The sequence below is a fragment of the Cottoperca gobio genome, chromosome 4, assembly GCF_900634415.1.
Source record: "Cottoperca gobio chromosome 4, fCotGob3.1, whole genome shotgun sequence".
Lineage (NCBI taxonomy): Eukaryota > Metazoa > Chordata > Actinopteri > Perciformes > Bovichtidae > Cottoperca > Cottoperca gobio.
In genome coordinates this window covers 11,021,717-11,093,805 of record NC_041358.1, presented here as the reverse complement: position 1 = coordinate 11,093,805, position 72,089 = coordinate 11,021,717, and positions in this window count along the sequence as shown.

Genomic DNA, 72,089 nt, shown 5'->3' with positions numbered 1-72,089 from the left:
GTCCATCGTGCCCAGGGGCCCCCCGGGCACTCCTCACCCCAAAACACAGCACCCTCCCTGGGATGAAACCTGGCCGCGCACCCCCTCTCCACTCCCTGGAGCCTCCGTGGAGCCACCGGCTTCGACTCGTCTTACAGGGCGTCGATTCAGCCTGAAATCAAACCCTGGTGAGAGAACACAGGACCTGGACGGACAGACGGATAGATGGATGGACAGACAGTGAGGTGGATACGTGGCGAGCAGATGAACAAACGCATCCAGGCCAGGTTGAGGGAACAAGAAGACGTCCACAGGGACATGCAGAGATGAATAGAGGCTGGAAGTGTGTCATTTTCCTGCGGGAGGTGGGGAACGTATTCCAGTAGCCCTCCCAAACTTGATCAGGCCTGATGTTTCAACTGTATTTAGCGTTTGACCAAAAAACCCTGAAATCTGTTATGAAACACAGCTGTGGGAAGAGGAGAGTGGAACTGGAGACTCCTCTATTTACCAGCTGTTGTTTCAGTGAACGCACACACACACACACACACACACACACACACACACACACACACACACACACACACACAAAAGCAATTCCAGGGTGAAGCCAAGCCTGTAAACCTTTCCAGAAAAGCACATATGGGAAATAGGGAAGGGGCGATCACATACACATACAACTAAAATGTGAGCCCATGCTGTGTTAAAAATAAATAAATAAAGCGTTACATTAGGGTTGCACCCTCCTGTAAATAATTACTAACATAAAAAAATTCTGCTATATTGCGATATGAAAAAATACAGGAATTTTCCCCAGATGACGACAAAGTAGCAGTTTTTGGTGGACATCAACCTATAGCCCAATAATTTACACTACTTCTGGTTGTGGTCGTCGACTAGCCGGGCCTGCTTTGATGAATTGATCAAGAATGCGAAAAAAGTTTCAGGATGACATCTTTGAGTTCATTTACTTGACATTGCACATCCTGCGATGTGACTATTGCACATGCACACATTGTGATGTCTATGCTGAAACAATATATTTTGAAGCCCGAATATAAATGATGCTCATATCATGAGCTACTAGAATACAATTTGCAGCACTCGACAACCATAACACATACAAAGAAATCCTGCCACAAGTTAACATTTACATACCATATGTATGATTTTCAGATGATATTTGACCCTCACACACATTTTCCCCTTGAGCTGCACTAAGATGAATGCAGAGTGAAAGTTTTATTACCTTGTTGCCGGTGAAACAACCCACAGTGGTCAGCTGCCATAATGTCATCAATTGTAGCTTTGGGCTTCGTTGTGAAACCAAAACTAATGAGGAGATATTTGCAAAACGAATTAATCAACAGCTTTACTAACTCATCTCCACATATGCACTCATATTCAGAGGGTCTCTTTTGGGTGCGATGAACACCTGTAATCAGATACTGGCCTGAGAAACGTTGTTCCACACAATATCTGAATCTACTTATGTTTGATGCAGTGCACAATTTATGGCCACCAACTTTCTCTTTTAGTTCGTTTTAGTTCAACCTCAATGGTGAAAATTGTTGTCATGGTTGTAAAGTTCAAGAATTTGTTTTTAATGTGTTCTTCATTTACATGTAGCCTTCTTTTTTTCTGTGCTTCTATCCTTTTCTTTTCCTCTCTTCTCTCGCTCTCGCTCTCTCTTTCTCTTCTCTCCTCTTTCCACTCATTTCTTCTCTACATTTCAAGGATTCCACCCAGAAGTTACCATGGAGGAAAATAAACTTTGAAGCTCTGCAACCTCCAGGCACGAAGGAGAGTGAGAGAGAAAGGGGGGAGGGGGGGTAGACAGCAAGAAATGCAGGTAGATGAAGAGGGAGTGAGGAAGGGACTTGTTACTGAAATGTTTCCATGCAACTATCAAGTGAATTTTACGCAAACTTTTGAAAAGTCCCAGAAAGTAAAATGTGGATTAGGCGCGCTTCCATCAGCTGAAGTTGAAGTTCGATGAGAATAAATCAGTAAGAAGATAGAACTTAGAAACAGAGAGGGACACACTTTATTTATTTATTTTCCTAAACCGAGCACTAAAATAACTTGTCCGCCTCTCCATCTGTGTACGTAGCTTTAGCTGAAATCTTCCAGCTCTTGCTGCAGTATTGGGTTTCCTGACATTAGCGGCCCCCGTGGCGGCTCCGAGGCTGCTGCTCTTTGAAGCTTCGGTGGTGCTGCTCCGGCTCATTTGGTAACAGGTTGGGAATGGGCCGCTGGCGGAAAATGAGACCCCGGTCGCCTTGGAAACAGGTCCCCCACCCACCTTCACAACGTGGTTTGGAGGGAACTTGCTGTGACATTTAGCCGGTTTCTCACCGGAGAGCCAGCGACACATGGAGGGTTAACAGGTAAAGAAAGCAGATTAAACAGAGAGAGAGACTCACTGAGGATGTGTCTAATGATGTCAGCACAAAGGTGTGTGCTCTTGTGTGTGTGTACTTGTGTATGTGTGCATTTGGTGGTAAATGCCACAACAAATTATCTTGTACTCTCCTGGTTTACTTAAACGCTGACTAATTGATAAAATGTGATTAATCTAAAGTGTAACTGAAGGTTTTCCTACACAGAGATAAGTGGAAAAGCAGCGCCCGCTGGCTTTACGTTGGAAAGTCTTCAAGGTATTCTGTTACTCTCCCAACAAGGAAAACAGCCCAGAATTAGGCCCCAGGCCCATTTTGGGTCCCGACCTGTAGTTTAGGAAACCTGGTTTTGGACAATTGGTTTTGGTGTAATGAGTTTGTCTTCACGGTGATACCCGGTCATTACCGTGTCACGGCGGTGGAAGTTAAAGGGGCTAAATGTTACAGAGTGTTTAACACAACAGGTTTCTGAGAACTGACCAGCCAGCAGCAGGTGTCAGTTTACTATAGCTGCGAGCCGAAAGGCACAACAGCATCCTGGGAAGTGTAGTAAACATAATTTCTGTAAACTACACAAGGCATTTAATTACACCAATCTTATCATAATTCACGAGTAAAAACTGTGGAATAACGTGCGTAACCCAAATTAACAACTAGTGTCATCATCTTCATTTTCAATATTTTAAATTTGCACAATGTGTCTGTGAAAATGTGTTTTTACAATCAGAACACCATTTTCTTTTTAAATACTTTACAATGACTTACTGAAATGTTCTGTATTTTGTAATTTGTGTTGTATCTTTCTCTTCATTTTATATTAATTAATTAATTATTCAACAAGAGGACCTTGCTGATGGTGAACACGTTTCTTCTCTAAGAACAGGTTGTGGCTGCATTGGGGAAATAATTCTGTGAAAAATTAATTGATAGTAAAGTGCTCTTTTATATAAAATATATATACAATCTAAATATTTTGGTGAATTCTAAAAGCAAAAATGATGAGCCTTACTCACATTGGACATATAGTACTCATTTGTCATTACATTACTGAGTACTGCAGCTTTGTTGATGCCCTTGTAAGTCTACATCAGCTGGGGGTGAAGTACTTTAGTGTTTAGTGCTCAAGGACTATGTCCTTCAGTAAAATTAAGTTTTTCTGCAGTTTAACAAGTTAATTATAGCCATAACTAATTATCAGCTGGTTGTGTCATTCAGATAAGTAAAATTGTAAGCAGGCCATGGGAATGATCAGAATTTATTTTTTATGTTTTATACAGCAAACAGCTTTTCCCAGCATTAATCAAGCTGAGAGCAAGCATATGCAAAGTAGTTTGCATTTCAGTCTATATGCCCCGACTGCCCCCTCCCTCTTCATGCGTCTCTTCATCATTCATAATCCTACTCTCTTCCTCTCTTTTTTACACCTGTTTTACCTCGTCCCTGTACATCCTTCCCTCTATCTGCTGCTGATTAAGAACACAACCTGTTGTTGTCGCCACTCTTTCTTGATTACCTACTGCCATTACTTTTTTTATCCCTTCATCTTCCTCCTCCTCATCTCCATCTCTTTTTGGCCTAGCTGCTCGCTCAACCACACAGTGTGTGTGTGTGTGTGTGTGTGTGTGTGTGTGTGTGTGTGTGTGTGTGTGTGTGTGTGTGTGTGTGTGTGTGTGTGTGTGTGTGTGGCGGCCTAACGAGTTTGATAGCTGTCACCTGATCTCGGTGATGAGGGTTGCTGTAGTAGCGAGAGGAGCGGGAGCGCGAGGAGAGTTAGGTTTCTCCGCTGTAATTAGTTTCCCCAGCCTCTAATTATACCAGACGGAATTACAAGCCTGATTGACTGTCATTTAAGCATTTTAATTCATGAAATTACCCTTTTTCTCTTTAAAAAAAATAGGGAGAGTTGTTGTTTTGACAGGCGGGCGTGTTGGGATGGTATTCTCAGAGTGTGGACCATACCCATACATACTGGCAGTTTTGACAGAGGTAAACAAACTTTGTCAGAGGAAAGCAAAGAGACTTACTGTATAACAGTGAGTTACAGTGAATTGAAGGGATTTGATAAACATACTCAGGCACAGAGTGGATCCATGACAGTCCAGAGACTAATCTATATTAGACTTTCTTTAACAAAAACTTTGAAAAAAAACATTATTATGAGTAAAAACTTTAGATACTAGATGTAATTCTTCCTCCTCTCCTCTTAACCCTGTATGCCATGTTGTTTTAACCCTCATCTTTAATTCATCCCGCCCAAGCAGCCTGCACTCAGAGCAGATTAGAGACGCAGAGAGGCGACACAAGAGAGTCATTTGGTTTCTCTTCTCTTTATAATCTTGTTTTTCCTCTTTCCTCATTCAACACGAGAGGTTTCAATAAGCCTCTGGACACTTTATACTTCTTCTCTCCAGCTTTTACTGTTTACACAATTCCCCATTTATGAATTATTTAGAATTTTCTTAATGAAAATCATTTAGTCTCCTACTGTATGTTTCTATTTCAACATGTTAAACTGGCGTCAAACTGCACAATTCGTCTCATATTTTCTATAAGAGAGCAATTTCAAAGGCTCACTGCTTTTTTAAGTATCTGCTCAATCACTCAGTTTGAAGTTTCTCGCCTCTGGATGGAAAGTTAGAGAACAATAGTCTAAAACGGTGATAAACTATTTTACTTCTCATAGCATCGAAAACTTTTAAATGCTCCCGATAAATCAACTGATGATCAATCTTTAATATGACAATTGGTGGGTGGTAAAAGTGATACTGTTTTAACCATCGAGGATTGGGTTGGATGTAGATTGTACTAAATGTACTCCATGTTTTGTGTAATACTGTCACTTGATGTATATTTGAACAGACCTTGGCATATTTTAATGTTTCGTACGTTTATATTGTTTTATGTAAGACAAAGTTCACCTAAATTTTACCAAAAATGTCTCGTTTTTTTGTCACCTTACACCTCAAACACACACACACACACACACACACACACACACACACACACACTTGACAATTTTGCTACTATAATGCACAGTTTGCGGTTTAGGTTGGGTTTGTATGGTTGATTATTTCTCAATGTAGTGCGGTGCCGTTTGGCTCTCATAACAGGCCGGGTGGGTGCGAGGAATCGGAGTAGCAAAGCTGCACTCTTCATCATGATCTGTGAAGTAAGTTGAACTAAAATTACAAAAAATATATTTTTTGACGGAGTATATTGACTGAAATTTGGCTAAGAAATATTAAAATGGCAACAGTTTCATTGATTAAAACCAGACTCACAAAAGTTAGTTTTCTTTGACTAAGATACAACTAAAATGCTGATGATTTCCATGTGATCTCGTTCTATCCAGAGAATCCAGCTGCCATAAGGTTTACATTGGAGTGACTTGAAAGCCCGTTGTGTCCCATACAGATGCTAAAGGTTGCCTTGTGGTCAGTATCTGACACCGAGGGCAATGACAACACGTCTGTGTTTGACGCCCTGGGATGAGACCGGGCTGTGGTAATAGAACAGGCCAACATAGAAAATGACAATATTGACACTCATTTCAGCCACATTTGGATCTGTTTGTAACTTTCTTTTGGCAAATCTGGTAGCACATTTAAAACTGGAAAGCTCATGACAGCCCAAAACATGTCTTGGTGTAAAATGTCAAAGGTTTCCATGAGTAACGTTATACATCCTCCATCGCTTCTTCTGCTCTGTGAAGCTTGATGAAGCTGGAATATTGGCTAACGGACTTTGCTCTCATATTGTGCATCTGATATCCAACCAAAACAAACATACACACACACACACACGCATCTGAAATTTGATCCCGTTCCTCATATCAGGTGTGATTCCCGTCAACATGCTGAAGTGATAAATGAGTCAGCACCTTGTTTGTCTGCCAGTGTTTCCACACTGAACATTTAGATCAGATGCAGGACACAAGAAAAACATTACAGTTATGATATAAACAATATAATTCTTTGTCTCCGTTTTTGTTTTTTTGTTTCCTTTTACAGCAAATATCTCTCTTTATTGAAGGTCACCTCATAAAGTGTTCTCTCTAAAGAAACAAAAGGAAGGAAAGTTTAGCAAAGCCTTGCCACAATATTGAGGAAAATGATTATACAAATCTTTCATTTTTTTTCTCTCGATGCTCAAACTCAACTCATATCTCAAATCAAGACAACGTCCTGCATTTTCTTTAGTGTGTCATATACATGTACGTGTGTCTTTAGCCTTTGCGTTGCTGCTCATACTGCTGTAGTGACCTGAGAACTCCCTGATCTCATTAATAATCCGTCTGACTAAACTGAGCGTGCTCAGTAGGCCCCCCCACCCTTTCTCGTTCCTTTCCCCTTATTGTATTCTGTCTTTTCCTCTTCTGTTTTTCTTTTGTCCCTGTTTCTTCTGGTCTATATTCCCCCCCCCTCCTTCCTCATCATCCTGTCTTTCTTCTGTCTCCGCATCCCCTGCTCTTCTTCTCTGTACATCTCTCTCTCTCTCTCTCTCTCTCTCTCTCTCTCTCTCTCTCTCTCTCTCTCTCTCTCTCTCTCTCTCTCTCTCTCCCCTATCTCTTTCTCAGTCTGTCTCTCGTTCACTCTCCCTGCAGACTTCTGCCTCTGATAGAGCAGCAGCCCCTCAACCGATTAACTCTGCAATCCCTTAATAACAATCTCATTCCCTCTATCCCTCCCTCCCTCTCTCTGAAGCCCTCCCAGTTCATTTGACCACTTTATTCCAACCTCCCATTCATGAGGCTCAGATCACACAAGGGGCTGTAATGACAGCACATTTATTAATTAATTGCATGTGTAATTGCTAAAATTAAGTTTTCGAAACTTGGTAATGATGTGAGGAATTACAGGGATGGAAGGAAGGGACGAGCTTTGAAGACAAGCCCCCTGAAGTTCTTTTGGGGATGGAGGATGGGGGGAGGCGTGGATGGATGGATAGAAAGGGAGAGATAGAAAAAGAAAGGGAGGGAGAGGGAGGGGTGGGAGAGGAGAGGAGTAATCCAGGAGGAGAGCCGCACTGTAGGGCTGATCAGAGCCGAGAGTTTTGTCTCTGGGCTAATCTTCTCTTCTGAAGTGGTGTCATGGCCGTCACTCGGCTTCTTCTCGTCACTCCGTCGGTCTGTCCGTCGCGCTGCAGCAAATTCCCCCATTGATTCAGACTGGGCCACTTTAATTAACTTCCTCCCTGAGATAATGGCTAGCTCAGAGGAATCTGCTCGCCGCGTAAAAACTCTGAGAAAAACTTTTCCCTACGTCTCCAGGATGGCTAAGGCGGCCCCTTCAGTGGCGGCGTAATTTATTTCTTTTTATTGTCAAGACTTTGTCCGAAAAATGAGATTTGAGCATGAGGAGTGAATTGTTTATTGTCTAGGGTATTCGGGAGCAGATGTGGGTTCTGGGTCTCTCTGTGTGGAGACGATAGGAAAAGACTCCATTATGTGTCGAGTGTGTAATTTCACTGGATGGACGCTCGGATGGGAAAAACGTCCTTGGAGGGATAAACGGTTTATCAGACATGTGAACTGTCGAGAAGGAGAGCGAGAGAGAGACGGAGAAAAAAAGGGAAAGTGGAAGAAAGGAGGTGTCAATAGTGCAGTTTGTATATTCATACCTCTGAAAGAAGTAAATTGGTGGAAAACAGAGTCTATATGTTTTGCACACCACTGGCCTTTCAGTTATTTATTACCTCGTCCCTTATTTCATGTTAGAATGATGCAGAATTGGATGGAAGGGACAGATAACAAAACATAACAAAAACTAAATCATTCACTTGTTGCATGAAGCCAGTTTAAGTACATGCGCTCAAGCTCTTTTCTTTTCTTGGGAATTTTGTCAGTGGCAGTCAGAAAAAATCTATCTCTATAATCTATATTTCTCTGAGTGTATGAAGTAAGAGAGAGTGTCAACGTGTATGTCTAGACATGCTTTGCAGCAAGTAGGTACTGAAATGATTTAATAGGATTAGAGCCTGTGGCTATAGCGCCATCATTTACAGCATGAGCAGGAATACACAGATCAGTGCATTGTCAAAGAATCACAATTTAATTATGATTGTGGTTTGTATAGTGCAGCCTGGTACAAATCCTCTTTCTTAAACTCCTTTCTGACATTTTCATTTAACTTTAATTGGTTCTATCAGCACTTTAAATTTAACAAAGTGGTATTTTAGCAGACCAGTGCCAGTGAAGAAGCATGTTCTTGCGGTAGCATGGTTGTTTTTTTGCACCACATTTTCATAGAGGTCATTAGTGCAGAGACAAGGACATGAGCCATCAATCCCCTCCCTCAAACTTTGCTCATTGTCTTCATCAAAACAACGGTTCGTAAACTCTCACAAAACACGTGCAGTATAATCCAAGTGTCATTTATCTAGTCGCATTGCTCACTACTTCACAAATACATGCATTGTTGCTAAAACTTTACTATTTAAAACACTTCAGACTCGCATGGAAGAGTAGCGCACCTTCGCTAGCAGGAGGCTGTTAATAGTTTTAAATTGTTGTTGAGTTTTTGTAAACTGATGTTATTCATATATTAATATATATATATATATATATATATATATATATATATATATATATTTATTAAAGTTTTGTGTTTAGTATTTTTCGTTCACTGCGGAGGCATGCGAGAAAGGTTTCTTTATTGGCCGTCAGGGCCAGCAAGGCCTTCTCTGCTGGCCATCATCAGAATATACATTTAATTTTGATATATGTTTTCCACAAATATGTATTAAATTATTCCCCATAGTCTATTCTCTTCATTTCATAGCTTTCCTCTGGGTTGTGCTGCTTCCAGCCTCAGATCGAGATTTGGAGGGCTGGCCTTTATGTTAGAGCTTTTATCCAATCATATTTCAGCCATAATGTGTTGCCAGGGTCCAAGAGATCTGCCCTTAGGCCTTCAGAATCAACAGTGCGGGCGCCTGTAGCTTAAAGTGAACGGAAACAAAACTGTGGCGATTTCTACAAGCTGGTTTTTTTCAACCCACAATGGCTGAAGGAGGAGAAGAGATCGAATTTGGTCGCAAATATATTTACAACAACATTTTCAAGACAAACTTTTCAAGAAAAGCTAGATATCGTGAGAAGAGAACGGCCAACCCCGACGCTAGCGAGACTATCACAGCCGGGAAAAGGGTTTGTCCGCCACTTTGAAATCACTAACTACGAGCGGTACCCCCGGCTCACAGCCTCCGAGAGGCACTGCACATTGTACTGCTGGGAATACCTGCTATTTACAACTAAATGTTTCGGAAATATTAATATAACTCTATTGTTAGGGTGATGCAACGCCCGGTTGTACTGCGTTTCTGTCTAAATGTATAGTTTCTAGAGCCATGGCGTCATAATGATGGTATTAAGAGGTGGAATAATTCAGGTAGGACTGTGTAGGACATCACTGTAGGCCTAGGTGTGAAATGCACGACCCGCCACTGCAGTATACAAATGGTCATTTTATGGGTGACGTTTTCTTTAATTTGCACTTTGCGCCGCATGTCCAGCATCCATTATCACGCAATTAATCTCTAAAAATGATTCGATGCATTCTTGTGTTCAACCAATGTGATATTTGTCTCTCAGAGACTGAGACATAATAGTATTTCCTTTCACTTTGTGGTGTTGTCTGAGCTGCAGTTTTTCTATTAGCTTCTTTCTTAATGAACAGACACGGTTGCAGATATGAGGCCAAGATCTCCAGCAGGTGATGAGAGAGGCCGGCCTGTAATTGAAGACTCAAGGGGTTCAACCCTTCAACTGTTCCCGACCCTGCTGACCTGCAGATTAGATTACACTGAACTACATGAACATTTCTCACTGAGCCACTCTACTGTCACTTAAGAAAGAGTTTGAAGTAACAGTAGAATCAATGATTAATAGTTTTAATGCAGAGCTGTGTTGATGTTCCACTTTAAAGTGTGTAGTTTAAAGTTGGTCTGCCACCTGTTTAGCATTGCACTCCATTATCGGTCTCACAAGGAATAGTTTACAAAAAAAGATCAAAACTGATATCGTAAAATCTTTTTGATTCCACGCATTCTTCTTCCTTGTCAAAACCTGGCGCCCACACTACCATAAGGGTGGGCGGTATACTGGTTTCATCAACGTCACCAGTGTCAAGACCTTTTACACTGTCATTACTATGATAAGCACACACACACGTTTTGGTTTAAGCGCACACACACGATCTTCTCGCCACAACACCCGATGAACTACGTTACAGCCACACAGGTTATACTGTCTATGGTTACGTACAGGCTGTCGCCGACCTTTCCCCGTGTGTGACCGGCAGCTACCTCGCTGTTCTGCTGCGGTTCGCTCTCGATTTCGACTGCTGACAGATAGTGATAGGTGTGTGTTATGCGACGTGGTGGTTAAATATAGCCACTAGCCTTGAGCCGCTAGCCTCAAGCAGAGATGAGAAGTGGGCTAAAGAGATCTTATAAACTCACTTCTTTCTAACTCCTCATCCCCATATTTATTTCAATATCAAACTTGCAAGTCTTTCACCGCAAGAGGGTTCAAGTCATAAACATCAATGCACATGAATATATTCTTATCTGTCTGTAGTCATCTCACTGAGGTGTTTCTGGTTTGTTGCCTAAATTGTCCAGCAGGCCATGAAATGACCTTTGAGACAGACAGGTCTGTATGAGGTTAATAATAGCCGCTCAGTGTCGTTTTACTAGTGAGAGCAGGTCTGAAAGGTCTGCAAATCCAAAACGACGGAACATCTTCTCATCTCCTCTACCTGTCTGCGTCCACTGAGAGGCACAAAGAGGGGGGGCCGCTAATCCATGTTGGTGTGGAGGGAGGAGGGGGAAGGTAAACCCAGCCAGCCAGCCAGCCACTCCGATGTGAGGGCTTGTGATAGCGGAGACACTTGATCACATTTATCTGCAGTTTACACCTTCCTGTCTTGATCTCTGAGCTATACAGGGGATCGCCTTTCCTACTCAAAGAAAGCAAGCAAGCAAGCAAGCGACGGTTGGGGGTGGGAGGCGGAGGGGTGGATGGATGGAGGGAGAGAAAAGAGGCCAGGGCCGTCTGTGTGAATGCTGGTTGGGATTGTAAAGCGAGCTGAGCGATGACAGCTAAATGCGCTAATTTTCTACTGGGACTCTGGCTTTGTCTCACAGGGAGGGCTCGGGCACGGAGCTGTGACATCTAGGGACCGATTCTTAAATTTGGTGACCAAATTTTGGTGCAAAACATTTGATGTCTAGATTTGTAGCCATTGTTTGGCAAGATTGAAGAATCATATTAAGGCCTTCATGTGTTCATCAGTTCATATTCTGAAAACTTTGTATTAAAGATTTAATCCGGCGACTCACTGCTCAGGGTATTTGCGCGCATGTGGTATGCGCTCTAACCACTCGGCATAAGTTGACATACATTTGACCTGTGTGTGTACAGAGGTCAGTTTCTGTATCGTGTGTGTGAAGTTTTAGTGTTATTTGTTCTAACTTGTTTTCTTACTGTCCTTGAGAACGAGCAGAGAGAAGAGCTTTTTAAAATCAAACGTGACCATGTTCTAATTTGTTTTGTTTTTTGTCGTTTTCCATGTGAACTGCGTGGAAGTTATTTGATCCGACCATGATTTGTCTAGAAAACATTTGATTTCCACCACAAGCTCATTAGAAGGTGACCCCTGTTTTATTCAGGAAACTGATTGTATAAAATGAATGTGATGAATAAATCTCCTGAGAGTGACACAAAGTGTGCTGTAATTTGGTGAATGTTTTTTAAAATCGCTTCCTTTTTTCCTTAATGGTGCCCTTTCCTTTAACTTTGAATGCAATATCCATTGATGGGTTTTATTTGTATGGACTAAATGTTCATTACTGTAGCTGAAAATACAGATGTGACCACAAATAAGCATTTAAAAAAACAGAAACACTTTCATTTAGCTGTGAGTCAACTCACCACTGAAATGTGGATTTGTAGGTGCAATCTACAAAAGCAGAAAAGAAGTGACACAACAAATGATCACCAAGCAGGGAGCACAGCAACAACACATTATAGGGATGTACACTCAGTGTATGTATAGACATACAACTATATGCAGATAAACACAGTTGTCGTAGCTGACATTAAGCTGAGTGCAACAACAGAATAAGTTCTCCAAACATTAATGTGAACCTATAAATGCATCACAGACAATGTTAGGTAAAGAAAAGGCCTTCTCCAATACTTTCTTTTAAGACTTTTGTTGTTGGGAAACGTTGTTTTGTACAGTTTCTCTTACTGTTTCGGCTCTTTTTCCTGACATTTACTGTTACAATCCTCAGGCATAATGCCTCTGAGCCGGGAAACATACTGAAGAGATAGGACAAATGAATGTTATGTAAAAGAGAAGCTGGTTATTTTAGAACAACAAGTCCCAATATTAAAAACAACATAAGAGCATTCCAAAAAAATACAAATTGACAATATGGGTGTTTTCTGATCTGATTAATATATATAGCTCTCATGTTGGCGGTTGGTATTAGGGGGTGCAGTCCGTAGTCTCTGGGGTCAAAGTCAGGACTTCAATTGTTTTTATGGGATTTTTCCTTGTTGGAAGTAGGAAATACTAAATGTACAATAGTATTGCTGGATATAGAAGCTACTGATCTTATTCACTATGATTATATGATATATGAGGAAAATAAATGAGGAAAAAGTGGAATGTGTTATGAAATGTTTTAGATCATGAATGCAAACTTTCATCAGGCAGTGAGGCAGTGTACATTTGAGGCTATACGTGTAGGTGGAAGAATGGGACACACACACACACACACACACAAACACACACACTCACAAACACACACACACACACACACACACACACACACACAAACACACACACTCACAAACACACACACACACACACACACACACACACACACACACACACACACACACACACACACACACTCCAGCATGAAAGCTCTACAATGTAAAGGAGCAATAAACAGTGATAATCCCCCTGGATTCTTCATGGGAACAGTCTCCTGTTGTTTAGTTGTAATTATCCTTTAATATGGACTCTGATGTCGTCTCTGCTTTCGCCTGCGCTGTCTCACACACACACACACACACACACACACACAGTCACACATGCATACAGTACCGACGTACACACAGCTTCTCTCTCTCGTGCACACACACACACACACACACACACACACACTAACACACACGCACACGCACGCGCACACACACAACGTTGCTCTGTGCATCATTACACTCACTGTATTGCCTTACACAGGTAGAAACCTGAAGACTGTGTTAAGCTGTTTAAGACTCTTTTAGCTTCATTAAGACAGAGAGAGCTCAGTCAGACAAAGTAGCTTTCACTGAAGCCCACGGTCATGGATAATTTAACACGGACCAAATGTCAAGTGATTTTTCAACTTTTACTTTGATTGTAATCCATTCTTTTCCTCCTCAGATACATTCTGGTCTGTTCTGCTCTATTTTCTTCTCTTACACAGTCTTAACACAAATGTGCTGACGGAGAAATGTTCTCTTGTCTGGGAGCCAATGTCAATCATCTTGCCTGTTTGTGGAAATCACACCTGAGCCAAAAAGCGCTCTGCAAGTGGTTTCACATGTCTCTATTACGCCCAGGGAGAGCCTGATTTATCTTCAGAAGCCGCTCGGAGGAGCATCAGAAATTAAAAGTGAGAGAAATGATCTGACAGGAATACTCCTCGTGACGAGACAGAAGTTGAAAAATGTTCTGTTGGTGCGGTTGCTTTAATGTGGTTTTACAAGCACACCAGAGATGAAAGCGGTTTTGGACTCATCTTAAAATATGAATTTCATGATCTCAGCATACAATTTCCAATATTGCTTAAGCCAGAATGCTTCCATGGCCTCATGCTATTATTCCATATTTTATATGGCCTTCTTTATATGCTATTATTCCTGCCTTAGCCTTATTTTTAGTCATATTTCCTCAATGGCTGCGCCCTGTGGTGCAAAGTAAAACAACACAACTCTCTGAAATATACTGTAACATTATCCATTTATAACATTTCTTATTCTTTTCAGATTTTCTAAGAGAATTGTCATATTCTGAGACTTTTTGTTAAAACACTTGAACCATAATTTTCAAGAAATTAAATCATCAGAAGACTTGATATTTATGCTGCTCTCTTAACGGTCTATCAACTGCTTCTTTAGCTACTGAATAAAAATAAAAGAAAGATTAAGTAGCATCTACTTCAGCAGGACTGGCTATGTTTAAGCTATGTTTTGACAGTAGTCCGCCACCAGGGGGCACTGCAACTTCATGGCCGACCATGGAGCGAGAGAGGAAGGCCTGTGGAGAGAGTGCAGTGAGAGTTTGTGACAAAGAGAGAAAGTGTGACAGAGGAAAAATACATGGGGAAAGTAGTTGGGAGGACAGAGATGATGGGAAAGTGATATAAATAAAGCTGTGTGATAGACATAAAGAGAGAGGGAGATAGATGAATAAACAGAGGGGGTTGTGGGTAGTTAGGAGTTAACGCTGAGTCTTTAGAGTTGATCAGGGGAGGTCAGGTCACTTTCTACAGTCTCTCAGCTTCATGGAGGGACGCTGTAGTTGTCTGTTGATGTCAGTCTAAAATAATTACTGCTCTGAGGCCTCAAATCTTGTCCGACCCTTTTTAGGTAACAAGCATCACACCACCATCCAATGTCTTTCTCCACTATCAGTGAGGAAAAGTAGTTTAGGTGGACAAAGATGTTGACATTTTTTGTCTTTGATTCTGACCCAACAAATCTTTGTTTTCTCTCAGTTTCGTTTATATATTAACAAAAATAAAGATTTTTAATGGACTCTAGTACCTACATTGGTCACTAATGATATTCAGCATGTCCTTGTCTTGACTCGAACTTCACCTGTAGGTCACTGTCTCCTAACTCTTTCACTAAAACCTGTTTAACATCTCATTTAGGACAAACTGCTCACAGCAGCAACAATGACTTACAAAGGGTGAAACAGCACAATAACCTGAAAAAGCTAGAACAGCAACCTTACAACCAAACAGTGAGGGGGGGTCAAAGGTCAGATCCACAGAGACCAGACAACAAACGTCAACACTTTCCTGTAGGACAAGAATGCATGATCAACAAGTTAAAAGTAAAGAAGTGACAGTTAGAAGTAAGAGAGAGTTTAATTCGGGACTGAAGTCTGGCCACACTGTTCCCTAATACAGCTGAATATTAAAGGTCTATTGAGTTTTTGTGAACACATTACTCAAAACAATTCCAAGATAATAGAATATTTTTTCTGATCCTGATTCTGACAATTTTGCATTATGATCGCACATGTCTGCCAAAATGATAGGGGTATTCCATTAATTGTACAGTTCTACAGTTCAGTTTACTAATCAACATGTGAAAACAGTTTTATAATGTTAGCTCGGCATGGTATGTGAATTAAAATGTATAGCAGAAAGCCTGTATTACAAACAGGAAGTATGGGGAGGCAGGTGGCTATAATGAAAGACACTATTGAGTTGCATTATGAGAAATGTAGGATCCTGTTTTTATTTAAATTCATATTAGAGATGGAAACTCAAGTTATTCTTTGTTTTGACCATCCTTTTTTAAAATATTTTTCTTGTGATTTCTCCAACTTTATAGCAGTGAAGTACTAAATCAGAGGAGCTACTCCCTTAAGTTATTTAATACAGAATAAATAAAACCAAACGTAAGGTAGTGATAGTGCCAACACGCAGATTAAGTTTACAAAACGTGCCAAAGAAATGAGTCATGGCCGCTGAATACTCTGTTGTTAAGTAGCACACTATCACCTATACTATAACATCAATAAAATTATATTTTTCTTTTAAAACTGTGTTAATTTTCACAATATTGTGGCACAGACGACCAGGAAAAAAGTACGAGTTGAAGGCAAGACTAAGTGGAGGAAGGAAAGAAGAAAGAGACAGAAAGCAGAACGGAGACAGAGCGAGAGAGCGAGTCAAAAGCCTGGAAGTGTTTCCTGAGCTCTTGTATATGTGTGTGTGTGTGTGTGTGTGTGTGTGTGTGTGTGAGTGTGTGTGTGTGTGTGTGTGTGTGTGTGTGTGTGTGCGTGTGTCTGTGTGTGTGTGTCCAGAGGTCCTAGAAGTGGGAAAAAAACATCAGTGACCGCAGTGATGTCATTAAGAAGGGTGGCAAGAGAGGAGCAATTAACAATCACAAACACACACACACGCACGCGCACACACACACACACACACACACACAGGAGTGCGGTGTGGGACAAAACAGAGCTGTAAAAAAAGGGCCAGCTTGCGGCCAGTCAGTCCGTTACCCATAATGCCTTGGGTCTGGATGGTTGTCACTAGGTTCCGGTCGGCGTGGCAACAAAGCTTATTAATCTGCTGATGGAGGGCCAGCTGCAGAGGTGGCAGAAACACACAGACACACACACACACACACACACACACACACACACATTCGTGCACAAACGAACACACACAGACACACAATCACATAAACACACATCCAAAATAAGCACAAGTGACTATTTGTTGCGATTCAATCTTAGCATTCACACAAGTTCTCTGACACACACACACACACACACACACACACATTCTTGCGCTCTTGTTCACCTCTGCATCACTGTTGGTTTTGAGTCAAACCTCTGAAGGTCAACACTCAGTGTGACACTTAATCATTTCACTACACACACTATCACAACATGCATCACTCGCTCACCTTTCCTTTTCGATTTTTTTTTATTGCTCAACATTACAAATATAGAGAGAAAGAAAGTCTGAAAGTGTGTTTGTGTGGTGCGTGTGTGTGTGTGTGTGTGTGTGTGTGTGTGTTAGCGGTGTGTGTTTCTTAGTTTTTCTCCAACTTTAATGCTGTTCCCCCAGCATATCCTTGCTGGTTGCCTAGAGACAGGGATTTGAGCGAGGCCCCTTGGTTCATTCCCACACAGTCCTCTGGTCTGTGTGTGTGTGTGTGTGTGTGTGTGTGTGTGTGTGTGTGTGTGTGTGTGTGTGTGTGTGTGTGTGTGTGTGTGTGTGTGTGCATGTGCATGTGCGTGTGCATGTGCGCACGCATGTTGAAAGGATATTTCTCTCCTTTGCCTTTTGATTCATTCTCAGTGTGAAGCAGCTCCCTGTGGAGACAGTATGGGTGGGCAAGAGAGGAGAAGAGGTGGATGAGGAGGTAAAGAGGAAGAAGAGAAGAGGAAAGAGGATAGGAGGAAAGAAGTGACACCAAAGCAGAAGGCTAAATAAGGCAGGATGGAAAGAGTGGAAGAAGGGAAGGAGAAAAAAAAAGGAGAGGAGCTGGGCAGTATGTCGTATGGAGGGAGGAAAGGAGGAGGGAAGGAGAGCTGCTGGTCACACATCAAGGCCTGGAAACAAAGAAGCCAAGAACTCTCCCTCCTCTCCTTCCTCCATCCCTCCATCCCTTCATCCCCACAAACACAAGTTTCTCTTCTCACAGGAAGAGAGTGAGTCCAATGCTTCAACCGCCTGACAGAGAGAGGAAGGGGGGGCGAAAATGTGTGCATGGTCTGGTTTGTTTGGAGCTTGTCTAAGCATCAAGGTGTGAATACAAGATCATATTCAATGACTTCATAAAGGCCCCCCATCCTCAGTATGACCTATGAGTTACAACCTTGGTGCAGACTGAAGAGCGCTAAGTTTTACCTTCAAACTCCAGTACAGCTATCAGCCACCGAGGGAGAGTTCACTTGAAATCAGTGAAAGCCGCTCAGTCAGCATACAGTATGTATTATATTAAGTGTGAAAGAAGCTTTGAAAACTTATAAATGGTGAAATGCAGTAATCAGTGGCTGAGATTTGACTTCATAAAACAGTAAAGGAAAATAATAAGAAATTGTTTTTTTGTGGTGTTATAAAAAATAATAGAAATGGAAATCCCCTTAAGCTATACGTTCAATTTAAACATCGGCAACGCGTCGCCATCTTGTTTTATTGCAACTAGAAGTAACAATGAGAGGGCGGAGCTAAGTACAACCGAACGCTGAACAAGACATTTTTAGGCGTCCAAAATGCTACCATTAACTTTCATGATCTGAAAACACACTGTGAAACACGGACAACACCTAAATTGCACAACACCGATTCGCGTCAATTACAAGATAGCCACGCCCTAAATCATACCCGGCATTATCGTCTATTATGCTCTAAATGTGACCATAATTTACTAAATGAAAATAATGCTGTTTTGTAGAATAATTGGAACTAAAGATTTAGACCATAAATTATAAATTATATTATACTGAATAAATTAAGTGAGAAGTACGGTCATTTTCTCATAGACTTCTATATAATCCGACTGCTTGAAACAAGCAAGAGCAAAAAACTGTTGCCACAAAGTTGGACACTCACTATTGCCTAAAACATTATTGTAAATGTGGATGATTGTATGCTGCATTATTAGGATTTTTATTAGGATTTTCCCTTCAGCTAACTTGGAACTACAGAGAACTACCCAAAACTATAAAAACAGCCTTAGACCAAAAGTATTTGAATCAGTTGTCCACAGAATTTTGGTCAAATAGTGTTTTTCCACGAGTTCTAGTCACATTATTTATTAATTTGCTGTACAACTAAAATCCCTGTTATACTTTTAGCATTGGCTCGGAATAATATGTTGCAGTGATAATACAGATTTTTCAGTATCACTAATAACAGTTATTACCAATCAAAAAGTAAGTTGGTGTCTTTGTGGTATCATCACCTCCTGGAGATTGACGTTGAACTGTCCAATAAATGCATCCCAGCTCTGTCAATCTGACTTATTTTCAACAGAATTAGTCATCATCTTCCCACGCTACATGACTGTATCTCTTATGACAAAATGACAGTTTAATTCACTTCCCACTACTCTGATTCCCACTACTTAGAATTTAACAACACGGTGAGAACATTACGTATCTCACAGGAACTTTACACATTTGTAAAGAAAGTATCTCTTGTTACACTAAGTTAATGTAGTAATTAGCGTAAACAATTACTGCTTGTGGGTAGTAATGAAGTCATTGGAACAACAAACACAACAGCCAACAAACTCATCAAGTCTTATCCATCTTAAACAACTTTATTTTCTTTTAGTTTGTGAACTTTAAACTCCAAAGAGCCTCTGCTGCTACCTCATCATCTCTCCTCCTCTCTCCTCCTTCCTCACCTCCTCATCATCACCCCCCCGTCCACATAGCGCCTCCTGATCCCAATCAACCCCCTCTCCCCCCACCTCCTCCCTCCCCTCTGCATTCCACCCTGCTGATGTCAGACTCTAAATGAACCACAGTGTGTGTGTGTGTGTGTGTATGTGTGTGTGTGTGTGTGTGTGTGTGTGTGTGTGTGTGTTTGTGTGTGTGTGTGTGTATGTTCATTTGTGCTAAAGGGTCAGGCTTGGTTGCCAGGACGATAGGCCCTCCAACAGCTTTCTGCTCCGACGCTTTGAGCCCTGAGCCCTCCTCAAAGCATCATGGGAAAACAATTAAAACCTCCTCCAAATCTTTCTACTTCTCTTTCTTTCTCTCTTTGTCCTCCTATCTTTCCTTCTCTCTTCATCTCTCCATCCAACGTTATCCATCTCTCTCTCTCTCCCTCTCCATTATATTTTCCACCTGAGATGTCTCTTATAGAGGGGACAACATGAGACCATTTTATAGGTGTGTGTGTGCTTGTTTTGATTTATCTTTGTTGAAATATTCAATATAATGCTTAGTATTTTATTTACTATTACTAATAATAATAATACATTTTATTATTACTTTATTGTTATTATTATTGATTATTGAGACATGCAAAAACTTACTAAAGGTTAAATTATATACTCTTTCTCAGTTTTTTATTCTACCTAATTGTTCAAATTGTGATAAAATGAAAGGGGTGATTTTTTTGGTGAGAATTATTTGCCAAAACAGTGACCATCACAATAAAATCTCCACATAGGTCAGCACACTTCCTGGGTGCCTGCGGACAAAATTGAAGAAAAAGTAACAACCCACTATTATCAATGTATTCAATCAGTAGGATCCAATAGGGTTGATAGATTACTGTGAACATAAACAAGGTTTGACACCTTCCCCTCTGAGTAGAGATATTTCCCAAAATGTGTTTTAAAACTTTTTTAATATGATATTTTTAGCTTTGATATTTATCCAGACACTGTAGAAAGCTGATAGAAAGTGGAGGAGAGAGAGACACAGGGGATGAGAAATGTCCCGCTGATAACTGGAACCAAACCAAGGATGTTGTGATAATACAGTCATTGTCTTATCATCCCCTTTCCAAACTTTTTAAAGATGAGTTTTCAGTTATCCTGGGTTTTCCTAGTCCAGAATGTTTTGCTTCCGTCTCTACAATGATTGCTGGTATGTGTCTGTTAAGGTTCATCCCAACCATCCATGTGGTACAAGGTCTGAATGTCGAATCCAATTTAAATCTGATTTGGAGTCAACCTTCTCTAGACATGCTGAGGTAGACTACAGCTGTGGTGACCTTGGACGGAAATTAGTTGGTTGGTATGAATAATGTTTTAGAAAGAATTCCAAGCAGGTAATTGGAAAAGTCTAAGAAAATGTTATCACTTAATATTTCTCTTTTATGATAGCCACAGCCAGAAAGCTTTTGCAGCACTTATTCTTATTGGAATACACATTGTACATTAAGATTTATAATAATGCTTTATGATAAATATCAGCATACAGGTTGAGTTCAATGTGTTTGTAGAAGGCAACAGTTGGAAACAGAAGGTGGAGGACGGTTGAACTGCAGGAAGACCCACTTTCCACACATTTAAGTGCCGGTGGAGTCCTTGTCTTATTACAGTTGAACGCCTCCAGTTCACTCTAGGACTGGGGTAGCCAACGCGGACTTGGTCGCCCACAGGGATCATGTGAGTGGCATGTTCTAAAAATAGCACTAGTCACCATGAAGCTCCGTCTAAAATTGAATTATTCTTTATTTTATAATGACAATATTGAATATAGAATTTAAAAAACAAAAATGTTTTATGTATATATGAACTCTGACCCTGTAAGCTAAATCTCCATTTCCCTTTTCGCTGAGACAAGCTAGCGGGAGCAGCTACGATGGGGCGCCAGGTGCGTTTTTTACGCTAAAGATGGCAGCAAAGCGAAAGAAAACGTAACTATTTTCACAATGATTGGGAGGAAGAATTATTTTTTACAATAGTGAAAGAAAAGTGTCATTTGCGGGGCGATGGCAAAGCAGCACATTGTGGAGACACTTCGGTACGTGTCACAAAAGCTACCATGCTAACTAACTAACTAACTAACTAACTAACTAACTAACTAACTAACTAACTAACTAACTAACTAACTAACTCCCCACCTGCAGCACTACGGCAGACAAGCCGAGAGTTAAAGGCAGCTTGAGTAGCAGCATCTCTTTTCACGAGGCCGGTGAACAAGTCACAGAAAGCAACGGAAGCTTCATTTTTAAATAAAGTACAAGAAAGCCTTTTCAGACGGAGAGGTCTTGAAAGGTGCAATAATGTTATTGAAAACACTGTTCAAAGACGAGAAGAAAGGTTCCGATGTGATCTCCACTCTCTCCGGTGTTACAAAGTTAGTGGTTTGTACAAACAGGATATGATTTGAAGATGTGACAGTTAATAATGATTTCCTAAATGTTTTTACAGAAGTGATTCTGATAAAAGTGATAAAATATAACTGGTGTGATTTTGAACAAAATGCTACAAATGTGCTCATTCATACAAAACTGTCAATAAAGATATTTACAGAAATATCAGAGATGTGATAACTCTGACTTTCAAATGTTGAAATAGATTGAGAACGTAAATAAATAATGTTGCATGTTTAAATATATCTGTTTCCAACCATAAATCATTGTGAGGAATAATTAACATTAACATGTGATCAGACAGTCTCTTCACATATATGAATATTTATTATGATTATCATTATTAATGATAATATTATGATTAAAGGTGAACTGTGCAACTATGTTATTCAGGAAGTTTGTATCAAACAAGTAGCTCTTCTATTACTCAGTACCCTTGAAGTAGCTCTCAGTACCAAAAAGGTTGGTGACCCCTGGTTTAGGACATGATAACAATAGTGGCGGTGAACAGTCACATAGATCACAAATAAAACAGTAAGACTTGGTCTTTTACTATTCACTACTCTGCACTGTCAGTAATACACACATAATATTTGTTAATTTATGTCAGGCCTCCAGTAAAATTCATTTGATGTTGATAAAGAGTCAAAGTAAAAGCAACACTAAGTGACTGGCACCGCCCTTCTTCCATACGGTTTCCTTTTTGCTGACAACTGCTGTTAATAACAATGACTTTTTAATGTGAGAACACATTGGACGGCGAGAACTAAATCTGTAAGATAAAACTGTGTGTCTATTTTATTTTCAGTCAAGAGTCGCAAAATCCATACAAAATTTCCCCACCATGTGGCGGCCACAGGTTTCGCCCCAGGCAGCTGAAATTTGGCGTGGAGGTCAATTGTTTGCGATGTTGTGTGTGTCTGAATGCATGAGCATCTACTGCAGATGTACGCTTGTTGAAAGGATAATTTCACCCTATTTCAATTTGGATCGTACTTTTGTAGTTTTGGACACCGTGACAACGGTTATTATTTCTACCAACCACCACCAAATATAGTGTTTTTTGTAGCTACCATAACCACCATGAGATCTGAGAATGTTAGTACTTTGCAAAAAGTGCTAATGGGGAAAGAAGCACAAACAAAATAAACCAAAAATTACCGAGTTATATGTGAAATGTGGCGCTACACGCTGTTTTTCTCCGCTGTCTCTCTCTCAGCTTTTCTGGGGCAGAACATTACATGGGCAAGATATAATGAAAAAAAGCATAGCTGATATATTCTTCCAATCGCCCAAACCTAGTTGTTAAATCACAGTTTACAACCAAATTGAATTTCTGGTATGCTCACTTTTAGTTTTTCTTTTTCTAAATAAAGTGGTTCCAAACATTTGGCTGTTTGTTGGCTTGTTTAGCTTGTTTACCTTGATTAGCAATTGCGGAGAACTAGAAACATTTATGACATCGATTCAATATAGTCAAGAAACATGAGCAGTCAGGCGATCAGATAACAAGGTCTGACTGCTCATGTTTCTTGACCTTATTGTAGCGATGTCATAAATGTTTCTAGTTCTCCGCAATTGCTAATAACTTGGACAAATTCCTTTTGGAGATGATTTATACCAAAATTCAACATGTCGCTCATGAATATAAGCAAAGAAAATCAGGTCAAATTTGTCAAAGACTATTTCTCCAGGCTCATTCTGGAGAAGGTATTTGCACTGGAGAGAAACACTGTACCGCGCGATCCTCTGTGATACTAACTCTTCTTGATCTGACAGGGCCTTTGTGCACTTTTCTGCATTGTCATTTCAATAAATGCCACAGCTAACACATCATCTGCTTCCCAGTTTATTATCTCCACATGTACTTTACAAATTCAATTAGGCCCTTCCTTCCATCTTTTAACATTTCCTCAACAGCTGAAATAATTTTTGGAGCCGCAGTAATTTACAACACAACATTAACATTTTCTGTCCCGAGCCGTCACGTCTTCGTCTCCCTGACAAACTTACTGAAGTCATAGATAATTCATTTGATTCTAAATTACAGCTTTCCTTCGCGCCGCGTGCCCCTCTTGTTGTGACAAGCAGGCGCGCCGCTCGTCTCCGACCGTGATTTCTGTCGGCCCTGATGACAAAGATATCATGCAGCGCGTCTTTAAACATGACGCTGACATGTAGCACTTATCCACTCACTCACAGAGAACAAGACAGCATTGCTCCTTGTGACACCTCCCTCATTTCCCATGAGGCACATGTAAGGGGTCGCCTCCGCATGATGATTAGTAATAATAAGAGTTCTTGAACATTTTGGGATGTACTTTATTTTAGTGGGGTGAGGGGGGGTTTCCAAGAGGGGAATAGGGGGAGCTGGAAGGGGACAAAACCTGCCAAAGAGCCATTGTGTCTAAATAAAATGAGACATTCCTTTTATTGTGTGTGAATGAGTCACTTAAGATGGCAGTAACATTGTATAAGGGAAGACGTTTATTTAATTCTGATTCCAGTCCTAATTTGCATCTGAAACAATGAAATGGCTTGATTTGATGAGTTTGTCTTGATGGGGGGCTGGAAGCTGAGGGCAGAGGAGAGGGGAGGAAAAGAGAGGATAGGCAAGAAAAAGAATAGAAGAAGAGGCAAGAGGAGATGTATTAAGTGAAGAGAAGAGGAGGAGAGGGAGGAAGGGGAGGTGAGGGTACATGGGCTCATGGGAGCACAGCAGGCAGCGAGGAAACAAATATTAAAGTCACTATAAAGAGTTTGTCTTATCGTGCACATCGTATTGGGACAAACACAGAGTGTTGATCTAATACGCATGGAGGACTTTTTCTTTGTTTTCTTTGTTTTTTACAGGATTGTGTTAACATGAGATAGTGTCGACCCCGCGTCACACGGAGAAGTAACAATATTGAATAGAGTGTTAGTCTGTGAGGAAGTCAAGTGCCAGTGTGTGGGTTGGAAATGAGCGCTGCTTTACTGCCACGCTGTATGAATATCTAGCTTCTGTCTCTGAGTCGATCTATAAATCTGTTTTACAGGTCAGGGACCATGACTGTTTACAGCAACTTTCAACACTTCAGTTGACCTTGTGGGAAGAGAAACCCTCTGATTTACTAATTCCACACTGAAAGTCAGGTATGGATAGGGCAGAAGTTTGTTTACGCTATCTTTTTTATGCATTCTATTGAGGGGTCTCTTTGACTTTGACACTTGAAGTGTCCTCCAGATCTTCGACTCTGTTCCCTCTGGCCTTAGTTCACAGCTCTCTGATGTGATTGGTGTCATGTTTGATTTCTCACATTCAGAGACGCTTGTTTATGTTTTTTGTGATGTGCATTGATTGGTTATTTGTAACTTCCACAGGCCCGACATTTGATACTTCTGCACTTGCTGTTGTCCACGCAGTGTTGGATTGATTGGGGCTGGTGTCAATTTTTTCTTTTCATACAGTTGGTAATTTGTTGAAGAAACCTAACTACATTTTTTACCTAAATGACAAAGCTCATCAGTTTAGAGCAGACCCGAAACCAGGGGGAGCTGAGGTGAGCTACAACACAGCACATACTCTCTACGTATAGATTTCCTATTTGCTCATCAGGCAGCACCCATCCTGAGTAAAACAGAACAATTCAGATGTTTGTCCCGACATCTGGTTGAAAGTTGTCGATGGTGTCGGGATTCTTAACGTATGAAGTTAGCATCATTTCTGAGGAGTAAAACAGATTTCAAAACATACACGCATTGATAGTTTAAGTATGAAAGACCCCTGTGTTTGAGGAATGAAGAAATGTTTGTATCAATACTCAAAAACAGTTTCAATACTTTCAGATCCTCACTTTCCTTCAATAATCCAATAATGCATCTGATGCAGACAAATGGTAAATGTGAAAACAAAAGACGCTGGTTAAATTGTTTATGGGAACTATATCAAGTATGTGATATGAACTAATATGCAATTATAACGAACAATTGCCAGCCAGAGCGGGTGGAACAGGTGGGACTGTGGGTCCAACACGGATGCCGATGAAATCTGCAACCTGTGCACCGATTCCCTATTGCAACAAACAGTACAAATAGCAGCGCTGCAACAAACCATTATTTTTGTTATCGATTAATCTGCCGATTATTTTCTAGGTTAATTTGATCAATCGTTTGTTAAATGTCAGAAAATAGTGAACAATGTCCATCCCAGTTTCTCAAAGTCCAAGGTGATGTCTTTAAAGGTCTTGTTTTGTATATTCAGTTTAATATGATACAACACAAAGAAAAACAGGAAATATCCATATTTGAAAGGCTGAAAACACAATTTTGACATCAAGAATTAGTTTAACGATTAATCAATTACCAGAATATTAGCAGATTATTTTTCGAAAACACTAATTGATTAGTTGTCTCTCTACCATCATAACATTTCCCAACAACACATTCAATTTGAGTTCATAAATAGGAACAGAAAGTCCAATTACAAACATGACCAGCTTCCCTCAAGACAAGTCTTAGAATAGAGTGTAGAAAAGAGAAAGAAAGTCAGTTTAAAGTCATTTTTGAGTGAGAAAATTCACATATTCTCTTATAGTCTCACTCTACCAACATCGTTTTTTACTGAAACAAATACAAAAAAAAGAGAAATCAAGAAAGAAGACAGACAGAAAGAGATAATGAGAGAGAGATTTCAACATGCAAGGACAAGGACTGCAAAACAGACAGAGAGACTGAGAGACCTTGGAGGAATTCTGGTTGACCTTCGCCTTGCGTGAATTAGTCTTGAGAACAGCCGGCTGGTCTTGCCTGAGGCCACAAACACACACACACACACACACACACACACACACACACACACACACACACACACACACACACACACACACACACACACACACAGAGGAAGAGAGAAAGATGTCAAAGAAGTCAGTGTGTCTGAAAGACGAAAGGACACATTACATGTTTGCTGCATGACATTTCCCAAAAATGATTTGCGTCTGCATGTGTGTGTGTGTGTGTGTGTGTGTGTGTGTGTGTGTGTGTGTTTGTGTGAGACCTCTTGGACAGAACTTGAGTGCTTCTGTCAGCTTTAACTGTCTCCAAAAGCACACGACTGTTTCATTAAAGAAAGACAGGAAGAGATAGAACCCCCCCCTCCCCCTCTCTCTTGCTCTCAATGTTCCCTTTATCTCGCTCTTCCGTTTCTCTCTCTCTCTCTGTCGCTGCATCTCTCTCACCTCCTAACTGCTGTTTTGACAGCCATCATGGGCGTGGCTAACAGGCCTCCAAAAGAAATATGTCTGTCGGTCAATCCATCTGTCTGTTTGTCAAATTTTTGGATGATAAATTGTCGGGGGAGAGGATGTGATGACGCCTTGGACTCACCCAAATTCTCCTTTTAGCATTTCACCCTCTCCCTCTCTCTGCTCACCTACTTTTCAATCTCTCCGACATGCATTAAAAGCAACTGAAGGGAAGAGCCTCAATTTGAAAGATAAGAATTTTCATTTGAATATGAATACTAGTGGGTTTCATTTATGTGTGTGTGTGTGTGTGTGTGTGTGTGTGTGTGTGTGTGTGTGTGTGTGTGTGTGTGTGTGTGTGTGTGTGTGTGTGTGTGTGTGAGAATATATTTTGGCATGCTGGTCGCATCTTTAACTGGAGTTTTTCTTTTGTATCAGCAGGACATCTTCAGCCTATCAGGACAACACAGCGACAGCTGGGATGTTGTTGTCAGGTGAAGTGTTTACTCTGGCACTATGCCTGTAATCTTTGTCTGCCAGGATGTCAAGGTGATGATGGAAAGACATGGCCTGAAACATGACTCCAAATGAATGCTAATGTTGCTCTGTATCTGCAGGATGCGTTAATAGACAACTGTTTGCAACTTTACAAGGTTATAATATGTCAATGTTGTGTTTACAGCTTGTTTTGCTGCTCCCAAGTGGCCACAATCTATTAGTTCTAACCCTTGACCCCTGAAACTGATTATCTTTCTATGAGAGATATAGCGTAATCCAAAAGTCATTTTCTTCCCAATAAAATCTACAGATAAATTGGGTGGTAAAGTTCACCAAATGTAGTGGGTAATTATCACTCTTCCGATTACTCTCTGCATGAACCACAAGACATGTTCATTTTTATTCCCGTTAAAAGAAAGTCAAGAAAACAAGTTTTCAGAAATCCTTTCAGAAAAGGTATTGTATGGAAAATCCAAAATATTTCTAATAATCAATTTCCACGTTGACATATCCAACTATATGTTGGCCCACGTTCCACTGCATCTAGTACCAAAATATAATCCTACATCTGATTTATGAATCTGATATCATTTCAGCTGCTTCAGATGTTATCAGCCCATTGGATGGGTGTTATCAGTTGTTATCAGGCTCATAGATGTTTAAGAAGGTGCCTGTTCCACCTACGAGGAGATTAAGAAGGCTGTTATCATCTATACACATGGTATATCACAAATACAAGACAACGCTGACTTCTAATGTGCGTAATAATTATGTTGGGAGCAAATGACGACATTACCGCAGTAAAAAGAGCGACAAAGTCCACAATAAGAAGGAGGTCGTGGTGGATGGATAGGGCAATAAACACAGAATTTTCACCCAGGAAACCTAACCAAGTGGTTTTGTTGACTTGACCTAAAACAATCTGTTTTGTTCTAATACACACCTAAGCACCTGTTAAGTTTTTCCTGTCTGAACCGTTCAATGTGTGGCGTTAACAACTGATAATGGCCATTCAATGGGCTGATAACATTTGAAACGTGTGATCATTTCATAACCCTTTCCTAAACTGCTACGGTTGTTCATCTTTCATGATTTGCTACCCGTCAAACATGCTTTTGAAAGGTTTTGAATGGCTTTCAAAGGCCCTGAGCTATCGAAAATGATGTCCACCTATGTAACAGAAACTAGCAATAAACTATAATTCTCTTCTGTGTGCCTACATCTGTATCCTACCACCCTCCCCTCAGCCCTCTCCATTAGAGCTAAAGGTGTTGGGCTTCTCTGTCTATATTCTCCACATTGAGAGATGTGTCTCTGCTGATTAATTGCTGTCTGATCGCTGCTGTTGCTGCTCCCTGCTAATTTCTCTCTCCCTGAGTTTTTACAGCCTGCGGCGGCCTGGGTGTGAGGGTTTCCAGCGGTAATTGTGCGGTATTTGTTGCTAATAGGATAATAATTGGACCAGGTGCAGATAGCTGGGTGGTTATTGGGCCTGGTGAGGAGAGATGGAGTTTGGCTCCACGCCAGGGACGCCCGCTGTTCAGTACGATGACGACGACACGTAAAAACACACTTTAAAAACCGGAGTGCCACAGAGGGAGGGCAATTATTATTCTCTGCTCTTTTTTTTTTTTTTTCCTCTTCCTCATCCAGCTTCCTCTGTTCCTCTGCAAATGATGCACTTTTTTCATGAATTTGTGTTTTCATATTTAAATTCACATTTCCCTTTGTTTACCTTTTTTCTGATTTCACCTGTTATCTGTCAGGTTCAAACACAGTTGTCACAGAGATGTTTTCTTTAAGTCCCGTGATATCAATTAAACTTCATGAAGGCTCAGAAAATCCAAAATGTATTTGCCAGCTTCGGAAACAACTAAGTGAGACCATTACATTACATTTTCTTTTGTCAAACTTCTGTCTCCAAAGTAAAGGACACACCTTCAAGTATGAAGCTGATATCATTTTATATTCTCAATGTATCCTTTCTGGGTGGTTGCCATATTGATTGCCCTTTCCTTCTTGGAGCAATATGTTAACCTCTCAGCGTGTGCGGGCCCGCTGGCGGGCAATCAATGAAGATCTGCGTATTAATATATTTCCAAATCAAAAAGCATGAATTATACATACATACGTAGTAATCCCTAGTTTGCAGTCTACCTTAATCTGACCAAGGAAAAGTGAACCATAAGCACCCCACAAGGCACCAAGACAAAAACAAAAAGGCCCTTCTATGCCTGACCCAAAGCTATTTGAACACTTCATTACTAGGGAACAAAACAATCAAAACCAGAAAGTCAGGAATAACTTAATTTTGTTTTAAATTCGGTTCAATCATTCATTGTCATTTTCAAGTTCTAAAAGAGCCCATCATCATTTAAATGCACATCAGTAAACAATCCCGTCAAGTCTGCTGTTACATTAATTAGATCTGTTAAGAAACCAGGACTATACAAGCACTGTATATACAAGTGATAGCTCAGCAACCACCATGAAGTCCATCTGTAACAGTTTGTGCATTATGATTGTTTGCCAAGCTTTTACTAACATCCTGTATGTCTCAGCTGAGCTTACAGTGACAGTAAAACGACTCAACATTATCAGTTTAGATTGAAGATTCAGTGTTTAAGATTTGTTAAGTCATTTACTGAACACCTGTAAATAAAGAACCCCCCCAAAATGATGTTAGACCATGGAGTCCTGCTTACGTGCATATATCAATACACAGTAGGGCTCAACAATTAATCGCAATATGGCCTACTGGAGGCACAACTATTTGAAATGTGTCACAATACCATTTAAAATGAAATATTGTGGTTCTGCAGAGATGGCCTACACATCATAGTCTATGGACTTAAGAAAACATCACACCATCATCACTTTAATGTAAGAGAGAAACTGTCAGACTTAAAGAATGCTGTATTCCACATACAGTAAATGACCCTGAGATGCTGATAAAAATGAACTGTGTGACATTCAAACAGAGAATAATGCTGCTGTTGCAGTCAGAGAAGTTGGAGTCGCTGTCAAGGTTACAATGTCAGACACCTTATTCAAATTATTTACCATACTTTTATTGCCTCAAGGTCTCCTGGATGCAAAATGAAAGGCTGAGAAGAAACCGACTTTGTCTAATTTCCAACACCGGGTACGGGGGGGGGGGGGGGAATCCATCTGTGAAAGTGCTGAGTAACACCTCTAACCCTCCAAACCATAGCAAAGCTGCAGTTATGATTAAAGCGAGAGACGTCTCCTCGCTAAGGTCATGCTTTCAAAAAAAAGCCAGCCGCCATATTTGGGCAGCAACAGTATTGTTGTGATCACCCCTCCCCTCGTTCCCCTCTGAGACTTCTCAGCCCTGAATATGGTGATGATATTAATACTAATCGTAATATAGCCGGCGATAGATATAGGCTCTGCCGCTTTGAACTGTAAATGGGTTGTGTTTGGGGGAAGAGAGGCGATTAAGAGCCGCGAGACGATATAAGATGGTAAATCTGGGGAAGCAGAGGCATTCCAGCCCCCCCACCATAAACAAATAATCCAGCGCTGCTTCTCAAACCCCCCTATGCCATCTCAAATCAGTTTGGATTAGGACAGAATACAGGGATGTTCCCTTTAATGTCACACAGAGACATAGAGAGAGGGTGCATCTTCCTCTTCCCCCCTCCGCGATGCGCTGTGTTTAGCCCTGCTTAGCCAAATGAGCTTCTAATAAATGCAGCGCTGAGCCCGAATGCTGAGGAGTTGCTTATAATTGGAGGGCTTTCTCCTTCGCTTTAGAGAGGAAAGTATTAATGAAGGGGTGGGGTGGAAGGTGTGTGTCGAGGGTGTGTGTGTGTGTGTGTGTGTGTGTGTGTGTGTGTGTGTGTGTGTGTGTGTGTGTGTGTGTCCGCGCGAGTGTTTTTGAAAGGTGGAGTGAGTGAGTGGGCGAGTGTGTGCGAAAGGTGGAAAGGTGTGTAAGGGCGAGCGGTGTATGTGGAGGCGTGTGTTCATGAGAGTTTTTAGAGTGTATTTCTAGTTTGTGTGCACGCTTTGCATATGCTGCAAGTGTCTGTGCCTCGTTCATATGGAAATGTGGTTCCATGTCGTCATTTAACGCCAACCAAACATGAACCTGTCGTTATCTCTCCATTTTCTCTCTATTGCTCTTCTCTCCACTCCTCTCCTCTCTCCTTTAATCCTACTTGCTACCTGCAGTGGGAAGCTGCTTTGTGCTCCAATAATAGGGAATATATATGTTTATAGATACGGCTCATTTTGGTGTTTGAGCATGCACGCCTTAAAGACCCTCAAATCCTTCATTTGGATTTCCCCCCCCGCTGTTTGTGTTCCTCGTCTGTTGTTATTACTTCCCTGTGCTATATCAGGCTGAGCAAAATAGGAAGAAAAGAAAACAGACAAACAAAGATGAAGAGGGCCGCCTTATTTGTCCACTCGGGTAATTAATTTTCCTCTGATTAGAAAAGCTGACCAGTATGTGTGTGTGTCTGTTGACCGCAATACACAAGTGTGAAGGCGTACATTTGTCATTGGCATGTGGATAACAAGATCACAGAGGTGGTCACACTCAGACTAACAGAGTAAAGAGAGGTCCACCCTGTAATGTCAGGCCTTATCACCTAATTGGCTAAACTCTGACGAGGCAATGTGATGGATGAGAAACTGATGGATGTGTGCGTATGTGAGAGGCAGAGATAGAGCGCGGTGTTTAGGACGTATCACAGCTCTGTGGTCATCGACAGGAGGGTACTTATTGATAATCCTGTTTACCCTACAGCTGCACTGACAGATGTTATGATGGATTGGCTTGTATACTGTAATACGCAATGTGTACGTACCCTCACACACGCCCTCTAGGAGACCGGGCTGCTTTTTGTTGTGGTGTTGAGTTTTCAGAACAGGTTAGCACCCAGCTGAGTGTGAATGACCCCCATCTGTATCAAACATGCTTGAAAGTTGGTTACTGATAGTGTCACTGCAGAAAAATACATTTCAGATCAAATATCAGTTTGTCATTATTTTTATTTTTTTTAGGATTTTTTTTTCCTTTATAAGATAGTACAGATACTTGAAAGTGGGGAGAGAGCGGGACGACGTGCAGCAAAGGGCAGCGGGTCGAACTTGAACCAAAGGACTCATTGGTAAGGAAAAATAATAGTGTAAAATAGGGTAAATGATTCACTAGGGTTGGGCGATTGGCTAATATATCGGATATCTGCGATTGGCTGAGGATATCGCTGGTTGTTTCTTTAGGGCGATGTTTGCCTCCGAAGAACGAGAGAGAGCTGCAGCTCGGTGGGCAATCTGGCGCAGCACTAAAGCAAAGTGAGGAGATAGGTCAAATGGAACTTGTGAGTTTATTTCAACCAAACAAGAGTTGGTGATTCTTGGAACAGTGCAAAGACAAACCAAACATTGCTTTGGTTTCATTTTGTTTCGGTTCGAGTTTGAATGAAGTATGTTTTAAGATGAGTTAACAAGGCAATTAAGTTTAATAAGTTGTCTGTTTTAAATCTGCTTTAAGTCTGAGTAATAAGGAATATAGGTGTAGGAATATTTCCTTTCTCAACATTTTGTGAGTTTTTGTTTATTAGTCTAAATAAGCTAGCAGAGCTTGTGGAACATTAACTAACTCGCTGCTCAAACATATTTACCAGCTGAAACTGCGGGTAACACACATCCGCAAAACGATTGAAATGTTTTAACATATTGCCCAACCCTAGTAATGAATTAAGGGAAAAACAGGACTCAGGTTTTGCCTTTTAACTCATCCACTCTCTCATGTGCACTCAAGCTTATATACTCAACCTCTCGTTCTTGTTTTTAACAAATACCATGAGTCACATCATGAGTGTTGATACAGTACTCTATGTAGCATGTGTATTTACCATTTATAAAGGTGTGAATTATATTTAGGAAGAACGATGCAGATTCCAACAACATATCAAAGTGAGCCCAAAGCATTAATAAAGCCTGTGAGCAAAACTAAATGCTGAAAGTCAGAGACAGGAGCACATAAAGAAATACATACTGTAACACAGTTTCCATTGAGTCTCACACCATTTACGCTTATCGTACAAATGCAATTCTGGAGGTGTATTAAAACTTCTCCATGCACAGTAATTGAAAACTTAAAACATAAAAATAAAAATAATGCAAAAACTTTCAAACAGCTGTATCCGTTCCCTTTAATGTCATTGTAGTATTCTTTGGTACAAGGCATCGGCACAAGTGTTCATTTTACTGACGTTATCTTGAAGGATTTTTAAAAACTGAAGTTCAAACTGTTTCAAATTCAAGTTCAAAGTGCAGCTTTGTTTTTTTCTTCTGTATTTTAACTAAAACCCAGGGTGCCTGAAGTATACTCCAGTTTTAATTTCAGAATTTTTAAGATATTTTCTTTTGTGCCAACATTTTTTCTATTAAAAGAAATATGAAAATGAAAAGAAATGCAAAACCCGCTGGGAAAATCTGTCATCTGGAATGCAATTTAAGAAATCATTCAATTTAGTTTGAATGTTATAGACCTACAGACTCTGTACTGTATTTACTGTAATGTACTATCAATACATTTTACCCACAATATTGTGAATTTCATTAAATGAAAAGATTTACACAGACGAGGAGTCACTTCTACTAAGCTTTCTGTATCTTTCTAGACCTTTATGGGTCCTGGTGGATTGGACAGATTGGAAAGTATTATAGAAGATGGAAGGAGAGGAGGGAGTGATGGGGAGGAGAGAACAGAATCTGTGGAAGGGGAAGAAGATTTATATCCATCTTTAGGGATGATGGAGGGCTAAGTATAGTCGATCAGAGTTAAATGTGCTGAGGTTTTGTGTAGCTATGCTAATGTCAGATTTGGGGCGCTGAATATGAACTAGTTTTACCAACAAAAATCTAAAAATCTAAAAATCAAATTTTAACCCTTCAGATCGGTTCACGTATTACATTTTGAAAAGCCTGCATAAACTGGCTCTTTAGGCAATTCCTAATTATTACTGTGTTATTCAATGAAGTCCTGTCTGTTGATCAGGGGGAACAACTTGTCTGCAGATGAAACAGAATCAACAAATATTCAATGGTCTGGATCTTTTCTCAATGCTTCCTTCAAATAATTCAGGGGTAAAACATAGTAGTAGTGATACACGTGTGTGAATTGTCTCCACTGATGTAAGTACAAATGAATTAGGAATAAATCATAATCCAGATGTAGAAACAGGGTAAAAATGAGCAGCTAAAAGCTTGGTGTCTCACTGTAAAATCTTCGGAGGAATCCTCTCCTAATGTAGACCCGCGTAGAGTAGCAGAGTATCAAGATATTCCTGGTTTAATTGAGCTTGACAGACCCTGGGTGCATAGTGGTGGTGTCTGCACCTACAATCTGAGATAGTGTTGGCCTTCACTTGGCTTAGCACTTGAGAAATCCCAGCCTAATGTAGGAATCCAGAAACTGACAAGGGCTAAACTGGCGATGGCTGGCTGCAGAGGTATCTGAGAGATAGAGGAGCACCTTAGTGCTTAGTACCTGGAAATCCTGCTCTAATGACATTCACCAAAAAGATAGTAGCTGCCTAATACATGAAGAGGGACTGCAGTAAAAAAGTGTTCAATGCCAAGACATTAATTGTACAAAATTACAAACATTAACATAATAGATTCAGATTGAGTTTTTCTTTTTTCAAACAGTTTCAGTTCTCTGTATTGGGTACTTTATTTGCTATGTTGCCAAAAAAAATAACTAACTAACCATGGCATAATTGTTCCAAACTTGTTCCTATAAAGTAAGCATACAAGTTAAATCATCAATTAATCTTTCAATTAAAGCCTAATTCAAGCTTAGGTAAAGCTTTGATAAAAGCCAACAAATGACCTGTCCCTTCATGAACCAATTTAAAGCCAACCTTGGCCGGATTTAATAAGAACGAATTTCAATGAAACTTGCATTTTCCTAATTCATACAAGTGCCATAGACTGTGTCTGGGTCCTCCTCTCAAACCTGAGAAGCAAAACTGAAATTAAATAACAGGTCCTTTGTCAGTGCCAACAAAAGTCATACAGCCGCTATGTGATGGGTAAGTTTAGACAAATAAAACTACTTAGTTAGTTAGTTATCTAGGTTAGGGAGAGATCACCTTCTGGTTCTATGAAACTAGTCTTGACTGTTGCAAAAGGGACCCATTGTTTTTGAGGGTCAGCTGAAACATATATTTTCAACAAGCATCTATTTGGGATTTTTTATTATTCGGTTGCTTGTCAGGAAAGTGTAATTTTTGAATAAATGACCCATGTTCTTACTTTCTCTAGGTAAGGTTGTTTGTTTTGTTGTTTTTGACCACGATCATTGTACAACCTCAACCATGTGTTTATTTTCGCCACTAGGGCTTCACCCTCTCAATCGATTAGTTGACTAATTGGTTGATTTCTTTAGTGGATTTAGTCATTTATGCAGAAAGACTTATTTCAAAGTAACTTATGAGCCCATCTTTGGTAAACACAATATTTGAAGTGGTGCTTTTGCATGAATCTTTGTGGAGAAACTCAGTTTTAGGATTAAATCAGCGAGCCCTAATCGACTAATGTGTATGAGTGTTAGTCAACTAAGAATTTCTTCAGTGGAGAACAACTCTAATTGTAACCATGATGGGAAAGGTCCCCGAACCCTAACCAAGATGTTTTTGTGCCGAAACCTAACCAAACCATAACCATAGAGTTGTCACATCTTTTTGTCATCTGATGTGGAGTCATGGACATGTTTCTATCCACCTCAACTCACAAAGCAAAATGCAACGTACATTGAGTTCAGTCAGTCAGTTATTGAGATTACAGCAGGAGAGAAAGGGGAGCAAGAGCTGCATGTGTGTGTGTGAGTGAGTAAGAGAGTCACAAGGTCATGTTGGTTATGCCAAGCTGCTAAAGAGGGAGCGTTACCCTGAAAGGAAGCTGACCCCAAAGCACAGAAAGAGCTGCCTACAGAAAAGCCACTGTATAGAATAAAAACGGGAGACTAAATGAAACATGACAAATGGGAGAAAGAAACATTCTGTGCTGCGATGCGTCTCTCATCGACGCTCACAATAAGGTCTCGGCCGTCTTTTGTTGATTCCTTCGTCCCTCCTCTCTTTTCTGTTTTCAGCGCTAATTTGATTTCTGGAAATCAGGGTTTTGTCTCGTCGAGTGACTGACAGTTGCTTTCCCCTTAATGAATGCGGAGTGGAAAAAAAAGATTCTGGCGGATAATGCTGCTCTCTCTCTCTTGCTCCCTCTCTTATATCGAGCTCCAATAATTAATTCACACACATATCTGCAACATTAGTTCCAGAGGAGATAATTAAGAAAATCATTTTGGTATTGTTCGCCGGCATCTATCAAGACAACGCTGCTATCTGTTTTTAGAAAAGCTAGTAGTCACCATTACCGTATCTTTAAAGGGCAGTGATTTTGCGTTTGGTAATTGCATGACGGATTTCAAGCAATGCTATTAATTGACTGTAGTGAGTATGCATTTATCTCCATTTTATTCTCATCAAGTGTGTGTCGTTCATGTGTGTGAGTCTGTGGGAGAGAGATAGTGTGTATGTGTGTGTTTAAACAAATAAACTATCTTTGCGTCACATTCATTATCATCTTAAGTCATTTATTTTTCTGCTATCTGGCAGCAAACATTTGTGTGTTGAGTTCTTTGTCACGGCTACACCATTCAGTCGCAGTGTTCGGCTACAGCGCTGTGTTTTCATTGTGTCTGTATCTTGTTCATCACACTAACGTCAACTGCCAACATGAGAGACGACTTTTTATCATTACAGTCGGGCACCGGGCCAGATATTAAATTAAATGCATTGACAAAGTGGAGATTTTCTTTTTTCCTGTTTCTTTTCGAAAATAACTTGAGGGATCATTTTTAAATTAATTTAATTTAAATGTTGTCCATAATATATATATATATATATATATATATATATATATATATATATATATATATATATATAATATTCAACAGCAGCACCTGTATACCATTTTCAAATGAAATTTTTGCATTTCGTGTAAAGAACATGCAGTAAACAGTCATAGTGTGGAGCTACTTTTTTTCTTTGAATTGCTTTTTTTATTTATTTGTCTTGAAGCTGCAACAATTGATTTTTGTGACCACTTGAGGGCAGTAGAACACGCTGAAATCACTGACATATTATCACCTTATAAAGTTCACATAGCAAATGTGTTGTTCGCAATCATTTGGAGTCATGTTTGGTGAATGTACGTCCAATATTCACTCTCTGTTTAGCTTTGCTGTCCACTAACTCCTGAGGGAAATACCTGGCTAAATGCTTCACTATAAGCTAGTTAATAACTTTGTATGTCTGCCGAATGATGCTCGCCAGGTTGCGAAAAGCGGGTTTCTCATAGCATTTTGGCTGAAAAAGAATGGAAACAACGCTGATGAGAGAAATGAGAGAATGAAAACAGTGTTGGGCTGCAAAACCAAAACAAACAGCTGAAAGAAAAACTTTTGCAGAGCCGAGGGGAACTGCAGATAATTATCTGTGGGTTTGTTACTACTATTAAACCCTTTATGATTAAACCATTTGAGCAACTGTTCAACATATTTATTAGTGCAGCTTTAAATTAAGAAATCATGATTTTATTGGTGTTTTAATTTAAAAACACAGGAAGTACAGTTCTCCCTTCCAGTTTTAGGCTGTAAAGCAGTGCGGTATAGGAACCACACAATCACCTAGTAGTGCACAATGCAGACGCAGTGCAGAGTCTAAAACACGTCATATGACACTCGGCATTCGACTCTCTGTGGTGCGACACGTCAACAAAACTACAGAGCAGCATATGTAGAAGAATATATAATTTATACTGAATATGTAGCGCCTGTTTTGTGTTATTTCACCTGATTCCTCACATAAAGAGGTACATCTCTCCGGCTGTCTCTTTAAGAAAATAGAAAAATGTCTCTTTTAATATGAATAGAAGCTGCGGGTCTTCGAGTTCAGAGTATTTTTCTACATTGCGACAGCTACAAGACCACAGAAAAAGACAGGCCTGACCTGACAAGAGAAGAAGTCAAGGTACCCAGGATGAGCAACTCTGCAACTTCTCTGAGGCTGGACAATAGCACAGTACTCTGTCGCAGCATGTCGCATCTTATTGCGCTGGCTGTACATAGAAAATGACAGCTTTTCTAACCCACATTGTAAAGTATCAATGTGTTGAGGATTTCACAGACAGTAGCAATTATTTAAGTGATTTTCTTTTTCTTATTGATTTGTATAATTTTATTTTTGCTAAATTTAAATATGTATCTCACAAAGGAATGTGACTAATTTGGTCTTTACATGTGTCACCTCACTTGACATGTCTGCACTCTAATCTTTTTAGTTTCATGTGAGGATGAAGCGAATTAAACTCAATGACGACTGTCATATTTGGGTCATTAAAAAAAAAAGTAAGTAGTTAAAATCCCCTGCATTTGGGATTTCAATTGAAAAATAAATGATTTCAGATTAATCAGAAGTCACAATTGGACTAAACCCGGACACCCCAACTTTGTTTTCTGTATTTGCCTGCTGTACTGTCTCTTTGTAAATGTTCTTAGAAATCAAATTACCTTTGTGATACTGTATTCAAAGATTGTCATTTTCTATTTACCTGATCATCCACAGTAGCAACTATTTGCTTTATTCTTGTGTTTAAAGCTACAAAAGAAGAGAAAAGGATCCAGTCACAGTGTTCGAAGCCTTCGATCTTTCTTTAGAATTGAACATTTCAAAAGGTGGATAGTAATTAAATACAGCTGAAATTGAATATGATTGAACAATGTTGTCATAACAAGAGGAATTTGACACAGCACCATGAAATACTTAGATGACTTTTTGTTTGAAGGACATGCATCAGATTGATTTTATTTTATTTCACAATATCTCAGAGACCTTGTACACAATATTTACACAAACAAGCTTTTATAGCTGAAATCTTGATTCATGGCACCGTGAACTGCACAGAGTTCAAATTAAAACGAATGTGTAGAGTGTGATCTGCCACATGCAAATATTCTGTTAATAAAGTTTGATCTACCAATTGTAAATAAGCATTTATCATGTTATACAACATTTCCAGGTGCAGCAGTTTCTCTATGCCATGTGCTCTTCTGCATGTCTGATAGGAAACAGGTATGGTGTTTGTTGAAGGTCAAAGTTTGTGTTTGTAAAGTATGGAGTTACTTTAGCATGCAAAAGTGTGTCTCACATGCATACTGTGAATGTGAGTATGTCTGAACATGTGTGTGTGTGTGTGTGTGTGTGTGTGTGTGTGTGTGTGTGTGTGTGTGTGTGTGTGTGTGTGTGTGTGTGAGAAAAGGCAGGTAAGTGTTATATTTAGTACAAGGTGCGTTCCTTCACTCTGACGTCAGTCAACAAGAGGATTGACCAAACCCTGATAACTAATGGCCTGTCAGTCACAAAGCCAAACCCCTCCCTCTTAGGCAATAATCACCCCCTTCTATAACACCACCTGGCTGATTGTGTTTGTGTGTGCAAGCACTGCATATGTGTATGTATGTGCATCCGAGTGGACATGCTTGTATGTACTGCATTAGTGTGTATACTCATGCTTTTGACTGACGTCTTGTGTAAACTCCAGTCTCTGCGTTGTACAGCAGGTTGAGATGTGCAGGCCTGATAGGCCACTTACAATACAAGAATTAAAAGGGCCTGTCAAACCTGTTATATGCTTATTAAATTAATTTGTTTTTCAAACACCATACTCAAACACTAGTGGCCAGATGTATAAATAACACTTAAAAACCATACATCTCCTTTAAACAACTATAACTATTCAAGTGTCTCCCCATAAACTACATTTTACAAGATTACATTTGAACACATCATGATAATACCTTTGCTCAATACTCATTTTTACTGAATAGCATGAGCGCATCATAATGTAACTCAATGGAACCTTTGTTAATGCTAGCTGTTAGCTTCGTTATTTAGCCAAGCAGGGCTGGGCTGCTCACTATCTGCTTACAATTAATAGCTAATATTAATTACTAGATCTCCTCTTGCCGATTTCAAAACAGATTTGTTGTTCATAATGTAACAATTTCAGGGGGAAAATATCACGTCCCCTGGACACATCGATAGCATCAACGCTGGTTCAGTTTGTCACTTGCTAAGCAACGACGTTAGTCTCGAACCCAGACCTCCAATACCTGTGGTACTTGCGTTAATGTGGAAAAGCGCATCGTCAAGATATGTAATTTCAGAATTTTCATTGACTTGGTACCAAAGTATAAACTCTTGTGTCATCCCTATTGTAAAATGTGCAATGCGAGGTGCATTTCGAGTCATATCTTTGATTTTAAACACTTGCAACTCCAAGTTCTTACTCTATGTTGCTAGAAAGTCCAACCCGTAAATTGTAAGAAAAAAACAGATTATTTTACCAGCACATGAACGTACCACTATATCTGTAAGTCAATCTACACTTCCAACTGTGTTACCATTTTGGGATAACATCGGTATCGATGATAGATTACTTATCAGTTGATTTTCAAGTCAAATGGTAGAAACATCAAATACAGAAATCTAAAACACTTTGGTATGCTGTGGGAAATGGTAAACAGTAATGTAAAGTGTGCATGGCTTTGTTGTCAGGGTCATACATAATAACATTTGCCAGTTTGTATTAACAGAAAGAGACTGGGATTTTCCATAAAAGAAACAACAATTAGAACTACTGACATTGAAAGATCATTCTTTTAAACTTGCATTGACGACACTTCCTGCCTCTAGACTTCCAAATTGCTGCTCACATCTCAGATTTACAGGTCTACGGTTGTGCTCATTGATGGCTGTTGTAGACCAATCAGTGATCAGTAGGCAGGACTACGGGTGGAGATGTAGTCTTTATAGCAATTAAGCTACCTAGTTACATTAACAAAGAATAGCAACAGAAAAAATGACGACAAGCGTGGATTAAGTCGACGCAGATGTACAGGTTCTTGAACGCCGGTCGACAAAAATACAACATTATAAATTGCTGTTTTTCTCTGATCAGTATGAAAAGCGTTAATTGCTCCTGGCAACTGCTACTGTTACTGCTACTAATGGCAGCTTCTGTTTCAACCAGAAATGACATTGGTGGGACGGATACGTCATCAAAAGCACGAGAACAGTTACTGAGTGGAGCTTGTGGTGCGTTGTTTAGTAAAATAAATGTTTTAAATGCATGCCAAAGCTACTAGATTTGAAAAATACTAACACTACCACATGCTACTGTTAGTATTTAGTTAAGCCTTTTCTAGACAGATTTTCAATTAAAATGTTTACCAGCTCTAAACTAAATGCAGCTCAGTTGATATTGAGATTATCAAGAGATATTGAAATGTTGGGACCCGTTCCAAGAAGCACTTTACTGAGTTATCATAGTTTTATCTTTACTGGAACATGAACTCATGTAAAGAGCTTTTTGTGGGTTTCACTGTGGATGTTGGCTGCAGATTGATCTTCTGTAAAAGCGCAGTTTGGTGGCATTTCCATTAAAGAAGAACAAGAGGGGCAAATTAATTGCCTTTATTGTACACAGAGCTGCTTAAAGTGACTTCAACAGTAGAATTCAGCCAGAAATGACATGCAAAGACTGACCACACTTTTAGATTTCATATCAGAAAACATGTTTTCTAATTCATATGGCATTTCTAAAAGTCTCTTTCTTTCTCTCTCTCTCAAACACACACACACCCACACTCTGTTTGTTTGCTCTCTGTGCAGTTCCAGGTGAAACAGGTCTGACATTTGAGACCCAGGTGTTGCCGAGAGGAAGGGAACGAGGAGGTTCGCTGTGTTTTCTTTCTCCAGCACATCAGCAAACCAATAAATCAGCTTGTTCTATTTTCTTTACAAAACACTCTTTGATATCAGATTATGTGATTGTCTGACTGTCTTTTGAAGTAACCACTGTGGTTCATGTTAATCCCCTTACGTTGATCTGATGATATTAAAGTTATTATAGATCCGACTGAGCAGACAATGTTTTAATGATAACTGCTTGACTCTGAGGTTTTTTATTTTTTGTCAACGGGCCACAGCAGCAAGTTGATTTATAACCACATATTGTGCAAAGTAGCTTCACAATAGATCTGAGTGAAAACAGACTGGCTTCCTGCCAAAATAGCTGGCAGGAGAATTACCAGTATCTCAATTGCAATAGTGTCAGTTTTCCAACCCTGCCCGCAAACGTACTGCCCCGAGGAAGGAGCAACAACACAGCAGGTGTAGGGCTTGATTAGTTGTACTTTGCATCCAGCTGTCAAGCGTATTATAAGACTTCTCACAATGTCTCAAAAAATGCAAATGAAGTAACTTTTCATCAGCTAAATTGACACATACAAATATTTGCAAATATTGTTTTTATGTGTCTCAGCTGAAGTAAAAAATAAACCAACAACAACAGAAAAACAGAAATAAAAGTCGAGGAGGAAATAATGGTCGTCCTAATGGTTATGAGCATACCATATATCTGCAACACCCCTGGTTCGCCTCCAGCCAGGGACTCTCTCGCTCCCGAATGATTATGTCCATCGCTACAACATCAACTATGGTAAAACAAAAACCATCCTTGTCTCAGCAGTCTGTATTTCTCTTGGTTCAGACCTTTGAATCTGCTCACACCATCGAGTTGACTGCTTCGTCTGGCATCGTGACATGAAACAGCGGTTTCTCTGTTGAAAAAGCGATCTCTCAAATGAGCGCAGCAGGGGGACGAACAATTAGTCAATCAGTGTGGGACTAGCTCCGTTATCAAGCTGTGCGCCGTAGACAGCAATTTTGCACATCATCGTAGTTTGTTTTCACTTTGCTCCATTCCACTCTTCATCTGATTACATATACAACTTGTTGCACTTCGTTTCCAGTCAACTCGATGAAGTGGATTCAAAGATCTGGACCCAGGCAACTTCACTCTCAGCAAAACCAGTATGTTGGCATGGCTACACATCATCATTATATCAGGCAACGTCTAGATGGAAATTGTGTCAAAACAAGTGTAGTACCACCACACTGTCCTGTAAGTAACAATATGGGACGCAGTGTTTATACCATAAGCCTTGAAATAAAGGGAAAAATGAGGTCAGGTTGTTAAAGTCCGAATATCACTCTAAAGTTGCCATGGTAACTAATCGTGAAGTGGGTTTGTGAAAAATAGAGCAGCTTACCATGATGGGGTAGCCCATGATGTCTAAGGCCCTATTTATACTTGTTGTTTCAAGTGTCTCGTATCCAGATACAATGTAGATGAGATACTCCAGAGGGTGGAGGTAATGTACATGAAACTGTTTGGTAACTGCCAGAGGAGAGTAACTTCTGCACTTTCACAGCTTAGTTACAACTGTACTTACTTTAGTGGACAGTTACTTTGGATAATCACAGGATAAAGAGAGACTTTTTTACCCTACTGTCGTGGACATTTGAATCAAGTCCTTAAACAAATGACCAGTGGAGTCTATGATACTGATATTCTTGAGAAGTTAAGTTGTCTTTGGAGTATTTATTCTTTGCAAAGAAGGATGATCAATCATACAGAGTGCAAGCAGTCTGCGTGAGGAAGAACCCAGGAAAGAGAGTGTTCATGTATCTTAAAGACAGACAGGGGAAGGAGGGGTAGAAGATTGCCACAGTTGGCCCACAAACAAAGGGAGAAGAGAAAGGAGCTGTGGATAAGTAGAGGGTAGAGAGGGGAGGGAAGAACATTTGGGATAAACAGAGAAGAATATGGTTGGAATAACATAAGGTTACAGATCAGACAGGGAGAAAGTCAGAAGTTAATTGAACCAAGTATTAAACAACAGGAATATAATTTGGACATATGAAACTTTCCATTACACTACTGTCATAGTTAAAAATAAAGCCTGCGTGTGCATCTTGTAGAGATGAATGCGTTTACACCTTTCCAACATCTAGCTAGAATGCGCCTATTCATTTATTTTCCTTTTTTTATAACTTATTTGCTCAAGACATGTGAAGCTACTCAGGGAAAATGTGTTCTGAGCGTTCAGGGATGTCATCGCTTTCTTTCTGTTTTAGTCTCGATCCATTTTTGAGCCATTTGCGGTCACAAATGGTTAAACTCTTTTCTGAATGTCATTCTGAAGAATCCTGTTGCTTATCAGTAGAACGTTTAATTTATGACTTTGGGCTATTGTGAGAGTAGTATTTCCATTGCCTAAATTATACTTTATAAAACAGGAAAAGTACAAATGAAGAGAATCTTGATTATCTCCCCAGAGCTTACTCACTGTAGTTGTTGATAGAACATCAAAGCATATCTTATCTAACGTGATGATTTGATTAATCTCAGGCCAACTTTTAACAACATGTGTCAAACAGTAAATCAAAGCTCATAAAAAATTTGACAAAAACATTAAGGAGACATGTTCACTCGATACAATGGATTTTCTGGCACTTGCACAATATGCACTCTTGCTCTTTTTATCTCTCCCATTTAGTCTCAATCTTAGTGTGTGTGTGTGTGTGTGTTTAAAAGATCCTCCTTTCACACATATAAGGACTACCTTCTACACATCACTTACACAACTTTCTTGGCCCGTGGCCACCTCCACATCAGGGAGATTCCAGTTGTTTGTGCGTGTGCAAGAGAGAGCGAGACCTTTGCCATATTTATTTATTTAAGTTTTCGACTATGCAAGATATCTCTACAAACCCACACACACACACACACACACACACACACACACACACACACACACACACGCGCACACACACACGCACCCGCACACACACACACACACACACACATACACACACACACTCGCACACACACACGCGTGTACACACACACACACACACACACACACACACACACACACACACACACACACACACACACACAGTTAGTTATATTCTTTGTCACTGGGGTTAATCAGACTGTACACCTGTAGTCGTTAACACTAATTAGTAGCAGTGCAGTGCAAACTGTAAACACCTTAGAGTTTACACACATGTTGGAAATCACCAACTATTCATTGGTAACTTTGTGGGTCAGAAATTCATTTAGAAAGTCAGAAATCTGAAAACCTGATTAACAAGAACCTCTTCAATCCACCTCCAATAGAGGCTCATTTTGCCAGAAAATGAGAGAAAACAAATGTTTCTTTTCCATATACATCTGGTTTGCACAAAGGCTCATAGTGTGGGGTTTTAATCAAATGTAAGGCTTTATGTTTTGTCTTGGCACACTGTACAACTGTTAATGTTTCATTCAATAAACACCCAATTATTTGGACTATATTCATGTATGCTGAACCATAGTGGTCTAATTATGGGACAGATATATGAAAACTAGGTAAAACAAAAGAGGTAAAAGGATTATGGATGTCATCCTTTACACACCGGGATTTCATCATAGTGTGTGTTTATAACCCACTGCAGCAAAATACAGGTCAGATTGGTTAAGTTTTTCCTGTAATGTAAATTGTCCAGTGTCAGCTCATTTGGAAAAATACAACAGTGCTAAAGGAATCAAAGTAACCTTACAGCAGGGGAAGTAAACGTGCACCATAAGTTCAACAAATGCTTCAAGGACGAATTAAACCCGCAAAAGATGTTTTCTTTGAACTAAGCCACCACATATTTAATTTAGGTAAAATAGATGTTTTTCTATGAGTTATGACTCAATATTTGCTGGAGCAGTCTAGTTATGTTTTTTGATGAAAATAAATGAATAAAGAAGCATTGAAGCACCTTTCCATTAGACCAACTGATGATGAAAAGAAACAGTTTCATCATCTTCAAAAGGTGGAAGATTTGCCACCTTTTATATAGTAGATGTCCAATTGGGGTTGATGGTAAATGTAGTAAATTGAAGCAGTGCATTTCTCAGTGTGTGCTATATTGGCCGAGCTATGCCTACATGTACCAGGATGTATTGCGCGTGAGCTTCTGATGCCCGGAGGCTAATGCAGCTGCAGCCTTTCTCCACTTCATGTCTTCGGTCGTGTACTCTGGCAAAACACTGAAAAATGTATATATGCGTCCATAACATTCATATGTAAAAGCCCTGTCACACATATCCGTATGGAAGGAACATATGCTGGCGTATATGAAAATTTGTCAGAGTCCAAATACGTCCAACTTTTCATTGGATCGGATTGGAAAAGTGACGTATACAGATACGCATGTCTAACCTATTGATAGCGCATCACTTACTAATACAAAATGTATCAGACGAATGCCCAACGAATGCATAATGTATACAAAAATATGGCGTATACAAAATATCGGCAACACGCTGGTTTACGTTGATATAAGGTAAGGTATAAGTAGTATTCGTTAAGAGCTCACTGTGTTACGCTGGGGTGCGTTTTTGAACGCTGAAGTTTTGAGCATGTTCAAAATTACTGGATGTACCCGACATGTGCTTCATAAGATATGCAGACGTTATGTTACGTTAGACATACGTGAATACGGAATACGTACGTGAATACTTACCTACGTGAATACCTACGTGAATACCTACGTGAATACCTACGTGACTACGTTAGAGGTACGTTAGATAATGTGGCACATTTTTCCTTTAGACATTAACGACCCATCAATCCCCTCTCAGGACTAAAACTGACTTATAACATGTGGTGGTAATAAATACACTGAGTCTCTAAATTATCTTCCCTCTGTGTGCATGTGCACAAACTGTACATGTATGCTCTCTCTTCCTAGAAAGCGTAAGATAACAATAACAATAAGGAAGATTTTATTCACGCTCGGCCTTTTGAACCTCCTCTTTACAATTCACACATAATTGTTGCAGCAGATTTCAGCCTCTTGTTCGTTCCTTCAGTCCATTTTAATAATATGCATATTTTCAGGGGTTACAGTGCAGACAAAAATAAAATATCTCACGTACATTGGATAAATTGCCATACCTCACATTTTCCTTGAAAGTTGCTTGGCATGCTGAAAATCTCCCTGTTGTGGCTCAAATTGCAGATGTAGCCTGAAAGAATATAGAAATAAATGTAAATCTCTCTCTCTCTCTCTCTCTCTCTCTCTCTCTCTCTCTCTCTCTCTCTCTCTCTCTCTCTCTGTGCCTGAGGAAGCTCTATCTGTCCTTTGATTCCAGGGTGAGACGGTTGCATTTCAACGCGGCAGCTAAAATTGCAGCGGTTGACTAAATATGGATGTGCAGCCGCGACATTAAAGAGGGAGACATAATTGAAGAACATAACTACAGGACATCCCAGAAAAAGGTGGGGTGATGGTTGTCGCGGTGACGAATCGGTCACAAGATGGGGTTGGGGGGAGTCCTGCTCCTCTTTCTCTCCCCTGAATTTCTGACGGCCCGTAATTTTCATGTCACTCTGCTCGCTCTTCTCTCTCACGCTACGAAGCTTCACTTCACACATATACAGCCTACATGTTCGTAGGAAGGTGGAACTACATCAAGAGATTTCCAGTAGTTACCCTCAAGCTTAGATTGTTGTTTTATTGCTGCAGTCAAAAATATTTCGTTATTTTTTTCAACCGAACAGCTGTGTCCACACCTATACTAAAACCAGCATCCCTGGTGTTCAGTTAGTCTGCACCTTCAATATACTTCCATGTAGGCCTTAAATACAAATTAAAACAAAAATATGAAGTAAAATATCACTAGAAAGATTCAAATCCAGCGAGGTGGACATGCATATGAAAGCATGGACCTCTCTTTAGGTTAATCATTGTCTTGTCGGGCAATAGAATAGTATAAGGATATTTGACAGAAATTGAAAATATACATTTTTGCACTGGGTTTCTTAAGGATATATGATGCACTGTATAGAGTAGCACACCTGGCATCAAGAGATGTGTGAAGATGTGTGATTTTACAGCATATCTGACAATGTAATCCATATTGACCTATATATTGTCTCATCAAATGCCTTTTCCACTTAGGAATCCCACGCCAATGTGCTGAGCTGTACATTTCACCAGCTGGTAAACACAACATGCATTTGTTGATTGGACGACGGCAATAGAATTTCAACACAAAAAATGAAACCAAATCCACATGTAAGATAATTAATGCACACAGATTTGACAATATACAATTACTAACAAAAGAAAAAAAAGTAAGATGAATATGCACTTATAGGGCATGTTTTCAATGCATATGTTGCTAGATTTATGAACTTGTAAAGTTGTAAATATATATGTGGAATTTACTCAAATTGTATTTTATTTTACAATCATTTGACAGGTGTGGCTAAAAAGAAGAAATAAGGTGAACATGTATAAAATCTGAAAGGGCAGTCATTTGAGCTGGCTAAATCAGAAGATGATGATGCTATAAGATAAAGCTGTGAGCCAGACAAGGACCGTGGTCATTATTTCTTTATCTTTTCTTCGTTTATGGAAGAGTATAGAGATAAGGATCATGGGAAACCTCTGCTGAAGAGTGGATCGAGCAGTTCTGATTGTGTGGTTGGTTGAGAGTTGATGAGGCTCATGGGTAATGATGGGTTGAGACATTCACAATCAGTGATGACAGCAATCATATAATGGGTCCTTACTTCACCTCAGAAAAGGTAATACCAGCCTACTTGATATACTGCAGATCAGCTGTAATCAATGATAGCATTAACCTGGATGGGTGGGTAAATCTCACGTGTTGAACCATGTGACTGGTCCAGCTCTTTGGAAACTATAACAATGAAGGTTAAAGTCCATTCAACATCCATCTGCAGGACTTAGGAACAAAAACACACCTTGTCTGTGCTTCTGCTGTATCACCTGAATCTGTATTTCAACCAGTAGAGACATATTTACAATTTAGAAAATATGTTTAACAGAGTTTCAAATGCTCCAATTTTCCAGAGTACCTGTATCATTGTGAGGGTGTGTCCAGACAAAGGTGCAACATGAGCAAATATAACCACTTATCTATCTAGGGGTTTAATGAATCTACTTAATAACTGTAGCTACTGTAGCTAGCAACAGCTGACTTCAGTATGGCGGTACATTGACTGTTTAAACGGATAAACACAGACTGCACAAACAATCGAGTGATCAAATTTGCACAAATAATGTAAAGTCAGATTGTAGCCAAAGTCAACAAGCTAATACCTCAAGTATAAAACTAAGTGCTTTGCACCACTGTGAAGAAGTCGGTTATGCTGCATGATTGGTTTGAGCAGTTTTGAGACACAATGTCATTGGAATCCATTGTGTACTGCAGTGAATTCAAGTTGACTACAGCTGCCGCTCTCCACAACACAGCGAGCCACAAACTTTTCAAGGGCACCGTTGAATTGTACACGGGAGGATTTTTTCAGACTCAAAAGACAGACTTTCTGTGAAATTCCCTTATATAAAACTAAATAAAAGAGAAATTTCAACTTCTTGACCTGACATTAAACTTTCATTAATTTAATAAATTGCCATACTTTCTAAGGTCCTGCAGACACTCAGGAGTTCACATATTTCAACATTTCTTTGGTACACACACACACTCACTCACACACAGACACAGACACAGACACAGACACAGACACAGACACAGACCAGCCGTGACTAACACATGGTGCTACCAGCCACTGCCAGGACCCATCTGTGTGTGTGTGTGTGTGTGTGTGTGTGTGTGTGTGTGTGTCATAAATTAATAAACATATCTGACAAGTGCATTGCAAGCACCCGAGGGCATCATCATGTTTGCAAACAACTCCCCCTTTGCCCCCCTTCCACACACTCTCCCACCATTTACACACACACACGTTCACACACACAAACACTCCCTGAGGAGTAGCGATTGTTTAATGATTCAATTAGCTGTGTGGCATGCTGAGAGCTAGAGGCAAGATGGAGTGATAATTGATAAACATGTTTAATCCTGAGAGAGAGAGGTAGAGAGAGAGAGAGAGAGAGAGGAGGGGTGGAAATATAAAACCAGACAGATAGAACACACACAAATACACGCACACATACGCACACACACACACGCTCCAAATATTTTTACAAAACAATGGCTCATTTAGTTCTAATCTATGTTCAGACCATCTTGGCATCTGACTTTAAGTAACATTACGCTCATCTTAATACACCTGTTTTTAAAAGCTGCATTAAAATATCTCTTGTAGAAACACCAAAACTTCAAAAAGGAAGTTGAGAAGAGAGCACATGAAATAAAGGCTTATTGAAACAGATTAAAAGAAAAAGATTATTTGACAGTGGGGTACCTGTTTCTACTTTTACTGGAGACTGCATTTTAGTGATGTTGTAATCTGTATAAACAGATATACTACATATGAATGCAGAATCTGATCAAATGTTGGAGTCGGAAACGTTCCGATTTCTGTTTGTAGTCCTAGTAGTGTTGACCAATCACGTTTGAGCAGGCTTTGGTTGAATGCACGCAAAAGAGAGCAAAAGAGAATTTATTGTCCGAAACTCAATCTCGGAAATCATTGGCTAAGAGGATTTTAGCTTCTTATTAACTAAATAACAAAAAATGAGCTTGTAAAGTAACTAATTGCAAAACAATCCAGTCCAGTTCAGCCAGTGTATTGCAAGCCAGCCAGGCCTAAGTATCTTTTTTAAATGTATTTTTTAAGATGTTCGTTAAACTAAACTAATAACTTAATGCATACATTGTGATTAAGTAACGTTGCCAGTGATAGCAAGTGCTCGGTCGGTCAAGGGAGAGAGCGTGTGTACAGTTTATTTGTCTGCAAAGAAATGCTACAACTCCTCCAGTCCACCTGCTGATAGAAGTACAGGAGATCGTTAGCCCTAAAGCTAGCAGACAACAAAGGCTCAAGCTTAAGTTGGGCTGACTTTTAAGGTGGACCAGCTATTCTCGTGTGACAAACTGCTCCTCCCAGTTTTTGCAGCGCAATAAAAAAAACACATATACCATCTCAGGTGAAGCAATGAAATACCTCGATGTATTAAGAGTTACTGCTGCTCTGTCATCCTCTCACAACCCTGGGAATGTAGTCTTAGTATAGCCATAAAAGATGCTGATGGAAACACACACTGAATCAGAAACATTTAAGTGATAATAAAACCATTGTGTTGTGAATAGAGAGCCACAGTCCGACTTTAATTCTGTGGTTACTGCTGTTACACTCACTTCATTCTTTGTAGTCTGTCTTTATTTTATCTTCCTGAAATAATTAAATACGATAATTATGTTTTCTGTCAGTCCTGTACTAAACCTCATTTTAACCAACATAAAACAGCAATAATTTTGTTATCATTCAACAACTACAGCTCCCATGAAGCTTAGACAGTACTCCTTTGTCCATTGTTGCCTTTTCACATTTCAACATCATGTTTGGGGTGAAACATGGTAGACAACAATAAATTGATTTAAAAATAAAAGTAACTTTCTTTGGAGCAAAACTTCAGAAACTTTCCACTTATAATGTCCCAAATACCACAAGAGTGGGTCTTACAAATGGACTCTTCTCAGGTGAACATGGGCACACGGACACATGTAGTTGTTGATAATTCAATTCATTATTCTGAGGTTTGGATGAAGTGACCCTCCAGCATCGTAGTTAAAACTCCTGTAAATATCACATCACTGTAATTTGGCGACCATGTAAGTGGGCTACAAAAAAATATATGGACAATAGTTGATTTAGTATATTTAACTGCTGTTATGCTGTTTACCAACATGTTGTATTGTTTACTGAGGCTTATTTGTTTTCTTGTTTCCATCCACGTTTGCTGTGAGACTGCCTTTCAGCACGGTGCAGTCTCAGTGCAAAGAGAGTTTAAACAGCTGCTCTGTGTGTATGTTTGCCTGTGTCTACATGTGTCACTGAGAGAGAGTGTGTGTGTGTGTGTGTGTGTGTGTGTGTGTGTGTGTGTGTGTGTGTGTGTGTGTGTGTGTGTGTGTGTGTGTGTGTGTGTGTGTGTGTGCAGGGAGTAAACAGGGGAAGTCAGCGAGATCTTTTGTATAGAAGAGAAGAAGAGAAACGTTGACTTCACCTTCCTGGTTGGCCTTTGGTTTAGGGATTATGGGTAGAGCTCGTCAGGTGACCCCTGGGATCACAAAGGTCACCATCACTAAAAAACTAATTTGTTTCCACATGGGCAGAGATGTAGCAATTTAAAGGGAAACAATGACTTCCCCCTGGTGATCATCATTATTAATTGTTGTTTAAAGTCGTACAGTAGTCCGATAAACTGTTTCTTTTGTGTTTTGGTTTTAGATTTGAAGTTTTTCATTGATCTAATGATGCAACAACATTTACATTATCCTATTTTCAGGCCTTTCTGTTTACAACATAATTTATAAACTCATAACTCGGCTCAGGCTCACTTAAGATGGGCTGACCTTGAAAGGCAGACAAGCTTGTAACATATGACTCAGGGTTATACTTTGTAAAGTAAAAGTAATGTTATTAATATTGTTTTTTACAATATCTTTTCTAAATGTTTTCTCCACACAAGTGTTGTTAACAATACACCATATGATCTTTCTGTAGGAATAGTAGCATTCATATCTTCTTCATTACAATCAGGCAGTTCCACAGGCAACATCAGGATGATATTTATTGGGCGGCGGTAACACTGTAGAAACTTGAACATATATATTATCTAGGCACCCGAGTGGTCTACAGAATCACACCCATGCAGTGACAAGCCACTTGTTCAGCTGCAGCTGAAGCTGTTTGCGTTTCCTGAAGAATTTGGAGAGCACATTTAATCTACTTGTGACCCAAATCAGGGTCCTGACCCAGATTATGAAACACACTGATGTCGCTGATTAAAGGCCAAATCCCAACATGCCAGTTTTAGGACCTCGAGCCCCCGGAGCCGCGCCCGCCCTGAAGAGAGCCCACTGTTCAGATGGAGACACACTCACTTCACCCTATTAGCCCCTCGTAGGAAAGAGAGGGATGTTTGTGTGTGTGAGTGTGTGTGTAAGTGTGTGTGTGTGTGAGGGAGAGAGAGAGTTTTGTCCTGCTGGGCGGCAGAATTAAAAGAGAGGTCTGTTTGAGAAGAGCCTTTGAAATGGACACACATGAACTTGCTCTCTCTGACACATACACACACTTTCATACTCCTGTAGCACCCTTTATTGACCGTAACCATCTGGCTGCCCTCCAGAGAGAAAGAGAAGAAGAGTGAGAAAAGAGAACTACAGATGGATTATGTATGGAGTATGGTATTTTTCTTTAACCCCTCAATAGGGGTGGAACGCTGCGTGAATTCGTCCCCAAAACGTTCGGTACAGGACATTCGGTTCGGTATGCGACGCATGCTAGTCGGCTTAGCTGGGTAAACCAAGCAATGATTTGTGTCAAACTGTATGCAGACATTGTTCAACTTAAGTCAATTCAATTTACAACGGCATCACTGAATATGTCAATTAGCAGAACAAAACAAAAAAACAGCCTGGACAGCGAGTCCTTCTCCCCACAGCGTTAAGACCGCCTCTCACTGCAGGTTCAGACCGTGCCGAAGCAATAACAAAAGCTATAAGACTGTTTAACGCTGCATATATGCGACTGCACTCAATGGTAGACAATACTGAATTAAAGCATAGTGTCCAAGTACTTGAGCCCTGCTACAAAGTGCCTTCACGTGTGCATTTTCAGAAATATTATCAGCCTGCCATATGGTATTAATGGAAACCTATGTACAGTAGAATTGAGAAGAAAGTTGGGTAGGTTTGCACACTTTTTGGCTGCATAGTATGAGTTTGTTATCACTAATCCGATGTCATTTGGTTGTCACTGAACATGTCAATTAGCGGAATGAAACAAAAAAACAGACCGGACAGCGAGTCCTCCTCCCCACATCGTTAAGACCGCCTCTCACTGCTGGTTCAGGCAGAGAGGTTTAAAGTGTTTTAAAAATGTTTAACCTTTTTTGATACATTAGTATAATACAGAGAAGTCTACCACTCTACCGACTGCTTCTTGCAGACTCCCTAAAAAACAAACTAATTATATTTGTGCAGGTTAACTGGTGAAAACGAGTATGTTCTAAAACAAGCTTTTAGGTCTTTGGTAAAACATGTCTGTGTATATGAAAGTGATAAATATAAATACATTCTGATGAGAGTACCTGATTGAATACCTACAACGGAGATGAAGAGGCAGAAAGAATGAAAAGGATGAGAGGAACATGAAGTAACCCTGAGAAGGCAGACGAGAGCAGAGAAAGAATCTGGGTAACTGACAGCATTTGAGTATGAGAGACATGAAAGGGGGAGATACGTATGCTGTGAGGTAGACATTGGAAAATGAGACTCAAACAAGAAGAAGAAATAAGACAGAAAGAGAGAAAGAGAGAACGTGCAGAGGAATGAATGGAAGTCTCTCCACATTCTTCAATCCTTCGTAATTACCTCAGGGTGACGTGAACCATAGAAAATACCATAAAATGACAAGCTTACATTAATTTGTGGTTATTAAATAAAAAAGGTGTAAATATTGACAGTTATGTGTTGAAAAAAATTAAATAACAGACTGTCCACTCAAATACTACAAAAAACATTTGTGAAAATAATAAAAGTGAAGCATGGAAATTGGGTTGGGACATTGTAGGATTTTACTACGGGTTGCGATAAAAACACACAAAGTAGATCTTGGAGTATTTCCATTATCAGAATAAATGTGAATATCCTGATGAGTGACTTGAGAACGCTTTCTTTGATAACTATCAGGGTAGAAAAGTGAACAATAGAGCCTGGTTTAAAATATAGGCCTACAGGAATTATCACGTAAGAAAGAAGAGACTCACACAATGTTGCTACTTTAATGTGTTTATTTATCCTTTATTTATGCAGGTGGACCTTGTGATTCATGATTACCTTATTTAAGATTGTTTGTCATGAACAAAGATGTGTGTCAACAATTATTTTGGCCAGGATAATCATGACATGACATTTTCATATATTCATATTTATATATATATATATATCATTATTTTTAGAACAGAGTGATCTCTACATTTTATCTGAGTCATTTCAAGTAGCACATTTTTTCTGAATGTGTTGCATTTTTGAAAGCCTCTCTCCATTGTTTCATCTGGGAAGAGCTCTAATTCATTTATGAAAATATTTCACTCCAGCAAGAGAGAGCATAAGGGATGAAAGAAGAAAGTAAGGTGGGAGGGAAGACCGCAAAGCAGGTGGAAAAAGAGCGAAAGAGAAGGACGGCTGGCGAACGAACAGAGAAGAAAAAGAATCAAACTGACCCTCCTCGATCACCAGCCCCCTGTCTCTCATAATTGCAGCATCTACAAAACAACCAAAACGAACCAAATCAGGCCTAATGTATTTCCCTGTCACAACTGCCTGGCGGGAGCCAAATAGCTGCCCCCAGAGAGAAATGTCTTTTTGAAAAACACCACTGGTAAATATGCTTCTCTGCATGGCAGATAGCAGTTTGGGCCCTCCCCCTCTCTCGTGTCTCCTCTCATTTGTTCTCTTTCACTTTCCATCTGTTTATTTCCAAGGTAAAGAGAAACGGCACTCTGAGGATGTAAAAGCGTGCTTCTCACACATCCTTTCTCACTTTCTGCTCATGTCTGTTTGTATTTGCTTTTCGTTTTTCCATTTTTGCAGACATTCACAATAACTGACACACGGCCAGAGTAAAAAGAATTCTGCATGTCTTTAATTCTTTAAAAAATCTTAAACATGATTGAAATGTTACTTATTCACATTAACATCATTTTGATGAGGTCTTTACTCTGCAATGTAATACATGTGTTGGAATGGGATGTTGCTGGGGACATATAATACGCGGACAGACTGATCGAAAGAGTCCAGACATTTAAATGGTTGGCACCATTATCGTGAGCTTCGCAAATTATTATTATTCCTAACTTGTTGACTTGGGAAACAACAGGGGGTTTTAATCGCTGCACAGTTTGCCACCTTCACTTTCAAAGTTGTGATATGTTATGTTTTCTTTGGGGCAGGGACACACTACTTTAGTAATATCTGCTGGGATATTGCAGAACAACATGCTCCACAATCAATGACACCATCATGTATTCGTTCTTTCAGCATTTAACAACATTTTAAGACCTTTAACTATTTCTTTAAGTACTGAAGGAAGGTTGAAGCAGCTGGCTTTAAATCGTTGTCCCAACAGATGGTGTCATCTTTAAATGCCTGATGTGTTCGTCTTTATGCAGAGGAGACAAAATCATTAATAAATAACATAGAAGTGTTGCCGCTGCAGCTTTCTAAATGTATACATTGTTCAGTGCTGTTTGAAGTGGAAGTAGTACTTGTTGCATTTCCTGATATTTATATATAGTGAGGAGTAGAAGGCGACACGCTTGCTTTGTCTCCTTTGTGGTGCAGGGAATCGGTTCCCACGAATGATCCGATTTCAATGAAAAAGGTCAAATCCAGTACACACTTATCACCTAAATCAATGCAGAGGAGAGCGTGTGCAGGAAGTGACTTTGATATTTCTATATATGCACATGTAGAGTTTAAAAAGTCAGCTGGCAATAGCAGGAAAATCTAAAAATCTATTAATTTTTCAGGAAATAATGAAACATGTTAAATGAACCACAATGTACATCAACATTTGTAATAAGAGCAGTTAGTTAAAGGGTTTTCTTCCTCTCTGTTGTCCTCTGAGGCGGCACCCAACACAGAGAAAAGAGGGATTTCACTAACCGATGCCTCCACTTCTATTCATGTGTTATGTGAAACAAGCAGAGGGCCACTTTCACGTAGGGCCTACGATCAAGGACAAGAGCTGACTTTAAATATAAGTTAAAAAGGTTCACAAGATGTTTTTTTATCTCGGAATTTTCGAGATTGCATCCTAATAAGACTTGATGACAGCGAGTCCACACAAACAACTATTCCAGTTCAACAAACACTCACAGTCTTACTAATCTCAAGCTAACAAGTATACATGATGATATAAGAGAGTACAAGTGGGTACACAAATACAAAATTCCCCGTTCCTCTGAATAAATAAAACTGAATTCTGCTGCTGAAAGGCTCAATATAGATGATAAAGATATATATAAATATAAAGATATATATGAGAATCCTGTTTGATGCTGCTTTCATTGTAGTTGTTTCTTTTCTCTCCTCCTTTACGTTATAAAAAATATCTCATTTATGAAAATAATTATATATGAAATTGTTTTGAAAGGGTTCTTAAATTTATTAATTTCATTATTTTAACATTTTATTTAGTTTTTAAAGTTTCATTCATGCTAACAGCTGAGAATGACAAATCACCTCCCTAATAACAGGCATATGTTTTTATCTATGTGTCTGTCTGTATGTGTGTGTGTGTGTGTGTGTGTGTGTGTGTGTGTGTGTGTGTGTCTGTCTGTCTGTGTGTGTGTGTGTGTGTGTGTGTGTGTGTGTGTGTGTGTGTCTGTCTGTCTGTGTGTGTGTGTGTGTGTGTGTGTGTGTGCGTGTGTGTTTGTGTGTGTGTCTGTGTGTGTGTGTGTGTGTGTGTGTGTGTGTGTGTGTGTGTGTGTGTGTGTGTGTGTGTGTGTGTGTGTTTGAAGGCAGGTTGTATGTCATGGGAAGGGATTAACCGTTTTTAATGAGGGTTTAATGTTTATGTTCACAGGCTGACACAAGCATGCAGACATGTACTATACACAACCAATGACATGTCTCTCACACACACACACACACACACACACACACACACACACACACACACACACACACACACACACACACACACACACACACACACACACACACACACACAGACAAACAGATCAGAGTGCTTTAATGCTTCTCTAACAGTATTAATGACATGACTAACCCTTATTAGGGGGTTAGAGGATGTTAGCCAGTCTCTCTCACACAGAGATATGTCATTTGTATGTGTATGTGTTGATGTAGCTAATCTAATTACTGAAATGAAACAGAACTCACTGTCAACTCCTTGTACTGCAAGTACATTAGCTGTCCATCAGCTCTTTTTCAACTTATGAAAAGGACTTGTAAGTATTTCCAAAACATGTTATTCTGTTAACTAAATATCTAAATATACTCCATATTCTATTATAAACAAGTTCACTGGAACACATGTATATTCTCTAAGTACAACCTACAGAACGTTGTCTCACATTTTGTGTTGGACTTTCTTATAAGGTTGTTAGATTTTCAGTAGGTAGCACTCTTATCTTTAACACGTCACTGCTCATACTGATGCTGCATAATCACTTCATAGGAAAGTTATGTTTCCTGGTTATGTTCTAACTTGTGACTATCTTTTGGCTTGACACCCAAGATAACCCAAATTGTGACCGTGACTCTGATACACTCTTACTTACTTACTACTTACTTACTTGGTAGATTAAACTGAATTCAGTGTTAGAATGATGGGTGGGGTTTACTCCACAAAAAGAGACTCTAGATCCCCCAAAAAGCCAATGTGGCTTCCACGGCCACACATGGCGGAAAGTTGAAAAACCTTCTTGATACGACACTCCCGGACAACATATCATATATCTGTACCTTATTGCAGAGAAAGAAACGCTGCTGACGTCGGGTATTTAGAGCAAATATTAAAGTTAAATAGAGTCACTGTTTTGGTAATATTACTTTAAAACTGACCAGGTAAGTGAATGTGAGCCACGCCTTAGATCAATCTCCTAATGCCTCTCACTCTCTCTGTCTGCTCTGCAAACTGCTTCCCTGCATACAAGAGCCAACCTGCCCCTCGCACTTTGTTTTTCTCAGTGTGCGTGTGTGTGTGTGTGTGTGTGTGTGTGTGTGTGTGTGTGTGTGTGTGTGTGTGTGTGTGTGTGTGTGTGTGTGTGTGAGAAAGCGATGCAGGGTTAGGGCGTTGCTCTGGCTAGTTTACTCTCACAGAGCAAACAAATCTCTGATGTTTTTCTAACCTGATAGCTGCGGCTGACACCATGTCAACAACCGGGGAGAAAATGTATTTCTTCCCCTCCTTCTCCTTTTTTTCTTTCGTCTCCATCCCTGTATTCTCCCCCTCTCACTGTTTTTGTCCTTCATTAACAATTGTTCACTTTCAACATCCTTTTGTCTATGTTCAAATCTTCCAGTTCCTCCCTGAACTCTCTCGTTCTTTCTGTCTTCATGCCGACTGCGATCCTCCCTTCTCTTTCTTCCTTTGAGGAGACAGAGAAAGCTGTAACCACAGAGAGGTTGTATTTAAAGGAAGTGACTGAGCCCAGCTTTACATAACTGTTTAGTGATCTCTGTTGCCAATTTGTATCTGTAAGTCTTTGAGGATCCTGTTTGTGTGTTTGTTTGAGCCCGGCCAGGTGTGCTGGATGCAAGCCAAGGCAGAGATTAAAACCTCAAATCCTATTTCCTGTTGAATGAATTCCTATTATAATAGTTTGCTTTGAAGTACTTTCTTTCCACTTGAAATCAAAGTTTAGTTAGCATAGTAAAACGTGGTGCTGAGTATCATGGCCCTAGGGTTACAACAACCTTTCAAAACAATTCAGTGACGCTCTGTTACATAAAAGGTTGGCTAACTGTGACCACAGTAATACGTTACCAGAATAAGATGAAACGTATGCTTGTTTTTATTTCAAATGAATCTGATGATTATTTCTCAATTACATTATGAATTGTTGACTTCCTAAAATGTTGAATAATAGTGAAAAATGTCCAACACAAGTTGTTATATAAAGTTGTTCAAATGTCTTCTTTTCTATCTGTCTCTATCCAGAAGCCAAACATAATATATTTACAATATGATATAAATAATACAAATCTTCCTATTGGAGAGAATTAATTGAATAAAAAAAACACTCAAATGAATAACAGATCAAAATTGTTGCTACAGCTGTCTATCACTCTTTATATCAGATATATAATTATTATCCAAAACAACATCTGACATTCTTCCAACATGTTTGTACCCCTTGCAATAGTAGACACAAATGTATAATAGAGAATGTATATCATTAAGACTTGTATCACGACAACATAAAATATGTTTGTTTTAGACTCAACTCTATTATCACTTCAAACATACAGCTGATATTTTTGACAGTTTAATCTAACGGTCTGGAAGGTAACCGAGTCGTTTTGGAGACACTATTTTGAAATCTCACCACTGTGTTACGTAAAGATTAAAGCTTTAATTATGTTTACATGTTTTGACTTCAGATGGAGGATTTAATTCCAGGACTGATATGGAAACGTAGAAACCCTTTTTTTCCCACAAAGTTGTCTCTGTCCCGATACGGCCCTCCCCTCTTAATGCTGGTTGAAACCCAAAATAGTGGTATGTTAAAACTTTGTTTAACTGTTATGAGTTCTGAATCATACCCTCACACACACACACACACACACACACACACACACGCACACACACACACACACACACACACACACACACACACACACACACACACACACACACACACACACACACACACACACACTGTGGTGTTTTGACTGGTATGTCAGAGTTAAGAGATCAGTGCAGACCACCCCAGAAGAAGGGAAATGAAAGGAAAGGATTTAAAATTTGTAGGTTAAAGAGTAAGTTTTATTGTTGCATTTCATTGCAAAACACTATACACAATCTTAAAAAGGTAAGGAAAAATGGAAAGTTTCTTTTCTTTTTTTTAAATAGATGTTGAGGCACCAAACGTTTGAGAGACAATGTAAAAGAGTAACCGCTGGAAAATGTCAAGAAAGTCAAGGTCCTCCTATTTTCGATGAAACTTGAAAAAGCATTTTCTTTCTGAAGCTCCGCTCGGTGATAAATACACCTGTGTTATTAAAATATTGGGTATTAGTGGGTAGAATGGGGTGTAGAGAAGTACAGAAAAGCAGCAATGAAAGCAATGAAGAATGTTCCTTGACCTTTTTACCCTGCAGCCAAAAGATGAATCAAACTGTTTTGAACTTTTTAAGCATTGTTCCCGGGCTTTAACTTCAGCCGTGAACAGCAGCCGGAACATTAAAAGCTTAATCTGCGATCCAGACTTGAATCCAGAACTGCTTTAGAAAATAGAATCTAAGGCATATGCTTTGTAAAGCTGATTAAAACATATAATATATGTCATTAAAAAAAACAAAACATAAAACTAAAAAAGAGAAGTTAAAGAAGTTTACTTTCAGAAACGTGTACACTTATTGGTGAACAGTACGCGATGTAATGTTAGGAGTGCGTTGTTTTGCTCCGTCTGGGCCGAGTCCGGTCAGTGCAGTCTGTGTCGTGTTTCTCCTGAGCTGTGCTGAGCCTCGCTCTGTGTACCTGTGCTCCCTCCTGTTTAGTCTCAGGGCAGAGACGCCCTCACTCTGGACAAATACCTTTGCGAATAACTTCCGCCCCTCCCCAAAACCACTTCTATCACTGGCCCAGACACACTCACAAAGGCCGGGGCTACACACGAGCACGGGCACTCACACACGTGTGCATGGACATGGGAGTGCATGTGTGTATAGCTTCAAACCTGATTTTCTGGCAAGACTTTGTCTTTAACATCTCACGCTCAGATTTTCATTTCATTTAATTTTTGTATCTTTTTTTCAAGTCTTTAATTAATTTATTTACCTTTTTTCATTTATTTTTCATTTATTGTCTTTTTATTGGAATCTTTAATGTTTTAAAATGTTGTATTTGTCTTTTAGGATTGCAAAGCACTTTGTAACTTTGTTTTGAAAGTTAAGCTATTTATTTGTTATTATTTGGTGTATTTTTCTCTACAGGCTTTGTAAACTGTGATGATCTTTCCTCACGTTGAATGTTTTCTGCACATTAATTAATAATCTGTCAGATAAAGTTAATATTCCCCTCTGAAACATGTAAATTAAGAACATCTCCAAAGTGAATAAATAAGTATACCTTACATTATATTTAATTATTTTCACTCTCTAACACACTCAACTTAATGTCCAGGGTAAACATGACAGAACCCACTCCCACCCCTCGTCCACACTCACACACGCACACGCACACACGCACACGCACACACACACACACACGCACACGCACACGCACACGCACACGCACACGCACACACACGCACACGCACACGCACGCACACACACGCACACGCACACGCACACGCACGCACACACACGCACACGCACACACACACACACACAACACACACAACACACACACACACACACACACACACACACACTCTCTCTTACGGACCAGACAGTTTGGAATGAGCCTGGGCCACTGCAGTGTGTTGACAATGAGTCCAATGACAGATGAGGCATTATGTCGACATCGATCTCGACGGACAGCTACGACCGGTCCCTGACCTGATGTATCGAACCTGTAAGTCACTTCAGGTGCATTAATCATGCAACTTGAGATATTCTCTTGTCAGTTTACCTGCTATTTGTTTCTAAATGGCTGTTGCACGTTTCATTGTGTCACAGGGCATTGTTGTAAGTTAAATGGGCTGGTTAGACTAAGTTGTGCATGGATAAAGGCTCTTAGTACACCTGTTGCAAAACACTGTGTGGAAGCAAACCAGGGGAGTCTGGTTTGCTACAATCACATGCTGGTTAGATAAGTAATATGATAAGAAGATAATATGATAAGAAACATGTCATCTTTAATTTCTACATCTCCCAGAGTGCTAAAATACCACCTCCACTAACAGATTCAAGTTTCCAGTTTAAAGCAGGTGAACTGAAGAACAATGGGAGTGATTACAGGTGAACAGACCTCTTGGCATGCTCAGTAATTTACATGACAAGATTAGGGTATCACCATAACTACTTAGGGGACACTCGAGCCAGCAGTGGCACACTCTACGTGAGTGTATTGTCATAGTGATGTTGCACAACCTTACACGTGCTATTTTTGTTCTCGTCCTCATTGAATTGGCAGTTCAGGACCTGGTGGTGGAAACGGTGACGGACATGTTTCCTTTGTTTACAGAATCTCTTCGGATGTTCCTTATTGTTGTTATTTAACCATCATGCCATCAATTAAACCACAAACCTGAAGAGTGACAAAGCTGGCGGGAATTTTCTCGCGTTGAGTTTTTGTCGTGCCAAAAACACACAAAGTTTCAATCCCACAATTGTGAAAAACAGCTGTTTAAATGGTATTTTTAAAATAGCGTCCAACATTATCCCATTACACCTCTTACATGATAACCTACTATCTGTTTAAAATTGCTACCAGCTTCATACATGCTCTCAGCTTGGCATCTTTAGAATGGGTGTCCGGGTGCCAAATATAGCTTCCTGTTTTGCCTCTGAGAGCAAAAACCTGAAGTGGTTTATCAACTTCGAGGAACCAACATTAAATTTTGATGTCATTGTTAAACCTGAGGGAACTGTCAGACTCAGGGTGGGTCAGGATTGGGCGTACCGGACCTAAAATTAGGCTGAGGGCAGGGGAAAGTATCAGGTAAGTCTGAACATTCTGTAAAACAATTAAGGTTTCCTGTCTGGGTTCAGTCTAATATCGTTTCGGATGAGTTGAGCTGAATGGAATGCACAGTTAGCATAAAGTTTTAAAGCCAGATTTGAATGGAATGCACTGTTAACTGAACGGATTAATAAAAGATCTGACTTGAACGGTCGGATGACTTAAAAGAGAGGAAGAGAGTGACTCGTCTGGGAGATTCCTCAGAGCAGCGCTCACACACTAAATGTACACACATTTGTTATTGTACACACCCAAGTTCCCCATCTCTCTCTTTCTCTCTCTCTCTCTCTCTCTCTCTCTCTCTCTCTCTCTCTCTCTCTCTCTCTCTCTCTCTCTCTCTCTCTCTCTCTCTCACACACACACACACACCCCTGACTTCCTCCTGTTGTTGTGTGTGTTTTGTCAGTCTAATCTCTGGTCTAATCCTCACACTGCTGCCAGACAGACAGGCCCACCCAGGTGAATGAGCCTGAACTTAAGTATAAGTGTGTGTGCGTGAGTGTTTAAGAGAGAGACACAGCTGGTGGATGTTTTAGGTCATGTGACTTAGATGACATTTAGATGGGGCTGTGTGTGACATGCGAATGAACAGACATTAATATAAACAACATAAAAAGCGGCCTGTCCGTTTATTTATCAAAAGACAAAGTAAAGACTCACCAGCACTCAAAGCGGCAACATTTTTACAATAGATTCTATTCATTCCAACGGGACCGTCACAATTAGTTCGCTTAACGGAAGTAACGGCAGTGACACTGCCGTACACTTTGGGTGTACCCAAATCAGATTTATTTATTTATTTGAATCTGACTTGGCTTTTCAACACAAAGATTTGACTTCTTTTCTTTTTCTTCTTCTTTTCCTTTTTTTTTTCACTCAACTCAATGGGTCAGAGACCTCAGCTTGGTGTGGGATGATCTCTCCGTGGCTCTGGCTCGCCTTCATCAGGCGCATGTCCTCGGCTCGGCTTGGAAAGACCCGTCGCTTCTTGGGGGTGTGGCCAAAGTGCTGGCTGTGACCTCTCACGGGGAGGGACGGGGCTTCCTGCTTCCGGCGTGACTGTCAATCGGTCGGTCTGCTCTTTGTGTCAGGGTTTTGGCGGCGATGGCGATGGCAGCAACCCACCTCACCCGTCTTGTTTGCCGTCATTGTCTTTGCCTTGCACTGTTCATATCTATAGCCAACAACCAACTGTGGTAAACACTTTTCACGTGATTTTGTTTTAGCAAGCAAGCTCGCCATGCAATTATATCAAAATATACTTTAATAATTTTTTATATTTAATTAGTGAACACCTTTGAGCAATAGCAAACCATCTTGACAGAGCTAACCTTTTGGGGAACAGAGAACCAAAGTCCAAAATGGAGGAAGCAATTAAAACGTATTAGTTGAATTGCACCTTTAAACTTTATTCAATCTCCTCTGCTGAAGTCTAAACTGTTCCACAAACGAGCAATGGTTTGCAGACAGTTGTGAGACAGGAGTCCAGCGTACAGATGTTAGCTTCCCTACTGGTCTCCTGCAATACCAGCAGTGTCACTATGTCCACACATCTCAGGAACAATGACAAATATAGACACAGGCAGAAACTTTAATTTGTGTAGCAACTTCTGACAACTTCTCAGTGCAGATGGTGTGTTAGAATTAAGACACACAATGTATTTGCTTAGACGCGGGATTTTTAAAAGGGGACAAACCGCTGACGTAAATTAAAGAACTAAAGACGAAGACAATTAAAAGCTGAACACAAGAGCCAAAAAGGTTGAGAAATTAGCAACTGTTTTTGGGGCACAGGTTTAATTAACTAACATGACCGTACAGGTATGCTGTTTTATTTTAAAAAAAACATGCCATATTGATTGTCAGTTTTTGAAAGGATACATATAAGTAGTATTTGGTTAACTTTGTAGGCATCTTTATTTCAGGCCCCGTGGGGAACTATTGTTTGAAAAGAAGACTTTAATTAAAATAAGTTTGCATTTAAAGGGAAAAGAAATGTGGAGCAGAAGTTCCATCTTCGATTTGAATGCAGGCACATGACCCACACTCTCACTGTCTGTGTCAATGTCACTTAATGATTAGATAACATTTCCCAAGAAAGACCTTCCAGAGGTTAGAACGGAAGCTGTAAAAGCATCCAAGCACTTGTTATAGGCTGTCAGTCAAAATGTTTTGGAGTATTTCACTAAATACAATGAAGATTAGAGAAGGTTCAAAACAACTGACCAGTAAGTTGCAGGTTTGATCCCCTGCACTAGTGAGACACTGAGCCTCTACCTGCTCCAGCTGCCTGAAGTCAAACTCACATGTGCTGTATATCTGACATGCATAGATAATACATTTCTAATTATTATATGTCTTGTGGTTATCTGGTGCCTCAGCACACCAAGTCCAAAATAAATAATATTCCACCAAAACTGTGAAGTGTAACTTTGAAGATTTAAAAAAAAAAACATTAATCCATGTTGTAGCCATTTCCAGCTGACATTAAAAGCTGCGTTGCATTTCATATTCAACTGAGACATGCTGCAACTATTCTATATACCACATATGACAAACAGCTAATCCTTATTTATGCCTTGCCAAGCCCGTCACATATTAAGCTGCAGTTGCATTATGGCCAGTGGCAGGTAAAATACAGTAAGCCTGACTGGATTTGGCAACAGTCTGAGACACAGACGGTAAAGAGTGTCCTTAAAAAAAATTAAAGCTATCCCCCATTTGAAACTGGTACCTTCCCCTAAATGATTGTTGGATTGAGAGTAAAAAACATTACAGAGTGGCAGGAAGTCATTACTTATCTTGAGACCGTTTCTTATATCAGCGATGATGGTGCTGCTGCTGTGATGTGTTGTAAAAGTGATCACGTGAAATCATGTCAGGTTGATACATGTTGTTCCATGAAGGGATATTTGGTGTGAAACAAGGGTTTAAAACACCATCCCAACAAATAGGGTTTGTAGTTATTCACAATAAAGATCGTACGAGGCAAAGAGGGCAAGTATATAAAATGTTCTATAATTAGCAGAGCCTATTGACAACCGCAGACACAAAGACTATCTTTAGTGTTTGGATCCACCTAGCTGACACACTGTAGCAGTGGCCTGAAGGCAAGAGCTGAACCTTTTTGTGAAGGAGGGTCAGAGGGGCCGCCTAGGTCTTCCTAAGGACCTGCTTACTGTAAATATTCCTGAACAAAGCCTTGCTCTTGCCAACTATCTGCTTGCCACATTAACACGATTGTCAATCCATGTTAACATTTCCTTACTAGACAAAAAGCAAAGAGAGTTTCTATACAAGTTCAATAAAACAGAATCATGGTAGCAAGACAAACATTTTAGGAAATACATTCCTGATGTTTTTCCACACCCTGAATGCGACCGGTGCAATAACCTTTCCTCCACCTTCAGAAGTCACTATAAGGGTGAGGGAGGACTTCCTAAAATCAATACTTGTCCTTTTTGCTACATTTAGCTGCTGAATGGACTTGTCACGCTGAGACTCAGAGGTCCATGATCTTGTTTTAGGAAGGGAGGCTCTGTTAGTTGTATCTGTACATGTTTTCTAACTGCAGAGGGTGATAATACACATCTGTTGGTAGTAATGCACTAATGTGATGTGAGGAAATACGTTTTATGAGGTATGAAAAGCCTTCAATATGTTTGTGTTTTGAGAAACCTTTAAATAGTAAAAATATAGTCATCCATTGCACACACTGCCCCATCACACAATAACTTTACTTCCTGTATAAACAAAGGCAAGCCGTCCATGCATGTAGCAGCATGTATTTTAGTATTTAAATTATAAATATATATAATATATATATATAAATATATATATCAGTTACATAGATTCCAGTTTATAACAGCTTGGGTCTTACTTTCGTCGTTTTTGCGAACCTTTATTAGTTATGATATGTTTGTACTTCCCTGGAGCAATTCCTTTGGTGAGTAAAATGTTATCATACCAAATAAAAACCAAAAATGATGTATGTTGTTATAAACCCAAAATGTAGTGTTAACATGGAGCATCTTCTTGGGACACATGGATTTAGAAATCAGGCTACTTTGAACTTAACCAGAAAGTGAATCAACAGGCTGGTCTCCCAAAAACTGTACTCCTTTTATTATAAACCACAATATACATATATATATATGCAAAGATACACATTAACATACATAACATGTCTTGTCTGAAACTACATTCCTGGATGTGTCAGAAAATGTGCCCCCACCTTTATCTTGCAGAAAGAAGTTTCTTGTTGAAAGCAGGTTGGACTGAAGCACCGTGAGGCTGATTGCAGGTGAAGAGGCCTCTTGGTATGCTGGGTAATTTACATGACATGATTACTCCAGCAGCCCTTTCTTTGTGTGTGTGTGTGTGCGTGTGTGTGTGTGCGTGTGTGTGTGTGTGTGTGTGTGTGTGTGTGTGTGTGTGTGTGTGTGTGTGTGTGTGTGTGTGCATGAGTGGGTGTGTGCATGAGTGTGCGTGAAGGAGAGAGAGAGAGAGAGAGAGAGAGAGAGAGAGAGAGAGAGAGAGAGAGAGAAAAAAAAACATGTAGGGAACAGGGTTTAGTGGTAATATGGTGCTAAACATCTGTGAGCTTGATGACACTCACTTAAAACAACGAGAGAAAAGGTGGGAGGGAGCCATGATTGAAGGAAGAAAAGAGGGAAGAAAGGGGGAGATGAGGGGGTGCAAAAGAGAAACACCACGTCGGGAGGATAAGAAAAACAGCAAAATATAGAAGAAAAAGAAAGAAAGACGGAGCAGAGATGGAAAAGTATTACATTCATCAGGCGCCCTCAAGATACCGAAGCTAAATGTACAAACATCAAAGACAAGAGAAAAAGACTGTGTGTGTGTACGTGTGTGTGAGTGTGTGTGTGTGTGTGTGTGTGTGTAGGGGGCAGACAGGGCAGGCAGGCTGCATGGTCTAACTTGCTGTAAAAGCACCTGAAGAAACAACTTAAGACTGGCACGATAAAATCTACCATGACTGCCCTTCCAGCTGTGTGTGAGTGTGTGTGCGTGCGTGTGCATGTGTGTGTGTGTGTGTGTGTGTGTGTGTGTGTATGTGTGTGTGTGTGTGTGTGTGTGTGTGTGTGTTCTTAAGTCTGACACTCAGATATATGTGGTTTTGTCACATCCTGCACTATGTATAACCTTTTCAACAAAGACTTCTTTTCTAAAATGTTGTGTTTAAGACACTTTAAAGTAAAATAAATGAACTATACATCTTTGTATACTTTATATTTGTATTCTGTATCTGCACACTTCATTGAACTTTATATTGACTGTACATGAATATTAGTATTCGTGTTTTGAGTTTCTGGTTTTGATACAATATGCATGATTCCATCTTTATCAGTTTCTGATGATCTGCATGCAGACAAGTCTTTGATCTTTGATTGAGTGGGTTGCCTGAGCAGTTGAGTTTCTTGAGTTTTCATTGGACGGATTGGTTATCTATCGGATCTCAAAAAAGCTAAGTGTAAATGCATCAAAGAAGCATTTAAAATACACCTACAGAGGTGGTTAACGGGGCTTTAGGCACATACAGTATACAGTGCTCTCTCACCCTTTACAGATCTTTCAGTGTTTGACTAATAAGGGATCAGATAGAATGCTACAACAGCTTAGCTCCACTTCATATCGTCCTGATGCTTTAATGAGACACAGAGTACGATATGAGTGTAACTTCAGCTGTCATTATCACACTGGACAGACCTTGTGGAGGCTATTTTCATAGACTGCTTACAGACGAAGTCACACTTGGGTGAACACTAAAGATTACGTATGCATCTTCAAGAGATGGATGCATTTACACTTTTCTAACAAGTTATCTCATTTAGATATATTTTCCTCCTAAGAAGCATAAAGTAGTAAAATGCATATCCTGTGCAAAGTCTTGTGCAATCATTTTTTACACGTTCCTTCAGACTTCAGACCGTTGTATTTGGAATCTCATGGTAAATTTCTGCAGGTGCAAACAATTCTTGACTGCACAAATGTGTTATGATGTGTCATTTAATGACATTTTAGTGTTTAAGAAAATACTACTGCACCTCACATCCCTCTGTTCTGTACCACTTGCTCTCTCTCTCTCTCTCCCAGGCGGAGGTGGATTAGCAGAGTTCTGCTTCGTTTACCTCCAACTGTCAACGCTGCGAGGCCTCGTGTGTGTAGCTGCGTGCATGTGTGTGTGTGTGTGTCCTGTGCATTCAGCCATGAGAAGCTAGTGCTAAGACCCTGCATCATGGGTTCCGTGTAGGTGACAGCTAAACAGTCCCACCCAGAACACACACACACACACACACACACACACACACACACACACACACACACACACACACACACACACACACACAGACACACATACACACATACACAAACACACACACACACACACTAAAAGTGACGCTGTTAGACAGTTAAGCCAAGTAAATGCTTTGGGTATCAAGTACCATTAGCGGCAATGCACTCAGAATATGAAAACCTGTCGCTGCTTTTAAGTTTCTGTTTCCACTTTCAGCAGCTGAGAAGAAAAGATGGCGAGACGCATAGATGGAAAGAGAAAAAAGAAGAGAGAGAGGGTTTGTTGTCTTGTTGTGTGGTCCCGTGTGACTGTGAGGGAGCTGCACCTCTATGCCTCACTGCCATCCTCTCTCCTCCTGCCTCTTCCTCCCCCCACCCACAGCTCTTAGAGCCTGCTCCGGCCTGTTAGCAGGAAGTGTCCTCCCAGCTGACACACACATACACACACAGCGTGTCACAGTGTGACCTCAAAATGAAAAACATTTCACTCAAACTTCAGAATTAAAGATGTGTCTGAATTCATTCCTGGAGGAAGGCCTGAAAATTAGTAATAGACAAAATGTTAACGAGGTAAAGTGAGTTTCAGAACGTGGTGCTCTTTTGTCTGTTAAGCAATGGTAGCCTGACACTACCAGCTTACATTTTTCAAATCAATAACTGTTGTCTGGAAAGGCTCAGCACGTATTTGTTTGTGACAGATGTCGAACAGGAAAAACATGTTCTGAAAATGTTGTCAAATGTGCTGTAAAGTACAACCAAAATGAGTTTCTGAATAGATATGAGGCGAGAAGAAGGCCTTATCGTGCAGAAATATTTTGTAGCAATAAAATCTTGTTTAAATAGTTGCTCAAGGTTCACAGTTTGAAGGGTTTAAAGGATGTTGAATCATATTATTATCTAAATACTCCCAAGCATCGGAGCAGCTTTCCAGTCATGAGTTTGTTATGTGTATTCTATTATTTCTTCCAGTGGTTAAAAGGTTTTTGCTTTTAACCTGCATGAAGTTATATATTTTTTTCAATTAACATGAATTAAATTACTCTGTAATGTGAAAGAGGTGTTGAACCCACTATGAGTCAACGCCTAACTCTGAGTTTCTAAGAACCTTGTAGCATCTTTTAGACCATTAATTCTGGTTTTACTGCTTTTATCAAACCAAGAAACAAAGACTACCAGTTGGTAAAGAAATTCCAACACCTACAGACATCCACAGACTTTTTAGGCTACCATCTTTCACAAACAGTAACCAAGTGTTGTGAGTGTCAAAGCATAACTATGAAAAGGTTTCATAATGTGGAAGTCACTATGAGCGGATTTTGGAAGGAACATAAATGAAATGCATTATCATTGAACATTTTACTGATATGTCAGTATCAACATTAATTGGTGGTAATATTGGAAAAGTTAAATTGGAGTGCTGTCCTAGTCTTTGTTTTTTATCATCTACATTAAGGATCCAGCAGCCAGTCTTTAAGGTCCAATCGTGAGATTTTCAAGTGCATTAATTAACATCTCCTTGTAATGTTACTATAAAACATTATCCGGCTGGTATTACAATCCCCTTAATTGTATTTGATGTTGCAAATTAGTTGTACAGGACTGTCTCAGAAAATTAGAATATTGTGATAAAGTTCTTTATTTTCTGTAATGCAATTAAAAAAACAAAAATGTCATGCATTCTGGATTCATTACAAATCAACT